Below are 71,906 nucleotides of genomic sequence, written 5' to 3'. Positions count from 1 at the left end.
ATATACAGAGAGTACCAGATCAATGTGCAGGGTAATAGCTATATACAGAGAGTACCAGATCAATGTGCAGGGGTAATAGCTATATACAGGGAGTACCAGTTCAATGTGCAGGGGTAATAGCTATATACAGGGAGTACCAGATCAATGTGCAGGGGTAATAGCTATATACAGAGAGTACCAGTACCAGATCAATGTGCAGGGGTAATAGCTATATACAGAGAGTACCAGATCAATGTGCAGGGGTAATGGTTATATACAGGGAGTACCAGTACCAGATCAATGTGCAGGGGTAATAGCTATATACAGAGAGTACCAGATCAATGTGCAGGGGTAATAACTATATACAGAGAGTACCAGATCAATGTGCAGGGGTAATAGCTATATACAGAGAGTACCAGATCAATGTGCAGGGGTAATAGCTATATACAGGGAGTACCAGTACCAGATCAATGTGCAGGGGTAATAGCTATATACAGGGAGTACCAGATCAATGTGCAGGGGTAATAGCTATATACAGGGAGTACCAGATCAATGTGCAGGGGTAATAGCTATATACAGGGAGTACCAGATCAATGTGCAGGGTGTAATAGCTATATACAGGGAGTACCAGATCAATGTGCAGGGGTAATAGCTATATACAGGGAGTACCAGATCAATGTGCAGGGGTAATGGCTATATACAGAGAGTACCAGATCAATGTGCAGGGGTAATAGCTATATACAGGGAGTACCAGATCAATGTGCAGGGTAATAGCTATATACAGAGAGTACCAGATCAATGTGCAGGGGTAATAGCTATATACAGGGAGTACCAGATCAATGTGCAGGGGTAATAGCTATATACAGAGAGTACCAGTACCAGATCAATGTGCAGGGGTAATAGCTATATACAGGGAGTACCAGATCAATGTGCAGGGGTAATAGCTATATACAGGGAGTACCAGATCAATGTGCAGGGTAATAGCTATATACAGAGAGTACCAGATCAATGTGCAGGGGTAATAGCTATATACAGGGAGTACCAGATCAATGTGCAGGGGTAATAGCTATATACAGAGAGTACCAGTACCAGATCAATGTGCAGGGGTAATAGCTATATACAGGGAGTACCAGATCAATGTGCAGGGGTAATAGCTATATACAGGGAGTACCAGATCAATGTGCAGGGTGTAATAGCTATATACAGGGAGTACCAGATCAATGTGCAGGGTAATAGCTATATACAGGAGTACCAGATCAATGTGCAGGGGTAATAGCTATATACAGAGAGTACCAGATCAATGTGCAGGGGTAATAGCTATATACAGAGAGTACCAGTACCAGATCAATGTGCAGGGTGTAATAGCTATATACAGGGAGTACCAGATCAATGTGCAGGGGTAATAGCTATATACAGAGAGTACCAGATCAATGTGCAGGGGTAATAGCTATATACAGAGAGTACCAGATCAATGTGCAGGGGTAATAGCTATATACAGAGAGTACCAGATCAATGTGCAGGGTAATAGCTATATACAGAGAGTACCAGATCAATGTGCAGGGTAATAGCTATATACAGAGAGTACCAGATCAATGTGCAGGGTATTAGCTATATACAGAGAGTACCAGATCAATGTGCAGGGGTAATAGCTATATACAGAGAGTACCAGATCAATGTGCAGGGTAATAGCTATATACAGAGAGTACCAGATCAATGTGCAGGGTAATAGCTATATACAGAGAGTACCAGATCAATGTGCAGGGTAATAGCTATATACAGGGAGTATCAGATCAATGTGCAGGGTAATAGCTATATACAGAGAGTACCAGATCAATGTGCAGGGTAATAGCTATATACAGGAGTACCAGTACCAGATCAATGTGCAGGGTGTAATAGCTATATACAGGGAGTACCAGATCAATGTGCAGGGGTAATAGCTATATACAGAGAGTACCAGATCAATGTGCAGGGGTAATAGCTATATACAGAGAGTACCAGATCAATGTGCAGGGGTAATAGCTATATACAGAGAGTACCAGATCAATGTGCAGGGGTAATAGCTATATACAGAGAGTACCAGATCAATGTGCAGGGTAATAGCTATATACAGAGAGTACCAGATCAATGTGCAGGGGTAATAGCTATATACAGGGAGTACCAGATCAATGTGCAGGGGTAATGGTTATATACAGGGAGTACCAGATCAATGTGCAGGGGTAATAGCTATATACAGAGAGTACCAGATCAATGTGCAGGGGTAAAAGATATATACAGAGAGTACCAGATCAATGTGCAGGGGTAATAGCTATATACAGAGAGTACCAGATCAATGTGCAGGGGTAATAGCTATATACAGAGAGTACCAGATCAATGTGCAGGGTAATAGCTATATACAGGGAGTATCAGATCAATGTGCAGGGGTAATAGCTATATACAGAGAGTACCAGATCAATGTGCAGGGGTAATAGCTATATACAGGGAGTACCAGATCAATGTGCAGGGTAATAGCTATATACAGAGAGTACCAGATCAATGTGCAGGGGTAATAGCTATATACAGGGAGTACCAGATCAATGTGCAGGGGTAATAGCTATATACAGAGAGTACCAGTACCAGATCAATGTGCAGGGGTAATAGCTATATACAGGGAGTACCAGATCAATGTGCAGGGTAATAGCTATATACAGAGAGTACCAGATCAATGTGCAGGGGTAATAGCTATATACAGGGAGTACCAGATCAATGTGCAGGGGTAATAGCTATATACAGAGAGTACCAGTACCAGATCAATGTGCAGGGGTAATAGCTATATACAGGGAGTACCAGATCAATGTGCAGGGGTAATAGCTATATACAGAGAGTACCAGTACCAGATCAATGTGCAGGGGTAATAGCTATATACAGGAGTACCAGATCAATGTGCAGGGTAATAGCTATATACAGGGAGTACCAGATCAATGTGCAGGGGTAATAGCTATATACAGGGAGTACCAGATCAATGTGCAGGGGTAATAGCTATATACAGGGAGTACCAGATCAATGTGCAGGGGTAATAGCTATATACAGAGAGTACCAGATCAATGTGCAGGGGTAATAGCTATATACAGAGAGTACCAGTACCAGATCAATGTGCAGGGTGTAATAGCTATATACAGGGAGTACCAGATCAATGTGCAGGGGTAATAGCTATATACAGAGAGTACCAGATCAATGTGCAGGGGTAATAGCTATATACAGAGAGTACCAGATCAATGTGCAGGGGTAATAGCTATATACAGAGAGTACCAGATCAATGTGCAGGGTAATAGCTATATACAGAGAGTACCAGATCAATGTGCAGGGGTAATAGCTATATACAGAGAGTACCAGATCAATGTGCAGGGGTATTAGCTATATACAGAGAGTACCAGTACCAGATCAATGTGCAGGGTGTAATAGCTATATACAGGGAGTACCAGATCAATGTGCAGGGGTAATAGCTATATACAGAGAGTACCAGATCAATGTGCTGGGGTAATAGCTATATACAGAGAGTACCAGTACCAGATCAATGTGCAGGGGTAATAGCTATATACAGGGAGTACCAGATCAATGTGCAGGGGTAATAGCTATATACAGAGAGTACCAGTACCAGATCAATGTGCAGGGGTAATAGCTATATACAGGGAGTACCAGATCAATGTGCAGGGGTAATAGCTATATACAGGAGTACCAGATCAATGTGCAGGGTAATAGCTATATACAGGGAGTACCAGATCAATGTGCAGGGGTAATAGCTATATACAGGAGTACCAGATCAATGTGCAGGGGTAATAGCTATATACAGAGAGTACCAGATCAATGTGCAGGGGTAATAGCTATATACAGAGAGTACCAGTACCAGATCAATGTGCAGGTGTAATAGCTATATACAGGAGTACCAGATCAATGTGCAGGGGTAATAGCTATATACAGAGAGTACCAGATCAATGTGCAGGGTAATAGCTATATACAGAGAGTACCAGATCAATGTGCAGGGGTAATAGCTATATACAGAGAGTACCAGATCAATGTGCAGGGTAATAGCTATATACAGAGAGTACCAGATCAATGTGCAGGGGTAATAGCTATATACAGAGAGTACCAGATCAATGTGCAGGGGTATTAGCTATATACAGAGAGTACCAGTACCAGATCAATGTGCAGGGTGTAATAGCTATATACAGGGAGTACCAGATCAATGTGCAGGGGTAATAGCTATATACAGAGAGTACCAGATCAATGTGCTGGGGTAATAGCTATATACAGAGAGTACCAGATCAATCTGCAGGGGTAATAGCTATATACAGAGAGTACCAGATCAATGTGCAGGGTAATAGCTATATACAGGGAGTACCAGATCAATGTGCAGGGTAATAGCTATATACAGGGAGTACCAGATCAATGTGCAGGGTAATAGCTATATACAGGGAGTACCAGATCAATGTGCAGGGTAATAGATATATACAGAGAGTACCAGATCAATGTGCAGGGTAATAGCTATATACAGAGAGTACCAGATCAATGTGCAGGGGTAATAGCTATATACAGGGAGTACCAGATCAATGTGCAGGGTAATAGCTATATACAGAGAGTACCAGATCAATGTGCAGGGTAATAGCTATATACAGAGAGTACCAGATCAATGTGCAGGGGTAATAGCTATATACAGGGAGTACCAGATCAATGTGCAGGGGTAATAGCTATATACAGGGAGTACCAGATCAATGTGCAGGGGTAATGGCTATATACAGAGAGTACCAGATCAATGTGCAGGGGTAATGGTTATATACAGGGAGTACCAGTACCAGATCAATGTGCAGGGGTAATAGCTATATACAGAGAGTACCAGATCAATGTGCAGGGGTAATAGCTATATACAGAGAGTACCAGATCAATGTGCAGGGGTAATAGCTATATACAGAGAGTACCAGATCAATGTGCAGGGGTAATAGCTATATACAGGGAGTACCAGTACCAGATCAATGTGCAGGGGTAATAGCTATATACAGGGAGTACCAGATCAATGTGCAGGGGTAATAGCTATATACAGGGAGTACCAGATCAATGTGCAGGGGTAATAGCTATATACAGGGAGTACCAGATCAATGTGCAGGGTGTAATAGCTATATACAGGGAGTACCAGATCAATGTGCAGGGGTAATAGCTATATACAGGGAGTACCAGATCAATGTGCAGGGGTAATGGCTATATACAGAGAGTACCAGATCAATGTGCAGGGGTAATAGCTATATACAGGGAGTACCAGATCAATGTGCAGGGTAATAGCTATATACAGAGAGTACCAGATCAATGTGCAGGGGTAATAGCTATATACAGGGAGTACCAGATCAATGTGCAGGGGTAATAGCTATATACAGAGAGTACCAGTACCAGATCAATGTGCAGGGGTAATAGCTATATACAGGGAGTACCAGATCAATGTGCAGGGGTAATAGCTATATACAGGGAGTACCAGATCAATGTGCAGGGTGTAATAGCTATATACAGGGAGTACCAGATCAATGTGCAGGGGTAATAGCTATATACAGGGAGTACCAGATCAATGTGCAGGGGTAATGGCTATATACAGAGAGTACCAGATCAATGTGCAGGGGTAATAGCTATATACAGGGAGTACCAGATCAATGTGCAGGGTGTAATAGCTATATACAGGGAGTACCAGATCAATGTGCAGGGGTAATAGCTATATACAGGGAGTACCAGATCAATGTGCAGGGGTAATGGCTATATACAGAGAGTACCAGATCAATGTGCAGGGGTAATAGCTATATACAGGGAGTACCAGATCAATGTGCAGGGTAATAGCTATATACAGAGAGTACCAGATCAATGTGCAGGGGTAATAGCTATATACAGAGAGTACCAGATCAATGTGCAGGGGTAATAGCTATATACAGGGAGTACCAGATCAATGTGCAGGGGTAATAGCTATATACAGAGAGTACCAGTACCAGATCAATGTGCAGGGGTAATAGCTATATACAGGGAGTACCAGATCAATGTGCAGGGGTAATAGCTATATACAGGGAGTACCAGATCAATGTGCAGGGTGTAATAGCTATATACAGGGAGTACCAGATCAATGTGCAGGGGTAATAGCTATATACAGGGAGTACCAGATCAATGTGCAGGGGTAATGGCTATATACAGAGAGTACCAGTACCAGATCAATGTGCAGGGTGTAATAGCTATATACAGGGAGTACCAGATCAATGTGCAGGGGTAATAGCTATATACAGAGAGTACCAGATCAATGTGCAGGGGTAATAGCTATATACAGAGAGTACCAGATCAATGTGCAGGGGTAATAGCTATATACAGAGAGTACCAGATCAATGTGCAGGGTAATAGCTATATACAGAGAGTACCAGATCAATGTGCAGGGGTAATAGCTATATACAGAGAGTACCAGATCAATGTGCAGGGGTATTAGCTATATACAGAGAGTACCAGATCAATGTGCAGGGGTAATAGCTATATACAGGGAGTACCAGATCAATGTGCAGGGTGTAATAGCTATATACAGGGAGTACCAGATCAATGTGCAGGGGTAATAGCTATATACAGGGAGTACCAGATCAATGTGCAGGGGTAATGGCTATATACAGAGAGTACCAGATCAATGTGCAGGGGTAATAGCTATATACAGGGAGTACCAGATCAATGTGCAGGGTAATAGCTATATACAGAGAGTACCAGATCAATGTGCAGGGGTAATAGCTATATACAGGGAGTACCAGATCAATGTGCAGGGGTAATAGCTATATACAGAGAGTACCAGTACCAGATCAATGTGCAGGGGTAATAGCTATATACAGGGAGTACCAGATCAATGTGCAGGGGTAATAGCTATATACAGGGAGTACCAGATCAATGTGCAGGGTGTAATAGCTATATACAGGGAGTACCAGATCAATGTGCAGGGGTAATAGCTATATACAGGGAGTACCAGATCAATGTGCAGGGGTAATGGCTATATACAGAGAGTACCAGTACCAGATCAATGTGCAGGGTGTAATAGCTATATACAGGGAGTACCAGATCAATGTGCAGGGGTAATAGCTATATACAGAGAGTACCAGATCAATGTGCAGGGGTAATAGCTATATACAGAGAGTACCAGATCAATGTGCAGGGGTAATAGCTATATACAGAGAGTACCAGATCAATGTGCAGGGTAATAGCTATATACAGAGAGTACCAGATCAATGTGCAGGGGTAATAGCTATATACAGAGAGTACCAGATCAATGTGCAGGGGTATTAGCTATATACAGAGAGTACCAGATCAATGTGCAGGGGTAATAGCTATATACAGAGAGTACCAGATCAATGTGCAGGGGTAATAGCTATATACAGAGAGTACCAGATCAATGTGCAGGGGTAATAGCTATATACAGAGAGTACCAGATCAATGTGCAGGGTAATAGCTATATACAGGGAGTATCAGATCAATGTGCAGGGGTAATAGCTATATACAGAGAGTACCAGATCAATGTGCAGGGGTAATAGCTATATACAGGGAGTACCAGATCAATGTGCAGGGTAATAGCTATATACAGAGAGTACCAGATCAATGTGCAGGGGTAATAGCTATATACAGGGAGTACCAGATCAATGTGCAGGGGTAATAGCTATATACAGAGAGTACCAGTACCAGATCAATGTGCAGGGGTAATAGCTATATACAGGGAGTACCAGATCAATGTGCAGGGGTAATAGCTATATACAGGGAGTACCAGATCAATGTGCAGGGTGTAATAGCTATATACAGGGAGTACCAGATCAATGTGCAGGGGTAATAGCTATATACAGGGAGTACCAGATCAATGTGCAGGGGTAATAGCTATATACAGAGAGTACCAGATCAATGTGCAGGGGTAATAGCTATATACAGAGAGTACCAGTACCAGATCAATGTGCAGGGTGTAATAGCTATATACAGGGAGTACCAGATCAATGTGCAGGGGTAATAGCTATATACAGAGAGTACCAGATCAATGTGCAGGGGTAATAGCTATATACAGAGAGTACCAGATCAATGTGCAGGGGTAATAGCTATATACAGGGAGTACCAGATCAATGTGCAGGGTAATAGCTATATACAGAGAGTACCAGATCAATGTGCAGGGGTAATAGCTATATACAGGGAGTACCAGATCAATGTGCAGGGGTAATGGTTATATACAGGGAGTACCAGATCAATGTGCAGGGGTAATAGCTATATACAGAGAGTACCAGATCAATGTGCAGGGGTAAAATATATATACAGAGAGTACCAGATCAATGTGCAGGGGTAATAGCTATATACAGGGAGTACCAGATCAATGTGCAGGGGTAATAGCTATATACAGAGAGTACCAGATCAATGTGCAGGGGTAATAGCTATATACAGGGAGTACCAGATCAATGTGCAGGGTAATAGCTATATACAGAGAGTACCAGATCAATGTGCAGGGGTAATAGATATATACAGGGAGTACCAGTACCAGATCAATGTGCAGGGTGTAATGGCTATATACAGGGAGTACCAGATCAATGTGCAGGGGTAATAGCTATATACAGGGAGTACCAGATCAATGTGCAGGGGTAATAGCTATATACAGAGAGTACCATTACCAGATCAATGTGCAGGGGTAATAGCTATATACAGAGAGTACCAGATCAATGTGCAGGGGTAATGGTTATATACAGGGAGTACCAGATCAATGTGCAGGGGTAATGGTTATATACAGGGAGTACCAGATCAATGTGCAGGGTAATAGCTATACACAGGGAGTACCAGTACCAGATCAATGTGCAGGGTGTAATAGCTATATACAGAGAGTACCAGATCAATGTGCAGGGGTAATAGCTATATACAGAGAGTACCAGATCAATGTGCAGGGGTAATAGCTATATACAGAGAGTACCAGATCAATGTGCAGGGTAATAGATATATACAGAGAGTACCAGATCAATGTGCAGGGGTAATAGCTATATACAGGGAGTACCAGATCAATGTGTAGGGGTAATAGCTATATAGAGAGAGTACCAGATCAATGTGCAGGGGTAATAGCTATATACAGAGAGTACCAGATCAATGTGCAGGGGTAATAGCTATATACAGGGAGTACCAGTACCAGATCAATGTGCAGGGTGTAATGGCTATATACAGGGAGTACCAGATCAATGTGCAGGGGTAATAGCTATATACAGGGAGTACCAGATCAATGTGCAGGGGTAATAGCTATATACAGAGAGTACCAGTACCAGATCAATGTGCAGGGTGTAATAGCTATATACAGGGAGTACCAGATCAATGTGCAGGGGTAATAGCTATATACAGAGAGTACCAGATCAATGTGCAGGGGTAATAGCTATATACAGAGAGTACCAGATCAATCTGCAGGGGTAATAGCTATATACAGAGAGTACCAGATCAATGTGCAGGGGTAATAGCTATATACAGAGAGTACCAGATCAATGTGCAGGGGTAATAGCTATATACAGAGAGTACCAGATCAATGTGCAGGGGTAATAGCTATATACAGAGAGTATCAGATCAATGTGCAGGGTAATAGCTATATACAGGGAGTACCAGATCAATGTGCAGGGTAATAGCTATATACAGGGAGTACCAGATCAATGTGCAGGGTAATAGATATATACAGAGAGTACCAGATCAATGTGCAGGGTAATAGCTATATACAGAGAGTACCAGATCAATGTGCAGGGGTAATAGCTATATACAGGGAGTACCAGATCAATGTGCAGGGTAATAGCTATATACAGAGAGTACCAGATCAATGTGCAGGGTAATAGCTATATACAGAGAGTACCAGATCAATGTGTAGGGGTAATAGCTATATACAGGGAGTACCAGATCAATGTGCAGGGGTAATAGCTATATACAGGGAGTACCAGATCAATGTGCAGGGGTAATAGCTATATACAGAGAGTACCAGTACCAGATCAATGTGCAGGGGTAATAGCTATATACAGAGAGTACCAGATCAATGTGCAGGGGTAATGGTTATATACAGGGAGTACCAGTACCAGATCAATGTGCAGGGGTAATAGCTATATACAGAGAGTACCAGATCAATGTGCAGGGGTAATAGCTATATACAGAGAGTACCAGATCAATGTGCAGGGGTAATAGCTATATACAGAGAGTACCAGATCAATGTGCAGGGGTAATAGCTATATACAGAGAGTACCAGATCAATTTGCAGGGTAATAGCTATATACAGGGAGTACCAGTACCAGATCAATGTGCAGGGGTAATAGCTATATACAGGGAGTACCAGATCAATGTGCAGGGGTAATAGCTATATACAGGGAGTACCAGTACCAGATCAATGTGCAGGGTGTAATAGCTATATACAGGGAGTACCAGATCAATGTGCAGGGGTAATAGCTATATACAGAGAGTACCAGATCAATGTGCAGGGGTAATAGCTATATACAGAGAGTACCAGATCAATGTGCAGGGGTAATAGCTATATACAGAGAGTACCAGATCAATGTGCAGGGTAATAGCTATATACAGGGAGTACCAGTACCAGATCAATGTGCAGGGGTAATAGCTATATACAGGGAGTACCAGATCAATGTGCAGGGGTAATAGCTATATACAGGGAGTACCAGTACCAGATCAATGTGCAGGGTGTAATAGCTATATACAGGGAGTACCAGATCAATGTGCAGGGGTAATAGCTATATACAGGGAGTACCAGATCAATGTGCAGGGGTAATAGCTATATACAGAGAGTACCAGATCAATGTGCAGGGGTAATAGCTATATACAGAGAGTACCAGTACCAGATCAATGTGCAGGGTGTAATAGCTATATACAGGGAGTACCAGATCAATGTGCAGGGGTAATAGCTATATACAGAGAGTACCAGATCAATGTGCAGGGGTAATAGCTATATACAGAGAGTACCAGATCAATGTGCAGGGGTAATAGCTATATACAGGGAGTATCAGATCAATGTGCAGGGGTAATAGCTATATACAGAGAGTACCAGATCAATGTGCAGGGTAATAGCTATATACAGGGAGTACCAGATCAATGTGCAGGGGTAATAGCTATATACAGGGAGTACAAGATCAATGTGCAGGGGTAATAGTTACATACAGAGAGTACCAGATCAATGTGCGGGGGTAATAGCTATATACAGGGAGTACCAGATCAATGTGCAGGGGTAAAAGCTATATACAGAGAGTACCAGATCAATGTGCAGGGTAATAGCTATATACAGAGAGTACCAGATCAATGTGCAGGGGTAATAGCTATATACAGAGAGTACCAGATCAATGTGCAGGGGTAATAGCTATATACAGGGAGTACCAGATCAATGTGCAGGGGTAATAGCTATATACAGAGAGTACCAGATCAATGTGCAGGGTAATAGCTATATACAGGGAGTACCAGATCAATGTGCAGTGTAATAGCTATATACAGGGAGTACCAGATCAATGTGCAGGGGTAATAGCTATATACAGAGAGTACCAGATCAATGTGCAGGGGTAATAGCTATATACAGGGAGTACCAGATCAATGTGCAGGGGTAATGGCTATATACAGGGAGTATCAGATCAATGTGCAGGGGTAATAGCTATATACAGAGAGTACCAGATCAATGTGCAGGGTAATAGCTATATACAGGGAGTACCAGATCAATGTGCAGGGTAATAGCTATATACAGGGAGTACCAGATCAATGTGCAGGGGTAATAGCTATATACAGGGAGTACCAGATCAATGTGCAGGGGTAATAGCTATATACAGAGAGTACCAGATCAATGTGCAGGGGTAATAGCTATATACAGAGAGTACCAGTACCAGATCAATGTGCAGGGTGTAATAGCTATATACAGGGAGTACCAGATCAATGTGCAGGGGTAATAGCTATATACAGAGAGTACCAGATCAATGTGCAGGGGTAATAGCTATATACAGAGAGTACCAGATCAATGTGCAGGGGTAATAGCTATATACAGAGAGTACCAGATCAATGTGCAGGGTAATAGCTATATACAGAGAGTACCAGATCAATGTGCAGGGGTAATAGCTATATACAGAGAGTACCAGATCAATGTGCAGGGGTATTAGCTATATACAGAGAGTACCAGATCAATGTGCAGGGGTAATAGCTATATACAGAGAGTACCAGATCAATGTGCAGGGGTAATAGCTATATACAGAGAGTACCAGATCAATGTGCAGGGTAATAGCTATATACAGGGAGTACCAGTACCAGATCAATGTGCAGGGGTAATAGCTATATACAGAGAGTACCAGATCAATGTGCAGGGGTATTAGCTATATACAGAGAGTACCAGATCAATGTGCAGGGGTAATAGCTATATACAGAGAGTACCAGATCAATGTGCAGGGGTAATAGCTATATACAGAGAGTACCAGATCAATGTGCAGGGTAATAGCTATATACAGGGAGTACCAGTACCAGATCAATGTGCAGGGGTAATAGCTATATACAGAGAGTACCAGATCAATGTGCAGGGTAATAGCTATATACAGGGAGTACCAGATCAATGTGCAGGGGTAATAGCTATATACAGAGAGTACCAGATCAATGTGCAGGGGTAATAGCTATATACAGGGAGTATCAGATCAATGTGCAGGGGTAATAGCTATATACAGAGAGTACCAGATCAATGTGCAGGGGTAATAGCTATATACAGGGAGTACCAGATCAATGTGCAGGGGTAATAGCTATATACAGGGAGTACAAGATCAATGTCCAGGGGTAATAGTTACATACAGAGAGTACCAGATCAATGTGCGGGGGTAATAGCTATATACAGGGAGTACCAGATCAATGTGCAGGGGTAAAAGCTATATACAGAGAGTACCAGATCAATGTGCAGGGTAATAGCTATATACAGGGAGTACCAGATCAATGTGCAGGGGTAATAGCTATATACAGAGAGTACCAGATCAATGTGCAGGGGTAATAGCTATATACAGGGAGTATCAGATCAATGTGCAGGGGTAATAGCTATATACAGAGAGTACCAGATCAATGTGCAGGGTAATAGCTATATACAGGGAGTACCAGATCAATGTGCAGGGTAATAGCTATATACAGGGAGTACCAGATCAATGTGCAGGGGTAATAGCTATATACAGAGAGTACCAGATCAATGTGCAGGGGTAATAGCTATATACAGGGAGTACCAGATCAATGTGCAGGGGTAATGGCTATATACAGGGAGTATCAGATCAATGTGCAGGGGTAATAGCTATATACAGAGAGTACCAGATCAATGTGCAGGGGTAATAGCTATATACAGAGAGTACCAGTACCAGATCAATGTGCAGGGTGTAATAGCTATATACAGGGAGTACCAGATCAATGTGCAGGGGTAATAGCTATATACAGAGAGTACCAGATCAATGTGCAGGGTAATAGCTATATACAGAGAGTACCAGATCAATGTGCAGGGGTAATAGCTATATACAGAGAGTACCAGATCAATGTGCAGGGTAATAGCTATATACAGAGAGTACCAGATCAATGTGCAGGGGTAATAGCTATATACAGAGAGTACCAGATCAATGTGCAGGGGTATTAGCTATATACAGAGAGTACCAGATCAATGTGCAGGGGTAATAGCTATATACAGAGAGTACCAGATCAATGTGCAGGGGTAATAGCTATATACAGAGAGTACCAGATCAATGTGCAGGGTAATAGCTATATACAGGGAGTACCAGTACCAGATCAATGTGCAGGGGTAATAGCTATATACAGAGAGTACCAGATCAATGTGCAGGGTAATAGCTATATACAGGAGTACCAGATCAATGTGCAGGGGTAATAGCTATATACAGAGAGTACCAGATCAATGTGCAGGGGTAATAGCTATATACAGGAGTATCAGATCAATGTGCAGGGGTAATAGCTATATACAGAGAGTACCAGATCAATGTGCAGGGTAATAGCTATATACAGGGAGTACCAGTACCAGATCAATGTGCAGGGGTAATAGCTATATACAGGAGTACAAGATCAATGTGCAGGGGTAATAGTTACATACAGAGAGTACCAGATCAATGTGCAGGGGTAATAGCTATATACAGGAGTACCAGATCAATGTGCAGGGGTAAAAGCTATATACAGAGAGTACCAGATCAATGTGCAGGGTAATAGCTATATACAGGAGTACCAGATCAATGTGCAGGGGTAATAGCTATATACAGAGAGTACCAGATCAATGTGCAGGGTAATAGCTATATACAGGAGTATCAGATCAATGTGCAGGGGTAATAGCTATATACAGAGAGTACCAGATCAATGTGCAGGGTAATAGCTATATACAGGGAGTACCAGATCAATGTGCAGGGGTAATAGCTATATACAGGAGTACAAGATCAATGTGCAGGGGTAATAGTTATATACAGAGAGTACCAGATCAATGTGCAGGGTAATAGCTATATACAGGAGTACCAGATCAATGTGCAGGGGTAAAAGCTATATACAGAGAGTACCAGATCAATGTGCAGGGTAATAGCTATATACAGGGAGTACCAGATCAATGTGCAGGGGTAATAGCTATATACAGAGAGTACCAGATCAATGTGCAGGGGTAATAGCTATATACAGGGAGTATCAGATCAATGTGCAGGGTAATAGCTATATACAGAGAGTACCAGATCAATGTGCAGGGTAATAGCTATATACAGGAGTACCAGATCAATGTGCAGGGTAATAGCTATATACAGGAGTACCAGATCAATGTGCAGGGGTAATAGCTATATACAGAGAGTACCAGATCAATGTGCAGGGGTAATAGCTATATACAGGGAGTACCAGATCAATGTGCAGGGGTAATGGCTATATACAGGAGTACCAGATCAATGTGCAGGGGTAATAGCTATATACAGAGAGTACCAGATCAATGTGCAGGGTAATAGCTATATACAGGAGTACCAGATCAATGTGCAGGGTAATAGCTATATACAGGAGTACCAGATCAATGTGCAGGGTAATAGCTATATACAGAGAGTACCAGATCAATGTGCAGGGGTAATAGCTATATACAGAGAGTACCAGATCAATGTGCAGGGTAATAGCTATATACAGAGAGTACCAGTACCAGATCAATGTGCAGGGTGTAATAGCTATATACAGGAGTACCAGATCAATGTGCAGGGGTAATAGCTATATACAGAGAGTACCAGATCAATGTGCAGGGGTAATAGCTATATACAGAGAGTACCAGATCAATGTGCAGGGGTAATAGCTATATACAGAGAGTACCAGATCAATGTGCAGGGTAATAGCTATATACAGAGAGTACCAGATCAATGTGCAGGGGTAATAGCTATATACAGAGAGTACCAGATCAATGTGCAGGGTAATAGCTATATACAGAGAGTACCAGATCAATGTGCAGGGGTAATAGCTATATACAGAGAGTACCAGATCAATGTGCAGGGGTAATAGCTATATACAGAGAGTACCAGATCAATGTGCAGGGTAATAGCTATATACAGGGAGTACCAGTACCAGATCAATGTGCAGGGGTAATAGCTATATACAGAGAGTACCAGATCAATGTGCAGGGTAATAGCTATATACAGGGAGTACCAGATCAATGTGCAGGGGTAATAGCTATATACAGAGAGTACCAGATCAATGTGCAGGGGTAATAGCTATATACAGAGAGTACCAGATCAATGTGCAGGGTAATAGCTATATACAGGGAGTACCAGATCAATGTGCAGGGTAATAGCTATATACAGGGAGTACCAGATCAATGTGCAGGGGTAATAGCTATATACAGGGAGTACCAGATCAATGTGCAGGGGTAATAGCTATATACAGAGAGTACCAGATCAATGTGCAGGGGTAATAGCTATATACAGAGAGTACCAGTACCAGATCAATGTGCAGGGTGTAATAGCTATATACAGGGAGTACCAGATCAATGTGCAGGGGTAATAGCTATATACAGAGAGTACCAGATCAATGTGCAGGGGTAATAGCTATATACAGAGAGTACCAGATCAATGTGCAGGGGTAATAGCTATATACAGAGAGTACCAGATCAATGTGCAGGGTAATAGCTATATACAGAGAGTACCAGATCAATGTGCAGGGGTAATAGCTATATACAGAGAGTACCAGATCAATGTGCAGGGGTATTAGCTATATACAGAGAGTACCAGATCAATGTGCAGGGGTAATAGCTATATACAGAGAGTACCAGATCAATGTGCAGGGGTAATAGCTATATACAGAGAGTACCAGATCAATGTGCAGGGTAATAGCTATATACAGGGAGTACCAGTACCAGATCAATGTGCAGGGGTAATAGCTATATACAGAGAGTACCAGATCAATGTGCAGGGTAATAGCTATATACAGGGAGTACCAGATCAATGTGCAGGGGTAATAGCTATATACAGAGAGTACCAGATCAATGTGCAGGGGTAATAGCTATATACAGGGAGTATCAGATCAATGTGCAGGGGTAATAGCTATATACAGAGAGTACCAGATCAATGTGCAGGGTAATAGCTATATACAGGGAGTACCAGTACCAGATCAATGTGCAGGGGTAATAGCTATATACAGGGAGTACAAGATCAATGTGCAGGGGTAATAGTTACATACAGAGAGTACCAGATCAATGTGCGGGGGTAATAGCTATATACAGGGAGTACCAGATCAATGTGCAGGGGTAAAAGCTATATACAGAGAGTACCAGATCAATGTGCAGGGTAATAGCTATATACAGGGAGTACCAGATCAATGTGCAGGGGTAATAGCTATATACAGAGAGTACCAGATCAATGTGCAGGGGTAATAGCTATATACAGGGAGTATCAGATCAATGTGCAGGGGTAATAGCTATATACAGAGAGTACCAGATCAATGTGCAGGGTAATAGCTATATACAGGGAGTACCAGTACCAGATCAATGTGCAGGGGTAATAGCTATATACAGGGAGTACAAGATCAATGTGCAGGGGTAATAGTTACATACAGAGAGTACCAGATCAATGTGCGGGGTAATAGCTATATACAGGGAGTACCAGATCAATGTGCAGGGGTAAAAGCTATATACAGAGAGTACCAGATCAATGTGCAGGGTAATAGCTATATACAGGGAGTACCAGATCAATGTGCAGGGGTAATAGCTATATACAGAGAGTACCAGATCAATGTGCAGGGGTAATAGCTATATACAGGGAGTATCAGATCAATGTGCAGGGGTAATAGCTATATACAGAGAGTACCAGATCAATGTGCAGGGTAATAGCTATATACAGGGAGTACCAGATCAATGTGCGGGGGTAAAAGCTATATACAGAGAGTACCAGTACCAAATCAATGTGCAGGGGTAATAGCTATATACAGGGAGTACCAGTACCAGATCAATGTGCAGGGGTAATAGCTATATACAGGGAGTACCAGATCCATGTGCAGGGGTAATAGCTATATACAGGGAGTACCAGTACCAGATCAATGTGCAGGGTAATAGCTATATACAGGGAGTACCAGATCAATGTGCAGGGGTAATAGCTATATACAGGGAGTACCAGATCAATGTGCAGGGGTAAAAGCTATATACAGAGAGTACCAGTACCAAATCAATGTGCAGGGGTAATAGCTATATACAGGGAGTACCAGATCAATGTGCAGGGGTAATAGCTATATACAGGGAGTACCAGATCAATGTGCAGGGGTAAAAGCTATATACAGAGAGTACCAGTACCAAATCAATGTGCAGGGGTAATAGCTATATACAGAGAGTACCAGATCAATGTGCAGGGGTAATAGCTATATACAGAGAGTACCAGATCAATGTGCAGGGTAATAGCTATATACAGGGAGTACCAGATCAATGTGCAGGTGTAATAGCTATATACAGAGAGTACCAGATCAATGTGCAGGGGTAATAGCTATATACAGAGAGTACCAGATCAATGTGCAGGGGTAATAGCTATATACAGGGATTTCCAGTACCAGATCAATGTGCAGGGTAATAGCTATATACAGGGAGTACCAGATCAATGTGCAGGGGTAATAGCTATATACAGAGAGTACCAGATCAATGTGCAGGGGTAATAGCTATATACAGAGAGTACCAGATCAATGTGCAGGGGTAATAGCTATATACAGGGAGTACCAGATCAATGTGCAGGGGTAATAGCTATATACAGAGAGTACCAGTACCAGATCAATGTGCAGGGGTAATAGCTATATACAGAGAGTACCAGATCAATGTGCAGGGGTAATAGCTATATACAGGGAGTACCAGATCAATGTGCAGGGGTAATAGCTATATACAGAGAGTACCAGTACCAGACCAATGTGCAGGGGTAATAGCTATATACAGAGAGTACCAGATCAATGTGCAGGGGTAATAGCTATATACAGAGAGTACCAGATCAATGTGCAGGGGTAATAGCTATATACAGAGAGTACCAGATCAATGTGCAGGGGTAATAGCTATATACAGGGAGTACCAGATCAATGTGCAGGGGTAATAGCTATATACAGTTGGGTTAGAGAACCCTAGACACAGATAGATAACGCGCACACACACACACACACACACACACACATAAAACTCTCTCGCTCAAACAAATCTCTTTTTTTTGTTCCCCTCTTCACAAAGTTAATCTGGAGCGTGTAAGAGGGGCCTCAGATAACTGTCTGCTCCTCTAATAGCTCTTTTAATAGTTTCTCTGTTCTGATGTCACAGAGGATAAGATAAATGTTTGGAGTAAATAAAATAAAATATAAAAAATTGAACTATTAAACTATTGGATTTTTTGACACAGAGATTGAATGTGTATTTGAGCATTCTGCCTACACAGCAATCTGTCTAGCCATTTTCACCTGTATACTATCACTGGAAAAGACTGCTTGGAGCCCTGTGTTTTGGATTGAGGGCATTGATGAGTGTGAGATGTCCTATTTCAACCAGAACATCAGAGAGAGCGCTAGTCCTTTAGTCTGTAGCCAGATGGCCTTCATAGAAAGCAGGAAGATAATAAGAAGTCTCAAATAAGGAAAATGTCTCTCTTTTCATTTCTGCTGATTCAAAAGCATTACTCTGCTATTAAAATTGTTGAAGGAGCATTCTGGCTCCCGAGTGGAGCAGCGGTCTAAAGAACTGCGCCTCCGTGCTATAGGCATCACTACAGACACCCTGGTTCGAATCCAGGCTGTATCACAACCACCATGATTGGGAGTCCCATAGGGCGGCGCTCAATTGGCCCTGTGTCATCCAGATTTGAAATAAAAATAAAATAAATAGGGCTTCAAGAGACAATTCTGTTTACATTCCATGTTTGGAGGGGGCAAGTCTAGGGCCAGTCTCACCCTATTACCATCCCTTAACTACACAGTCACCACTGCACAGCTGCGCCCCTCAGTGGTACACTGGAGAACTACAGCCACTTTTTCTGACTAACAAGAAATCGTGATTAATTTAATACAGTACATTTACAATTGTCATTTAGTAGGCACTCTTATCCAGAGCAATTAGGGTTAAGTGCCTTGCTCATGGGCACATAGATTTTTCACCTCGTATCACTGATGACAATATCACCAAAAGCTTAAATGCTCTCCCTGGTTGTTCAAATAAGCGGTTCTTCCCTGTTTAACTCCATTTTGGTGCCTAATGAACAACCAGGGAGAGCATTTGAGTTAAACAGGGAAGAACCGCTTATTTTTGTTTTCTGTTGAAAAACAATTTGCCACATTGTGTCCAAATGAATACAACCTCTGTGTCCCTGGCCACTGGTCATGACTCGTGACACAGCGGTCTGAGTCAGAGTTAAACCAAGGGTCCTTGAGATGTTAACATCCAAGGAGGAATAGGCATGGTCCATATAAGATCCATGCAAAGTCACTGTGTCTCCATGGCCACCAAGTCATACGTCTACTTTAGGCCACAGGAAATCTCCTTCGTCGATACGACAATACTGACACTTCTTGGTGTGACCATGAAGGTTAAATATACATTGATGAGCCACAATGTGAAACTGATGAGTGAATCATCAATTACATTATGGTACTAAAGGAGCATCTATGTAGTTTATTTACATTTTGTAAATACAGGAAGTCAGGCACCTTGGCTTATACGAGCCAGAAGCACTCTTGGGTCCGAAGGGAATCTGTTTCGGAAGCGTGGCAGCTTGATGTACAAGTACACCCCCTGGACAGGACACTAGTCTATTGCAGGGCCTGTAAATATAGTACCACAAACAAACTCCTATCACACCACATACAATGAATGATATGATCCACAATCTAGATCTGTCGTCTCTGATGGAATGTCTGTTCTGCCCTGTGTGAGCACAGGCGTTGGCATTTATAAGAAAAATAAACGTGTCCTCATACATTGTATCATAGCGAATTTGAGGGGTAGCCCCGACTGGGAACCAAACCAGGTCCAGCGACTGTCAACTCAACAACTGAGACACCAAGAGGTCTGAACCTCGAGGTCTCTTGGTGTTGGCTTAAGGTCACTACAGTATAGCTGCATCAATACTGTAAGTACTGTATTCTCCAGAGACCAGAGCTGTTGTCATCTGATCTATAGATGCTGACCAAGCTACCTGGATATACAATACAGTAAAATATAGACAGGTGCATGAATTCAATATTTTCCAATTGATTACGGAATAGTTTCACATTTCAGTCACTTAGCAGACACTCTTATCCAGAGCAACTTACAGGAGCAATTAGTGTTAAGTGCCTTGCTCAAGTGCACCTCGACAGATATTTCACCCAGTCTGCTCAGGGATTCAAACCAGCGACCTCTCAAATACTGCCCCAATGCTCATAACCGCCAGGCTACCTGCCTGTTAATGGTTTGGACAGTGGTTTGACACAGAATTGACGGGATTGAGCAAATGGGCAGTAACGATCAGGATCTCAAAATATTCCAAGCAAACATTTTATTTTATTCAACAGTCATCGGTGAACATTCACAACAAACCATTCTGACCACAAGCAATCTACATGATCTATAAGAACACAGATGTGTTGTATTATATGAACCATAACGACATGTTTAAAGAATACCCCATCATCACAAATTACCTTAAGTAATAATGTCACTTGTGATGGCCAGTGGATCAGATTTAACTGCTGTTTGAGCACCCTCTAGAATTCAGAAATAAGGCAAACAAAATGAAGGTACTGTACGTCTCTCTATCCAGGCTACTCAATACAAACCCTGTTGTATCTAACCTGATTCCACTTATCAACCATGTAATTATTAGAATCGGGTGTGCTAGATTAGATTCAGAGTGAAAACCTACAGGATGGTAGCTCTCCAGGAAGAGTGTTAGAGAGCCCTGCAATAGGCCCTGACAAAATGAAAACACAGAACATCAGACAGGTCCCATTTCATTTATTGGGTCAAAAAGAGTGTTAAGGTCATTGAAGTTGTCATTAAAAACAGTACAAATCTCATGTTAACATTGACACTAAACAGAGCTTCAATAACTGTTCTAAGACTGTTAAATAGTCAGCATTTCTAGGAATAATATCAGTTCATGGTTTCAACTCCATGATCAGAATATAAAAAAAAGGTAGTTTAGGCACTTTTCAACTCATCTAGATTCTAGCCAATCTTTCATCAGATCACCAACAGTAATATAGCAACAGAAAGCATACAGTGCCATTTTAGGATTTGTCTCCTTAGTTAACTGCCACAATTACGTCTCATTCAGATACGAGTAGTTGAAAGACAGATTAGGCTCCCCTCTCATTCCATGACAGGTTAAGCATGAAGTGGGACATGTTGTCCCAGCTGATAAAGCATATCAATTTATTTATTAGTGTTGTGTACAATAAAAACACTATTAGGTATCGAAAGAAATTCAACAACCACAGGCCTACGCAAGAGCACTCAACCTTACAACAAGCCTCTGTGACCCTCATCACTCACCAACTCAGAAGTCTCTTCTCGACAGTGGCCTTCTGAACCGTCATCACATGAACCTCGTCCCCAGGCTCAATTGCTACCACATAGAGAGCCGGCTGTGTGGACGAGATTATGATCGCACACGCAATCCTTCACAGTCAACATTCCATATCTTGCTTACAACCTCACCTAGAAGAGCCCTGGTCTACATACACGAACCCACCATTATACCGGCTGCACTCAAGTCTCTGACACGGAACCAGCAATTAAAGATTAAACGGTTATGAGACATGTAATTACGATACACATGGTGCAACAGACAAAAACACACGACACATAACGTGACAAGACCGGGGATCAATGACTCACACATGACAAAGACAATAGACAAGGATCAGATAGATGATCAACTTGAATTTGGAATAGTGATTAGTGACTAATCAATGGTTTGAATAGTGACTAATCAATGGATGATGCAAGCAGGGAGAGGGTAGTGGAGGAATTTAGCAGTGAAAAATAGTGGAAGCAAATTAAAGCAAATTATAGTGCAATATAGGAATCCATACAATAGTCATATTTAGAAAGTGCCAAGAAATCAAGACTATACTTACTAAAGCATCATCATGCAAAGAAAATAAAGAAGCATTTCACCAGGTGTTCCTCATATCCCTGCACCAGCTAGCACAAAACTAAGGCAGTAACCTGAAACAGCCATACTTACGCATTCAACACCATTCAAACATTAAATGACTGTGTAATTGGTAACCCCTCCCATGGGTAAAATGGATTCTCCAGTATCAATCTAAATCAAACATTCACCAGCTGCTCTCTATGCGTGTGCCTGTTTACGGTCATAAATGATCAATTATTTATGTAACGAGCAAAACCACCATTGAAATATACTTCCATAGCGGAAAAGACACGTGAATCCTGAAAAGCTTTTTACTGAGAATTCATATGCCAATATTAAAATGTCTAAAAACATCTAAAGTCCTCGTCATCAGAGCACAGGCTACTGAAGCAGGGAAGACAAGTACACTCAAGCAGTGGGAGCATTGTGACAACGTGGCCATCCAGTAAACCAGCTAGCTATGCCATGAAACGACACAGTCATGTGATCCACAGGTCCAATTCTGGAGGTTAAAGGTCATTCTTAAACTCAGGAGGTCCATAACTGGGCCGTCCTCCCCACTGCCCGTCTGTAAAGGTTTCCATGTCCTTTTGACATAGTCAATGTCCTAAGAGCAAGTACCACAACCCTCCACTCCTCTCAGAACATAGGATTCTTCACAGAGGAATTGCAGCGTCCACTGGGTTTCAACTAAACTATGCCTCAGCACAACATTAGTATAGAAGTTACTATCCATAGAATCAACAGGTGAAATAGGGCCACGGACTCCAGGAGCGGACCCACAGGAAGAGATGCCTCTAGTTTGAATACTTCAGCGCCAGCTAGAGGAGAAAGAAAGTCTCATCATTTTCACATTCTAGCTCATTTCCCCTGAAATAAAAAGGTATTTTCTCTTTGATGGGCCACTTTAAAGCATTCTAGGGCCTAATAGTTTTAGATGACCAATGTCATCCAATTACATAAACATGCAATGAGTTAATTACCTGTGTATGTTCTCATCAATGAGAGTGTTACGCTGGTATACTTATAATGCCTCCTCTCCAAATGAAGAGTTTATTATGAGGATTGATTGGCTCACAATTACTGTAAAACCTAATGGTATGGGGGTGTTGGTAGCCCTCTGGCTCTCTCATTGGGTAGGTATTCTAGACAAGGTCAACTACACAGCATAGTGTGGAATGATACACACTTCATAATACATGTTAAGTTGCTCATACGTCACGAGCATGGCTGGACCAAACACAGAGGCTGAAATCAAACTTTCGCCCAACTGTGTGTGGTGTGTTAGCGTGTGTCTGTGGTGTTGATATTTAACAGCGCAACGTCTCACCTTGTGGGCAGTGTCTGCAAACTGCTGGGCTTTGTGCATCAGGTCTACTGTCTTGTCCTCGGCATGGCCCAGTCTCTCCCCACGCTCCTGCAGGGCCTGGCTTGCCCTCTTGACTACACTAGCCATACTGCCCCCTGGGGGGCGCTGCCCACTGGGACTTGCTCTGTGACCTGCTGCACAACACACAGAGAGACCGAGACAAAAACTGGTCATGACCACACACACACACCAAAGATAGGATACCTAGATGGGATACCAAACAGGTATAACATTACAACATCCAAGAGACAGAATCAAAATGTCGATCTAGCCATCTTTGCTTTCTTTTATTCTAAACTAATGTTTGTCGAGAGAGAGGTAACAATCTGTAGGGGGGGCTAGATCATATGCCACCTGGACGGGTCAACTTAGGAGAGAGACTGCCCTACATTTTCTGTTGGTCTGCATCTCTATGCCCTGCTACTGCCTGGCACCTCTCCCTGTGCCACACACACACACCACACACGTCAGTTGGTTCCATGAGGAGCCGCGTTTCTTCTCAGTCTCCCTACCCCGCAGACTCAAGGCTAGCCTTTGTTATTTTAGCAGGAGGTTTGGACACAAAGTCGCCAGTCAGCTAGCCGCAACCTCATAGAAGAGCCATTCTCTACTGTAGCGGAGAGAGGTGTTACAGAGGACAATTGACAAAACCATCCATCGCCTGAGAGAGGATTATAAAGGAGAATATAAAGGATAGAGCCATAGGCCTACCACTAAGGTTTGTCCTTATATTATTGACGGTTGTTTTGTCCCCTTACCTCCAGCCTGAGGACTGCTTTGTTTTGAAACCATCCCCTTCTTCATGCGGTTGAAGAAGACCTTGCAACGGTAGATGACCAGATTCACAGTGCAGGCATCTGTTAGAATGACACCCAATGAGACTGATAAAAGCTGTTTTATAACCATGATCAATAGGGCAAATAGACAGTACAGAATCAAACAGGAAATTGGAGTCCATGCCATATCATGAGGATAAACGACCCCTACAGTCTCAGAATAATGCAAACTGATAGCTGGTCAATATTGCACCCTAACACTTCCCCCTAGGTCAATGCACGTCGATCTGCAAACATGGAAGGGTTAGGACCAAGGGGAAGGGAGTGAATTGGGACTGACTTTTGACAGACTACGCTTCTCCTTTCACACCCCTTTACCTCCTGTGAGTTTGGACTGACAGTTGACAAATTCAGTCTGGCGGGGCCTGGGACCCACTGTGCTCTTCCGTCTAGCCTGGGCCCCTGGACCTCCTCTTTGGCCCCCTTGGGATCCTGGGCTAACCTGGGCCCCTGGACTAGCTCTCTGGTCCTTCTGCTGGTCTCCAGCTGGGCTACCCAGGCCACCAGGGACCCGCTCCTTGCCCTCCCAGTAAGTCTGACAGGCGTGGTACATGATCTGGATGAAGATGCACTTCTCTGCCGCTGAGCTGGCCACCCATTGGTCAAAGGCGTTGTCGAACACCAGGTCAAACTCTGGGCAGTCCTGTGGGAGATTACAGAAGGGTATACAGATGAGGGATACGATAGAGAAGTCACAAGACAGTAGAGGAGAATAGTGGACCAAACCAATCGCCCAGAAACACATGGGTCAGAATCCTGTTGCTCCAATCCCAATTCAACCCTTTATCCATCAAGACCTGATTGGCTCTACTAGTCTAATTAGCCCCCAAACCGCACTGATTCTCATCCATTCTGCTTTGGGAAACTGAACATGGCAGAGGGGGCTAAGGAGAGAGGAATGAAATGGATGTATTTGGGATACAGGGCTTCCAGAGAATCTAGGCAGTACAGGCTAAGATACACAGAAGAAAGAAAAAAAAAACACCACACAGAATATCACATCTATACCATCTCTATGATGACGTCACCTTGTTGGGGTCGATGCCATCGACCTGGCGGAGCTGCTCCACGCTCCACTGTGACCTCCTGGTGAAGGGGGTAGAGCCTCCAAACTGCTTGACCTTGGTGATGAGGAGCTGGGCTGGTCTCTTATTGGTCACTGGGGGATTAGGAGGAGTCATCGGTTAGAAATATGAAACCAAAGCACAGTCATATAAAGTAAAAATATCAAAGTAAATCTACACAGTACTACAATGAAGACAGGATATAAAGAAGAGATTTAGGATTCACTTTCCACTACTAAACGTGTGTTTGATTTTTTACAAACATTGGACACACACGGGACCAGTCACCATCACAGATCAACAAACAGACCGCCAATGCCCATTCTTCTTCAGTGGATTCTCTTGTTCAAACGATATGAGGGGTTGTAATGGGGGAGACTGGCAGTGCCAGCTGAGGACACTAGTCACTCTTCCGTCAGTGGTGTAATTGGGACGGTGTGAAGAGTCCCTGGAGGGACACTGGGGCAGTGAATGCCCATGACTCTGGGTGACTTCATCACAGTAACAATAGCTACTATGTATGGAGAGTGAGTGACACTGAACATCTAAATAATATGCAAGTGATCCTTCCTGCTCAATTATAGGATCCATGTCCTCTGACAACGTCAGACTCAGTGGTATTAGATAGCCAGCATCACAATGTCCTGACTGCAACACAATGAATACCTCTGCATCCTTCCAGTCAGATAATTCCACCATGAGATGGTTAAACAACGTAGCCTTTTAATCATGAACAAGAGAGTTGTATATATACACAGCAGATCAACAAGTCCTGGATTTAAAATTCAAGTCACAATGGTCCCAGCTGAGAGAAATATGTTACAGGAGCCTACCTGACAGATGTATGTCATAGAGAAATATGTTACAGGAGCCTACCTGACAGACAGATTGATGTATGTCATAGAGAAATGTTACAGGAGCCTACCTGACAGACAGATTGATGTATGTCATAGAGAAATGTTACAGGAGCCTACCTGACAGACAGATAGATGTATGTCATAAAGAAATATGTTACAGGAGCCTACCTGACAGATATATGTCATAGAGAAATGTTACAGGAGCCTACCTGACAGACAGATAGATGTATGTCATAAAGAAATATGTTACAGGAGCCTACCTGACAGACAGATGTATGTCATATATTCTCCCTTGCCTCCAGTGGGAAGAAAGGGAACCTTTTTCCTTTTTCTCCTCTTAACCTCCACAGCCACTAGTATCCTCTCATCCCGGGGGGCAAACACTTCCCTGTTGATAACTGACTGGATATTCATAGTGATCTGGGAGTAGGATAGCCAATAGACAAAACAGATTGATGAAGGAAAATATTGAGTATTTTACTCGTGAGTCACATGCTTAGTGTATTGTCTTCCAAATGAATAACATCGTATGTGAAAGGTTAGCTACAGATTGGTTAAATCACATTAGCTGGTGTAACAAAGATTTGTTTGTATTCAATTACTGGGAGTTACAGGATACGTAGTGTTTAGTGTAGCGCAGAGATTTCTTCATGGAGCAAAACAAGAATGTATTAAAATAACATTTTCTACATTCAAAACCGACACCTGCAATGGGCCACTTACGAGACCCGTGTTTCCATAAATGAAGGACAAAGACAGTGTCGCCAAAGTGTTACACCAAGCAGTACCGATCCTGTATCTCCCAGTAATGGATACCAAAACTCTTCGGTTAAACCACATTATCTGGTGAAACAATCTGTATTGTAGCTAGTGAAAGGTAAACTGCACACCTGTTAGAGTGGGAGACGCATTAAACTGATTAAAATTAATGTGTCATGGGTCCTCTTTACTCGTTTAAATTTGATTACATTTATCATCATCAAAATCCCCAAATGCTTTATCGATTATTCTTTAGTAACCGTCGACATACAACTAAGAGAGAATAAAGTTGTATGGTATACAATACCTTTTTTGTTGTTTTACTCTACCAAGATGCAGAAACAGCTGATTACCAAACGACTCGATTGGCTTGTATAACTGTCAGGCTGCCACCTCTAATCAACCGCCACAAGGTTTACAATCAGAGTTCAATTTCTACTCTAGAGCATTGCGGAGAAGGTGACTCTGTCTGGAGACCATCCCATTTGAACAAGTTAGAAGTCACGTGGGGAAAATGATTTATTGGGTTGAATCTCATACAATAATTATTTGAATCTTGGTTTACCATCATTCTTCATAGGCTTACTCTTTGCAGGTTGCTTTCTCAGGAATATATTCAACTGGAAATCAGCAGCAAAAACAATAGCAACGGCACCCTCACTCCTGGTTTGGTAAAAATATGATTGTGCTGGATAAATGTATTCACTCTCCAATCCATAGACAGCTATGCATGTAAGGATCCATCAAAAGTGTTGTTTTAACCATGTTTTGAGGCTATATAGTGTTTGTTTCCATTTTTTGTTTCCAAACATTGGAGTAACACAAGCTTATATTTTAGTGTGACAGTTGAACTAAACTCATGAGACATGTATAAGTTATATTCTTCAAGAATCCGTGGGTGCATATCATTCATTTAAAAGTCTAAAAAATGATGTAGTTACCGCTGATTGCCTCTTTAAAAAGTTGAATTTGCCACGACACTATTTCCAACGCTCACTGATATGGCTCGTCTTTATTTATTCAAAAGTAGGCCTAATGTTGAATGCACGGAGACCACAGACAGACAGCTGTAGAGATATAGTTTAATGTAAAACAAATGGTTTACCAAGGTTAAGCACCACGTCATTCATTCATGAAGAGGGAACGGGGAAAAAATGGTTTCCACTAGTTACCACAGCCCAAAAGTCGAAATTGGCTATGGTAAAAATGTATGAAAACAAAAATGTGCTTAATTTAAGGTTAGGTTTGGGCATAAGTTTAGCATGGTGGTTAAGGTTCGGTTTTGAATCACATTTTAAGAAGATACATTTTTAGAAAAATGCGTTTTTTAACTTTGTGGCTGTGGTAACAAGTGGCGACCGTTAAAAAGAGTGAGCATGAGTGGATCAGACAGTGAGTGGAGAGGAGACATGACAGAAAATAGTGTCCTCTGGTGGAAGGCAAAAGGGAATATGGCTGAAGGGTGGACGACCCACAACACAATCACAATTACATTTCCTTAGCACAGGAGGTTGGTGGCACCTTAATTGGGGAGGACGTGCTCGTGGTAATGGATGAAGGGGGACGGGCCCGTGGTAATGGATGAAGGGGGACGGGCTCGTGGTAATGGATGAAGGGGGACGGGCTCGTGGTAATGGATGAAGGGGACGGGCCCGTGGTAATTGGTGAAGGGGGACAGGCTCGTGGTAATGGGTGAAGGGGACGGGCCCGTGGTAATGGGTGAAGGGGGACGGGCTCGTGGTAATGGGTGAAGGGGGACGGGCTCGTGGTAATGGGTGAAGGAGGACGGGCCCGTGGTAATGGGTGAAGGGGGACGGGCTCGTGGTAATGGGTGAAGGGGGACAGGCTCGTGGTAATGGGTGAAGGAGGACGGGCTCGTGGTAATGGGTGAAGGGGGACGGGCTCGTGGTAATGGGTGAAGGAGGACGGCCCGTGGTAATTGGTGAAGGGGGACGGGCTCGTGGTAATGGGTGAAGGGGGACGGGCTCGTGGTAATGGGTGAAGGAGGACGGGCCCGTGGTAATGGTGAAGGGGGACGGGCTCGTGGTAATGGGTGAAGGGGGACGGGCTCGTGGTAATGGGTGAAGGGGGACGGGCTCGTGGTAATGGGTGAAGGGGGACGGGCTCGTGGTAATGGGTGAAGGGGACAGGCTCGTGGTAATGGGTGAAGGGGGACAGGCTCGTGGTAATGGATGAAGGGGGACGGGCTCGTGGTAATTGGTGAAGGGGGACGGGCTGTGGTGAAGGGGGACGGGCTCGTGGTAATGGGTGAAGGGGGACGGGCTCGTGGTAATGGGTGAAGGGGGACGGGCTCCTGGTAATGGGTGAAGGGGGACGGGCTCGTGGTAATGGGTGAAGGGGGACGGGCTCGTGGTAATTGGTGAAGGGGGACGGGCTCGTGGTAATGGGTGAAGGGGGACGGGCTCGTGGTAATTGGTGAAGGGGACGGGCTCGTGGTAATGGGTGAAGGGGGACGGGCCCGTGGTAATGGATGAAGGGGGACGGGCTCGTGGTAATGGGTGAAGGGGGACGGGCTCGTGGTAATGGGTGAAGGGGGACGGGCTCGTGGTAATGGATGAAGGGGGACGGGCTCGTGGTAATGGGTGAAGGGGGACGGGCTCGTGGTAATGGGTGAAGGGGGACGGGCTCGTGGTAATGGGTGAAGGGGGACAGGCTCGTGGTAATGGGTGAAGGGTGACGGGCTCGTGGTAATGGGTGAAGGGGGACAGGCTCGTGGGAATGGGTGAAGGGGGACAGGCTCGTGGTAATGGATGAAGGGGGACGGGCTCGTGGTAATGGGTGAAGGGGAGCTCGTGGTAATGGGTGAAGGGGGACGGGCTCGTGGTAATGGGTGAAGGGGACGGGCTCGTGGTAATGGTGAAGGAGGACGGGCCCGTGGTAATTGGTGAAGGGGGACGGGCTCGTGGTAATGGGTGAAGGGGGACGGGCTCGTGGTAATGGGTGAAGGGGGACGGGCTCGTGGTAATGGGTGAAGGAGGACGGGCCCGTGGTAATTGGTGAAGGGGGACGGGCTCGTGGTAATGGGTGAAGGGGGACGGGCTCGTGGTAATGGGTGAAGGGGGACGGGCTCGTGGTAATGGGTGAAGGGGACGGGCTCGTGGTAATGGGTGAAGGGGACGGGCTCGTGGTAATGGGTGAAGGGGGACAGGCTCGTGGTAATGGGTGAAGGGGGACAGGCTCGTGGTAATGGATGAAGGGGGACGGGCTCGTGGTAATTGGTGAAGGGGGACGGGCTCGTGGTGAAGGGGGACGGGCTCGTGGTAATGGGTGAAGGGGGACGGGCTCGTGGTAATGGGTGAAGGGGGACGGGCTCGTGGTAATGGGTGAAGGGGGACGGGCTCGTGGTAATGGGTGAAGGGGGACAGGCTCGTGGTAATGGATGAAGGGGGACGGGCTCGTGGTAATGGATGAAGGGGGACGGGCTCGTGGTAATGGGTGAAGGGGGACAGGCTCGTGGTAATGGGTGAAGGAGGACGGGCTCGTGGTAATGGATGAAGGGGGACGGGCTCGTGGTAATGGGTGAAGGGGGACAGGCTCGTGGTAATGGGTGAAGGGGGACGGGCTCGTGGTAATGGGTGAAGGGGGACGGGCTCGTGGTAATGGGTGAAGGGGGACAGGCTCGTGGTAATGGGTGAAGGGGGACAGGCTCGTGGTAATGGGTGAAGGGGGACGGGCTCGTGGTAATGGGTGAAGGGGGACGGGCTCGTGGTAATGGGTGAAGGGGGACAGGCTCGTGGTAATGGGTGAAGGGGGATGGGCTCATGGTAATGGATGTAGCGGAATTGGTGGAATGGTATCAAATGGTTTCCATGTGATTAAGCCATTCCATTTGCTCTGTTCCATCCGTTATAAGCCGTCCCCTCAGCAGCCGCCACTGTTCCCTAGGTTACAGTACTTCATTTTGTCTTCAATTACAACTCTATGCGAAATTAAGAGAAGACATCGATGTCACTTACACGTTATGGCACATGAATGGGTCAATTGTATCCTAAGGACGATGAACCTATCATCTCTATGAGTGTAACAGTGACAACATCCCACTGGGCACACACTGGTTGAATCAATGTTATTTCAATGAAATTACGTTGAACCAACGTGGAATAGACGTTGAATTGACGTCTGTGCCCAGTGGGACGACATGTAAACAAGGATATGCCAAATCAAGGAGAGAACCATGGGTAAGACTCACTAAGAGGTTTCTCAATACCCTTTCATACTACAGAACCAAACTATGCTGTGTTGTACTGGCCTGGTCTGGTTATGCATCCGCCATAGCTGTTAGAACCATGCTAGAAAGGACAATGTGAAAATAAAATATCTGTGCCAGCACAGTTTGATTTGGATCGGCCCTATAGTGGGAACCAGGTGTTAGAGCAAAGGCATGGGGATGACAGAGTAGAATACCAAGGAATCTGACAGTCTGATCTAACAAGGGAGGTCTTCAAACACATCTGAGGAGAAATGAAATAGCTAACATTCACAAGACAGTAAAAAGTCATCCTAACAGATACTGTGTTTAAAAAAAAACTCTGCTGAGTTTACACAAATCATATAAAAAAAACTCTGCTGAGTTTACACAAATCATATTAAAAAACTCTGCTGAGTTTACACAAATCATATTAAAAAAACTCTGCTGAGTTTACACAAATCATATTAAAAAAACTCTGCTGAGTTTACACAAATCATATTAAAAAAACTCCTGATGGCAAGCTTTATTCTGGCAGAGATCTGATGTAAGTGATGTCATTCGATGTTAGTGTAACTACTTTGCTAAAAGCTTTTAACAAATGAGCCTGCATGCTGTAATCCCTCACTAACAGCAAGATTTTTTTTAACCTTTATTTAACTAGGCAGGTCAGTTAATTAAGAACAAATTCTTATTTACAATGACGGCCAAACTTGGACAACGCTGGGCCAATTGTGCGGCACCCTATGGGACTCCCAATCACGGCCGGATGTGATTCAGCCTGGATTCAAACCAGGGACTGTAGTAGCCCAAGCAAAGCATATTCCTCCCTGTCTATGTGCATACTGCATGCTATGTTTTCATTTTCACCCACATCATTATTGATTCTAATAAAGTATATTGTATTAGTACAGTTTATTATCCTGTCCCCTTCAATGCAACTCTCTTTAGTTACTTGGATGTAAATAAAACATGTTGCATGGGTCCTTCATGCCTGTGTTCCTCTTGTTTTACTGATATGCTGTCTGTTTGTTGCCTGACTAGAAAGTTACTGCGTTATGTGCAACATGTCAGCGTTAGTAATACAAACAGATATAGTAGTGCTCTGTTGGATCAAGACAATTCGCAGCAGAACTAAAACAATTCTGTGGTCTTCTGATGGATGGATCAGCCAAGAGACCGAACCTGCCATTAGGTTATGAGACATAAGCAAATAACTGTATTTGGCAACTTTGCTCAAGTTGTCTACTCAACATTAGCATCTTTCCATCATCCCTTATAGAAATGTTCAGTTAGTTAGTTAGTGTAAACATGGTACCTCAACATGTCATCATCGTAGCAGTACAGGTAGTCTATAGAGCTACATTCTATTTACTCTACCACATGCTCAGGTCCAATGACCTCATCCAAGCAGCATTAACCCTAGCCTGGTCAAACCAGACTGAACGGAAAAAACTATGTTTAACCAGGCTACTTCAAACCTTCTGCAACAATCCACTTTGATCCACCTAACGGGTTGAAATCAAATGATGAAACCAAATGGGTTTCAATGTTCTGAGGGATGGATTTGGATGTAACACTCTCAACAGGCTAAACATCTACATGAGTGTTGATGCTGGGAGTTGTGAGAGGAGAGGTTGGGCTAGAGGCATGGCTACAGTTTCAGGAGTCACACACATCCACTCAAAGCTGTGTCTGACACCAACACAGTCAATGCCAAGTCCAAGATAATGAACACTGACAGATGCTTGGTCCTAGAGGCATCATTTAGTCACAGGAAAGAGGAACAGTCTTCGTTGAGGTTGGTGTGTGCCTGGGGGGTAAAGTCTTTAATAAACCCACAGGGTGGGTATATGAGGAACAGTCACTATTAGGACCATAGGGTAAAGGGTACAGTCTTTGACGGGATGACCACAGGCTGACCACAGGATGACCACAGGCTGACCACAGGATGACCACAGGCTGTGAAGTGGTCTCTGATACACAGTTATGTCTAATCGGTCTGGTCGCAAATCTTTGTGTGTACACTGGGATACTATTATATGTGTTGAGGGAAAGGGAAAAATAGTGTGTGTCTCCCTCTGTGTGTGTGCGTGTCTCTGTGTGTGTCTCTGTGTGTGTGTGTGTGTGTGTGTGTGTGTGTATGTCTGTGTGTGTGTGTGTGTGTGTGTGTGTGTGTTTTGGCTGTGGGTTAGGATAACTCTGGGTTATCCTCAGAGAGCTGAGTGGGATACCCCTGTCTATACATGAAGGTGAGAAGAAACAGTGCCACGTCGTGTGAACACCAATAGGCTGTGTGCGAGGTCACAGCCGACCAATAGCGGCTCTCCACCATGCCTTCTCGCAGCTCAAAGTCAATGCGCCTCTCCAACTCCACTGTAACACAAAGAAAGACAGAGTTAAAACAAACACTTGTAATACTAGCCATAGATACTGTAACCAAACAGAATTAGAAAAGAGAATAGGAAAAGGACATAGTTCATAGTAAAGTTCACTGCTGGTTTCCCATAACAACATGATGGAGCATACCTGGGTTTTTCAAACACTTTATATACTAACACTTGATTTAGCTTGAGTTTGTTTGTACTTTTGGTTATGTTACAGGGCAGAGTTTCTACATTTCCTCATTATGATACAGGTTTGGTTATGTTACAGGGCAGAGTTTCTACATTTCCTCATTATGATACAGGTTTGGTTATGTTACAGGGCAGAGTTTCTACATTTCCTCATTATGATACAGGTTTGGTTATGTTACAGGGCAGAGTTTCTACATTTCCTCATTATGATACAGGTTTGGTTATGTTACAGGGCAGAGTTTCTACATTTCCTCATTATGATACAGGTTTGGTTATGTTACAGGGCAGAGTTTCTACATTTCCTCATTATGATACAGGTTTGGTTATGTTACAGGGCAGAGTTTCTACATTTCCTCATTATGATTCCTCATTATGATACAGGTTTGGTTATGTTACAGGGCAGAGTTTCTACATTTCCTCATTATGATACAGGTTTGGTTATGTTACAGGGCAGAGTTTCTAGATGTCTTCATTCCAAGGAGGTTTTCCGGGCCACTGTGCTCTGGCTTCTTGGTTGTATTGCCAGGTTACTGTTAAAGCACTTTGTGGCTAATTGAGGTAAGACAGTAATTCTGCTCATAGATGATGCATGTACAGTATGAACTACACATTGACACATCCAGCCCAAAGCAGGACGTTTAAAAAATACTTAGTAGTTGCCAAAGTATGTCTTTAAGGACTTTGGGTACTGACCAGCCAGGCTAATAGACTGCCATTTTTACCAGCCCAGGTCCAAAATCTGTGCCATGCGATAATCGAAAAGACAACATTTCACTAACCGTTGGGGTTGTTGGACACATTTTCTACTAGCCTGGTCTGAAAAGTACTAGCCACGGGCTAGCTTGATTTCCATCCCTGATACGTACATGTGGTGTTGTCCAGGATAGCTGAGGTGGACCGAGATATGGAGGACTCTATTTCCCTTGTCTCCTCTACTACAGGTAACTTCTCTAACTCCGTAGCCACACCCTCCTCTCCTGATATGGCATTATCCACGTCCAAGACCCTGCCCTCTGAATCGGAAGGCTCCTCCTCCACGTTGTCCACCTGACCACTTGAGCGTGAGAAGCGGGAGAAGAAGATCCCGCCAATGCCTTTCCCGAGACTGGCCGCACCTGCCGACATGGAGAACACAGCGAAACTCAAAGACAGACACACACACATACAAACACACGAACACACAATCACATTGAGCAGCACAGCACAGGACAACACATATCAATCAACTAATGTGTCCTCACAGATATAGGCAGGAAAACACAATAACATTTAAATTGTACATAGCACACCCACGCATTTACAAATAATTACCTTAGATTTGGTCCTACAGTGCAAAGTGTTCTTTAAAAAAATATGATCTAATCCTGAATAAAGGAAATATAAGGAATCAGAGGTCCTCTAGTGTCAATCCCTGTGATAAGACTTAATTGCTCTCCCTTGATTTGTTGAGGCTGTGTTTTCTGGACATGATTCAAGCTACTTCTGTTTCAGCGAGATCAAATTACATCTTGCCACAAAATGACATATATACAAAAGTATGTGGACACCTGCTCATCGAACATCTCATTCTGAACTCCTGGGCATTAATATGGAGTCGGTCCCCCCCTTGACTGCTATAAAAGCCTTGACTCTTCTGGGGAGGATTTTCACTAGATGTTGGAACATTTTTGTGGGGACTTGCTTCCATTCAGCCACAAGAGCATTAGTGAGGTCGGGCACTGATGTTGGGCGAATAGGCCTGGTTTGCAGTCGGCATTCCAATTCATCCCAAAGGTGTTCAATGGGGTTGAGGTGAGGGCTCTGTGCAGGCCAGTCAAGTTGTTCCACACCGATCGACAAACCATTTCTGTAAGGACCTCGCTTTGTGCACAGGGGCTTTGTCATGCTGAAAAGGAAAAGGCCTTACCCAAAATGTTGCCACAAAGTTGGAAGCACAGAAATGGTCTGGCATCTGCCAAACCTAGATTAGTCCGTCGGACTTCCAGATGGTAAAGCGTGATTCATCACTCCAGAGAACGGGTTTCCACTGCTCCAGAGTTCAATGGTGGCAGGCTTTGCACCCGAGGACAGACAATTTTTACGCACTACGCTCTTCAACACTCAGTGGGCCCGAGGAGGAGCCTTTGATGCTCCTAGACATTTCCACTTCACAATGACAGCATTTACAGTTGACTGGGGCAGCTCTAGCAGGGCAGAAATTTGACGAACTGACTTGTTGGAAAGGTGGCATCCTATGACTGTGCCACGTTGAAAGTCACTGAGCTCTTCAGTAAGGCCATTCTACTGCCGATGTTTGTCTATGGAGATTTCATGGATGTGTGCTCAATATAATACACCTGTCAGCAACGGGTGTGGCTGAAATAGCCGAATCCATTAATTTGAAGGTGTGTTCACATACTTTTGTGTATGTGGGTGGGTCTGTCCTTGACTGAACCCAAATAGCCCACTCTCTCCACTATGACCTAACAGCCCACTCTCTCCACTACGACCTAAAAGCCACTCTCTCCACTACGACCTAAAAGCCCACTCTCTCCACTACGACCTAACAGCCCACTCTCTCCACTATCACCTAACAGCCCACTCTCTCCACTATGACCTAACAGCCCACTCTCTCCACTACGACCTAAAAGCCCACTCTCTCCACTATCACCTAACAGCCCACTCTCTCCACTATGACCTAACAGCCCACTCTCTCTCCACTATGACCTAACAGCCCACTCTCTCCACTATGACCTAACAGCCCACTCTCTCCACTATGACCTAACAGCCCACTCTCTCCACTATGACCTAACAGCCCACTCTCTCCACTATGACCTAACAGCCCACTCTCTCCACTATCACCTAACAGCCCACTCTCTCCACTATCACCTAACAGCCCACTCTCTCCACTATCACCTAACAGCCCACTCTCTCCACTATCACCTAACAGCCCACTCTCTCCACTGTCACCTAACAGCCCACTCTCTCCACTGTCACCTAAAAGCCCACTCTCTCCACTATCACCTAACAGCCCACTCTCTCCACTATGACCTAACAGCCCACTCTCTCCACTATGACCTAACAGCCCACTCTCTCCACTATGACCTAACAGCCCACTCTCTCCACTCTGACCTAACAGCCCACTCCACTATGACCTAACAGCCCACTCTCTCCACTATCACCTAACAGCCCACTCTCTCCACTATCACCTAACAGCCCACTCTCTCCACTATCACCTAACAGCTCACTCTCTCCACTATCACCTAACAGCCCACTCTCTCCACTGTCACCTAACAGCCCACTCTCTCCACTGTCACTTAACAGCCCACTCTCTCCACTGTCACCTAACAGCCCACTCTCTCCACTATCACCTAACAGCCCACTCTCTCCACTATCACCTAACAGCCCACTCTCTCCACTGTCACCTAACAGCCCACTCTCTCCACTGTCACCTAACAGCCCACTCTCTCCACTGTCACCTAACAGCCCACTCTCTCCACTATCACCTAACAGCCCACTCTCTCCACTATCACCTAACAGCCCACTCTCTCCACTATCAACTAACAGCCCACTCTCTCCACTACGACCTAACAGCCCACTCTCTCCACTATCACCTAACAGCCCACTCTCTCCACTACGACCTAACAGCCCACTCTCTCCACTATCACCTAACAGCCCACTCTCTCCACTACGACCTAACAGCCCACTCTCTCCACTATCACCTAACAGCCCACTCTCTCCACTATGACCTAACAGCCCACTCTCTCCACTCTGACCTAACAGCCCACTCCACTATGACCTAACAGCCCACTCTCTCCACTATCACCTAACAGCCCACTCTCTCCACTATCACCTAACAGCCCACTCTCTCCACTATCACCTAACAGCTCACTCTCTCCACTATCACCTAACAGCCCACTCTCTCCACTGTCACCTAACAGCCCACTCTCTCCACTGTCACCTAACAGCCCACTCTCTCCACTGTCACCTAACAGCCCACTCTCTCCACTATCACCTAACAGCCCACTCTCTCCACTGTCACCTAACAGCCCACTCTCTCCACTGTCACCTAACAGCCCACTCTCTCCACTGTCACCTAACAGCCCACTCTCTCCACTATCAACTAACAGCCCACTCTCTCCACTACGACCTAACAGCCCACTCTCTCCACTATCACCTAACAGCCCACTCTCTCCACTACGACCTAACAGCCCACTCTCTCCACTATCACCTAACAGCCCACTCTCTCCACTACGACCTAACAGCCCACTCTCTCCACTATCACCTAACAGCCCACTCTCTCCACTATCACCTAACAGCCCACTCTCTCCACTGTCACCTAACAGCCCACTCTCTCCACTATCACCTAACAAAAGAAGGCGATTTCAGGAGTCCAAAATAAAAAACAACAACGAGATAAACAAACAGTAAAGTCTAAATAGCAAGGAGATAAAAATAAAGAACCTGTCACAGAAAGTCCCTATGTCTCTCCCTTCCTCCCCCTCTCTCTCCCGCCCCCTCTCTCACCCATAATGCTGGCTTTCCCCAGATTTGTAATGGACTCTCCATAGTGTCTTCGGGTCTGAGGGGGGGAGGTACAGGGGCTGGGGAGGCTCTCCGTGTCCGAGATGGATGCTCTCTCCTTCAGTGCAGGGTTGAGCAGCGTGGGACGGATCTGGTCATACGGTGTCGGACTACATGTGTTATACCTGTACAACCCGGTCACAATATATACATGTCATTCACAAACATGGAAATTCCTGATTCATACAACACTGCTCCAGGGGTGCTGCTCTGCCGCCGATTATTTGCTGTTCCCAATCTGTGTTTGTGTGTGTGTGTGTGTGTGTGTGTGTGTGTGTGTGTGTGTGTGTGTGTGTGTGTGTGTGCTGACTGTGAACTAGTATATTCAAAATAACATATTAAATCCACTACTCACCAGTGTATTTGGACAGGTGAAATGTTACTGTAGTTCCTTAAGATCAGCGGCTCCAATCGGTAAGCCTGAAAATACAGCCATAGGCATCATTAAGCACATCCATCATGCCATCAGCAATCTCAATACTGGAACCCAGAACCAAATCTTGCTGCGCTAGCTAGCTAGCCGCTTGATGTGAATCTGGAAGCGGAAATGGCAGCTGAGCCTCTACCAAAGCTCTTCCCCTTCCCCTTTCCAATTCTTTATAGGTACAGTATACTACAGTACACCATCAGTGACTGACTGCATGACTGAATGACTGTACTGTCTGGTTCAGTTGGTTGGCTCACCACAGGGTCGGTAGGATGAAAGACGTTGAAGAGACGTTGGCAGATGGATTTGGGTAAGATGTGATCCTGAGTCACGTTGTTCCCCGGTCGGATCCCTCGTAACGCCAAGAACACAGCAAGGGGAGAACCCATGCAGAAAAAGTTCTCCACCTAGAAGCAAATAAACGGCGCAGAGAACATCAGAGGATGACAAAGGGTTCATTCCCAGCTCAGGAGGTCTGTCACGACAATGAGAAGGAATGGAATAAAGAATCTGTCACCTTAAATTTCAAGGCTGAAGAAGAGCCTTCAGATGACGGGGATTGCAACCCAGCAAACTGATTTTCCAAATCTCGTAACCTTTTAGACATGAATGCAACACAACATTATCACACAACTATAAATTAACGTAAACATTTAACTCTGGGGACAAATTACAGTGGTCGACTGGGTGACCACGGTGTCGTGTTCATCCGTTTGGTGCCTCATGAATATGACCCTGGCTAGTGAGTGTCTACCGACCTGAGTCGTGTGAGTCTCATCTCCTCTTGTAGTTGACGCCCCTGACAGCTTGGCCAGCGCTCTTGCATCTCCTCGGGGTCGGCCCATAGTTCTTCATGACGGAAGCGTACCGGATCCCAGCCTGTCATGATGTCGAAGGTTATGACACAACCCAGGGAGTGGGACACGATGGACACCTTACCACTCTCCCCAAACTCAGGGTTCCGCATGCAGAAGAGGCTGTAGAGACGATTCAGCTCCTGAGTTAAACCCTTAGTGATCTACAGAGACAAACAGTGGGACCAATTAGATTTTGTGTGTGGCTAAGAGTGCTTTCTGTGAGGGACTGTTCAATGCAACACATGATAAGTGTGTGTTTGTGTGTATATGTGTGTGTGAGGATCTCACCTCGTCTCTGTACAGAGGGCTGGTGTAGTACATGATGTCCATGGCACTGCTGTTGAGCATATCCCTGAGTCCACGAACCTTGTCTGGAGTGATGGAGTCCACCGTGTCTACAACCATCTCACACACACACACACACACACACACACACACACACACACACACACACACACACACACACACACACACACACACACACACCACCCGAAGTCATCAACAAAGAACACATTTCAACCCGTCTGGTGAAAAGCCCAGTTCAATACAGAATGTACAGTAAACAACTGTTTTATTGTTGTCATACGGCTAAAGCACAAACAGACCAGTGGGTTCACAGGTTAAGTTGTTTGTATTCATTACACAACAACAGCTGTTAATGCATTTACCTCTTAAAACAAATTGAAAGTGAGGTCTAAAGTAGATGTGGAAAAATATTTTCACAAGCACATACAATGTTACTCACATGATAAAAACAGACACCACACCCTGCAATCTATGCTACCACAGACAATGTTTCCACCACATAGGAGTTCAATCTATGCTACCACAGACAACGTTTCCACCACTTAGGTGTTCAATCTATGCTACCACAGACAACGTTTCCACCACTTAGGTGTTCAATCTATGCTACCACAGACAACATTTCCACCACTTAGATGTTCATGTTTTTTTTTTTTCACCTTTATTTAACCAGGTAGGCTAGTTGAGAACATGTTCTCATTTGCAACTGCGACCTGGCCAAGATATAGCATAGCAGTGTGAACAGACAACACAGAGTTACACATGGAGTAAACAATTAACAAGTCAATAACACAGTAGAAAGAAAAAAAAAATCTATGCTACCACAGACAACGTTTTGACCACATAGGAGTTCAATAGGTCACAAAGTGGGTGTGGCCACACATACCTCCATCCAGGCACAGTTTGGACCTCCACTCTACAGGAAGGAACTCCACGTGTCCTGTGGAACGATCTGAGAAATGCTTCTCCTCCATCTTTCTAGCAGCCTCCCTCATCCTATAGACGAGTAATGGCACAGACACAGATCCACATTAAGAAAAAATACATCACCAAGAATATTTGGTAATATTTCCTATGAATACCCACTGTGTGAAGCACTATACATGCATTATTAATGCATCAAAATGCTAAACATACAGTTTGTGACTACCACATGAAGCAGGTTGACAGAATGCCAATAGTGTGCAAAGCTGTCATCAAGGAAAAGGATGGCTACTTTGAAGAATCTAAAATATATTTTGATTTGTTGAACACTTTTTCGGTTACTACATGATTCCATATGTGTTATTTCATAGTTTTGATGTCTTCACTATTATTCTACAATGTAGAAAATAGTCCAAATAAAGAAAAGCCTTGAATGAGTAGGTGTGTCCAAACGTTTGACTGGTGCTGTAGGTGATAATAATTGCTCATTAACAATGGTTCCGTGAGAACCTTAGATTTAATCCTCCAATGTTTGGTATACTTTCTCATACTCTGCTCACTTTCCCCATAATATGACTATATTATAAACATATTAGATTGTATAAAACCCGTTGACAGGGTCTGAGAGAGTTTTATACCATATCGTCACTGAGTTCCTTGTTCCTGTAACTCACATGCTTGTGTTCCTGATGATGCGGCCCTGGTCCATCTTCTGGCCAATCCCGTGCACCACAAAGACGATGTGTGTTGTTTCGGGCGGGGTGTCCTCGGGCGCTGCCTCCTCCACATAGCCCCGATGTAGACGCGTCCCACTACTGCCAGCTGAGGAGGAATTAAACCAGCTCTTTTACAATATACAAGAGTACAGGGTATACAGGGAAGAGCAGGAAGACCCGCTGGAGAAAACCAACTGACAACATTATACCAGAGTTGACAACTGAATGGTACAAAAGATCACCCATTCTCTGCTCAATAATAAGTCACTCAATAAATTGCTGGATGTTTTTACATATTTTGTTGTTGTCATCCTATCTATTTCATATGTTGTTGTTGTTGTCATCCTATCTATTTCATATGTTGTTGTTGTTACGCATGGATGTCACTTTGTATTGAACGCCATAATTAGTATAAATAAAAACTTGAACTTGATTATCCTACTGTAACTGTACAGTTATGTAGAGTACCAAAACAAAGTATTTGAGCAAATCCCACAAAAGACTGCTAGTTCTTAGTCAGGATTGTTATGAGATGATGAGACATTACAAGGGGTTCATACATGCTTATGAAAAGTCTTACAATACATTATAACCATAATAGGATGCATCGTACCTGCAGCTTTTAAGTAAGGTGTTACACACCATATTGTAGGCAGTGAAACACAGAGGATTCCTAATTCATGTCAGTGGGGATACAAACCTTTGGAGAAGCCCAGTCTCTGGGTGACAGTGCGTGCGATCTTGGAGGTGGTGGCATCACTGTAGAGATACACCTCGTCCACACTGTGCCAGTCCACATGGCTTCGGCTCAGTTTCAAACTGTGGATTGCTGGAGGAAGACGAGGAGCAGTAATTAACACAGACCTATTGACTTCATTCCGTTCATGTGAATCTCCAGTGATGTTTGGAGAAGTCCCACTTGCACGCACTTAAACAGTAGTCGTGTTCAGTAGTTACTAAATGGAAGAAAATGGTCCCAAACAGATATGAACTTGTCCAATAAGAATTGCTTGATTTTCTTTTCTGCTTTAAAAAATGTTCCTAAGGCGTATCCTAATGAACATGACACAGCTGTCATGTATGTCGTCAATCTGCCATTTTTCCTTCCATTTTTACTATGACAGTTTGTATTCACGTTCAGGTGAACCTCTGAATGTCCACCTGGTTTCGACAGAGCTCGGCTAAAACGAGGTCAGCTGACCAGAGCTTTCTTTGTGACGCTGGCCTAAATGGTTTGACAGTACAGAAAGACAGCCTACACACAGTACAGTGACTCACTTACTGTAGTGCTGAACAGTAGCCAGTGTTGTCTGTCGTTAGGTACAGGGACAATGAAAGCACTTGGGAGCAGAATGTATTTTGCGTAGCCATGTGCAATGTTCTAGCTATGTTTTCTTCTTTCTTTATTCAAAGTGTTTGTTTTTGGGTACAGAACCAGTGGGGTGTGTGTTCATTCATAAAGTGTTTGTTTTTGGGTACAGAACCAGTGGGGTGTGTGTTCATTCATAAAGTGTTTGTTTTTGGGTACAGAACCAGTGGGGTGTGTGTTCATTCATAAAGTGTTTTTTTTGGGGTACAGAACCAGTGGGGTGTGTGTTCATTCATAAAGTGTTTTTTTGGGGGTACAGAACCAGTGGGGTGTGTGTTCATTCATATCCTTCACATACACCCTTCATCGACACGGTCACAACCGACGCCCCTCACGGCGGCATGCCCATGTCCCACTTGCCATTGAGTCCATCCACTTTACCATCCTTGTTGTCCACTGTGGTGGTCACCACTTCAATGGTGGCCTCGTAGGCCTCCCTCGTCTGGTGCCCCCTGAAACGGGCAAGGTGCTCCAGCTCGATGAGGTCACTCTCGTCTTCCTCAATGGGAAGCCACGTGCCGTCGACGAACCACTGACCCCTCATCACGGCAATACTGTCCTGCTCTGTGGACATACAGAGGGATTACACTGTGGTTATGGTGATGCTCTGTGGACATACAGAGGGATTACACTGTGGTTATGGTGATGCTCTGTGGACATACAGAGGGATTACACTCTGGTTATGGTGATGCTCTGTGGACATACAGAGGGATTACACTGTGGTTATGGTGATGTCGCTGCAACTCTATTGAATGGGCAGTATCAGTTGCTCAATCTGTGCTCTGACAGGTTTGGGACTGTTATGGCAGCCTTGTGATATAATCAGGGTTAAAATGACAAACAGTGAGGGAGAGAAGAATCGTCTATAGTGATAAAAATAGGCTACTCACGGTTCCAGTAGACGGGGTAACATTCTTTGTCTTTGACGTCCACTTCGTAGAGACCACCTCTGACGCAAACAGCCTCAACGTTTACACTTATGGAATCCAGGTCGAGTTCATCTTTCTCCCATTCTCTGTCCCCTCCAACCTCTGCGTCCCCTGTCGCCGTCTCTGCTTGAACAGCTCCCCCGTGTGCCACATCTTCCAGTTGGGGTTCAGAACCCGTGGCCGAATCACTGGCTTCCTCTTGTTCGGTGGTGGGACTCCGACATTTGACCCTGCAGGGATTTAGTTCACATAATTTGCGGAAAATTACTTCAATTTTCAAAGAGTCGTGTCCAACAAATGGCTTCCATGTTCTCTTGTCCTCTTTGTAGAACCATCGCACTTCCTCTGGTCCCAGCTCGGTGACGACCTCCCCGCGGTGCCTGGAACTGGTGGAGCGGTTACGTTTCTTTGTAGTCACATTCCCATCACTTTCGGTGTAGTTCAGGTCGTTTGTGATATCCAAATAGTCTGTCCCCGAGTCGGGGAGAGGATGATAGCCCGAGTAAGCTTCCTCCACTAGGCCCAATAGCATGCTGTCCTGAGATAAACGGTGATCGCCTAGCAGCAGCGGAGGCAGGTGTATTTCCAAGCCGGACTGGACCGAGTCCATCTCCCCGTGTATATTCTCTCCCATCGGGTCCTCGTAGCAGGTCACAAACACATCATTGGCCATATCCCAGTCATTGCTGCTCACGGAATTATTATCCGAGCTCAGTTGACAGGTCGACTTTATGTCATTAAAATTGCTCATGACTTGAAAAAAAAACAGCCTAATGTCCAAATAAACAATATAGTCTAGCCTACGTCCTCAACCTTATTTCTGTGCCTTTTGTTTACCTAATGGTTTGTCATAGATAGGTCCAGGACTAACGGTTTCAAAACCTTCTCCTTGCTTATTACCACAAATGCCACCATCTGTGCGCCGGTTCATCCACTCTCCCAGAACTGGGCTACCGAAATTGAGACTTTTTGAAATGATTGAAAGATAGATCTACTGGCAGGAACAAAGTGGGACTCTGGGGAGGCTATCTGTTCACCTATTGTATTCGCCCTCCTATCTGCGGTTTGCTTACTACAGATGTTCGGCTAAGTGCTCCTCCCAAATGCGCGAAAAAATGCGCATGAGGGTATGTGCACAGGACACCGTAGTGACGGAAGTGCCTGCTATGGAGGATACGAATATATTTTTTATCCACGGGTTTGATCATAAATCGGTTTATTTATCGTTAGCCAGATTAAAAATGGCAGCCGTGTTTCTAGTTATGTTGTATGAATATTCTCCTTTATTTTACATTAGTGTCATATCCTTATGTTTCGTTGTTACCGCCGCCATGGTCCTCGGCTGGTAGGTTTATCAAATTGCCTTGACAACAACATTAGGATATGGTTATTAAATGAAGGGCTTATTTTAGCCTACATATAACGTTGCTAGCTATCTGTCGTATCTGTGCCGACATGTAGAAGTCAGTCATGTTTATATTCTGTTCAGTAAAGTCAAATTCCTCCTCTCTTTCGCTGTAATAAAGATGGCAAAAGGCGTTGATCGTTTGACAGCACACCATTATTGCTACATTGACATCTCACGTGACAAAAATACAGTGACGCAATGTTCGGCACGCGAGAAAATGAAACATTGTGGCGTTGGATAAACATGGGACTCCGGAAACTGGAACATGGTGACATTGCCTCTGAAGTGCACTGTAATGTTCACTTTTCTGCACTGTTGTCTACTTTATTTATTATAACATTAAAGTGGTTGGCAGAATTTTAAAATGAATGCATAATGTTCTACACAAATTGTCATACTTTTCACGAGGCTGGCTATTAGAGAGCGTTTTCTTCTTATTATATATCATCCCCAGAAATGAGATGATATAAACTTTTATTTTAAAAAATGGTGTGCGTGCAATATCAATTTGTCAAGTTGAAAATCTCGTCTGTTCTCTTATACACACAACATAATGGAATATCTCCATTCAAATCTTCTGTGCTGTTCCACCTCGTCCCCCCATAGGTTTGGTTTCGATGTCCCAGTGATTCTTCGTAGCTCTGATGAGACTGAGTCAGTCTTGCCTGTCCCAGAGAAGAGGATGGTTCAGGTGACCAACCCCTTTGCCCTGGAGATGGGGACCTCTGGGGTGGCCTCTGTGACTGGTAAGAGAGCATACAAGGACAGTTATAATGCAACACACAACACATCGGGCCAGATTCCTGGACCCAGATTAACCCTCCAGGTCCAAAAAGCTATTTCAATGTACATTCGGGGGAATCGGGCCCATATAGTATAGTGTTATATTAGGTCCATGCCCCATACTATGTTATAGGTGTGCCGCCATCAATTATATGTAGATTTTATTGCATATTTTAAACTGGGTAGTTTGGGTCCTGGATGCTGATTGGATGAAACAAAAATACTTGTGTACTATACTATTTCTGGTTGTAACAAGTTTATAATAGCAATAAGGCACCTCAGGGTTTTGTGATATATGGTCAATATACCACGGCTAAGGGCTGTTCTTAGGCACAACGCAACGGGGAGTGCTAGGACACAGCCCTTAGCCATGGTACATTGGTCATATATCACAAACCCCTGAGGGGCCTTACTGCTATTATAAACTGGTTACCAACGTAATTAGAGCAGTAAAAATAAATGTTTTGTTATACCCATGGTATACGGTGTGATATACCACGGCTTTCAGCCATCAGCATTCAGGGATCGAACCACCCAGTTTATAATAAAGCAAAAAGGTGTGGGTGTGTGTGGTATATGGCCCAAGAACAGCGTTGCGTCGTGCCTAAGAACAGCCCTTAGCCTTGGTATATTGGTCATATACCACAAACCCCAGAGGTGCCTTATTGCTATTATAAACTGGTTACCAACGTAATTAGAGAAGAAAAAATAAATGTTTTGTAATACTTTGGTATACGGTCTGATATACCACGGCTGTCAGCCAATCAGCATTCAGGGCTCGAACCACCTAATTTATAATGGCATTGCATCGCACTTAAGAACATCCCTTACCACACCTCCTCGGGCCTTATTGCTCAATTATAAACTGGGTGGTTTGAACCCTGAATGCTGATTGGCTGACAGCTGTGGTATAACAGACCGTATATCACAGGTATGACAAAACATATACTTTTACTGATCTAATTTTGTTGGTAACCAGTTTATAATAGCAATAAGGCACCTCGGGGGTTTGTGGTATATGACCAATATACCATGGCTAAGGGCTGTATCCAGACACTCCGTGTTGCGTCAGTCTTAAGAACATCCCTTAGCCGTGATATATTGGCCATATACCACACCCCATCGGGCCTTAATCATTCAATCAACAATGAATCATTCATTATTTTCCTCCTTTCAGAGGGTGTGTCCCTGCGTCCATGCTGCCTGGAGCCCTGTGTGCTGAGCTGTTACTGGGGTTGTGGTGTCCATGCCCTCCAGGGGGCGCTACAGACCCACCAACATGGCCCCAGTAGGCTCAGCACACCACAACAGTTCCAGGAAGCCCTGCACTTCCAGTACCACCACTGCCAAAGTTTCCAGTATCCTTCACAGGGGATATAATCTGATCATCTGTGTCATTGTTGCTTCCCTAGTTTAGTATTATTAGTACGTTTTGTACATGTGATGGTCCGATTTGATATTCAGGTTCTAGAAGATATTAATTTCTCATGTTATGTTTATCCTTTATGATATATTGCAAGTTTCATTGATGTATTATGATATATCATGATATTTAATCATTGTGATATTTAGATGTTACACTAAGATTGGGGATGGATGGAATACATGCAAGGCAAATTCATGTCTTTCAAGTCAGTTTCATCATGTATTTCACCCCTTAACCAAAGCCTCAGTATCAGTGGAGAGAACAGAGAGGAACACTACAGCGAGATGCCAGCTGAACTGAGGATCACCGATTTTGGTCATTTGCCACGGGAACGTTATCCCCTGGTGGCTCTCCTCACACTGGCTGAGCCTGAAGCCAGGGACACATACAACATTGTGAGTATGACTGTCATGGTAACACTTGAACATGGGTAAGCTGGAAGTAGAAGCCTAAATGTTGTTGTCCATTAGTTGACTCCAGTTAGGAGAGGGGTGGTAGGGTTAGGGGAACATAATGAAGGAAAATAAATGAAAACAATAAACACCCCGGTAGAAGGTACCTTCTCTGCGTGGGTGTTCTCCTAGATGTGACACTCATTATCCCTCTCTCTGGTTCAGGCCGCCAGTGTCACCGTAGTCCATGTTCCAGATGACAAATACAGCCTGTCGGCACGGATCCTGTTTCAATACCTCCTCACGGCACAAGGGAACATGTATGAGTTAAAGGTATAGCTTTGTTTCTTTATTCATCCAGTCCCATTGAAACAGGAATATATGTTTCTATGAAGTGGGCAAGGACTCAGTGAGATTACAGTAGCCTGTCATTACCTTCTGATATTTCATTGTGTTCCATTATCCATACTAGCTTTCCACTTAGAATGCAGGCCAATACATTGCTTTCTTCTTAGTGGTATACTATTGTAGATATTGAAATACATTTTTGGCTGTTAAGAGCAAGTCTGATGCTGGCAGTCGACATTCTCATAAATGCAATGGTAACTGTTGTCTGTTTCCTCCTCCAGTCACTCTTTATGTCAGCTGAGAGCATGGGGTTGTCAGGGGCGACTGACCCCGCCCCTAGCACAGAGATACCACCAGAACGACAGGAAAGAGAGCATGGAAAGGAGGAAGAGAAGACACCAGGAATGGAAGATGAAGAGGAGTGGTCACAGGAGGGAAAAGCCAAAGACTGTGTTGTGTGTCAGAATGCACCTGTTAACCGTGTTCTGCTACCCTGCAGGCACGCCTGTGTGTGTGACGGCTGTGTCCATCACTTTCAACACTGCCCCATATGCAGAGCTTTCGTATTGGAGTCGTTTGCCCTGTTCCACAATTCCCCTATGGGGGAGGAAGAATGAACTGTGATGTAGCAGGTCAATGTCATTAGAGTAGCTGTATGGTGGCCAGGATGTGCATGAGCATTATCACTATAGGTACTGGTCTAATACAGATATAATAGTACCGTTTCATGGGAATCAGTGTCTATCATAGAATGGATGTGATATGGTTTTACGCCAAAGTCATCTATTGGACATTTCAAACTGTTGTAGGGCTGTGAGCATATACATTTTATCACGTTGATAGTTGTGTTGTAAACTATTCCTTGATCAGTTTGTAAACAATGTATGTAGATATGGAAAACCTATTATTTGTTTTTATGTGTAATGTATTTTATTTATTATCAATATACCATACATTAAGTTGTTTCTCTTCTTCCCCTGAGCATTGATCGGACATTTTTTGGAAATTGGCAAAGAAGCCAAACCCGACATCACAGCTTTATCGAGGTAAAAAACAGCATAACAGTGATCAGTATGATAAAGTTTTTAATATGGCATACTCCTTTTGTATGCTTTTACAGATACAGCCGCTTCAATGGCAACAGTATTTATTGTCTCGTTAATATAATCCTAAATACTGGGCAGAAATGTAACACTACGAGAGGGTAGAGACAATGTATGCTGGTCCCATATCTGTAGCTGTTCTGAGGTCACTTCTTGGCAACTCTATAGAAATGGTTAACAACAGATCCCTAATCCACTTTTCCCCCCAAGAAACTTTTCTGCATCATACAACTTGGCAAAAAAAAAATGGCAAGAGAAAAAAAAAAAAGGTTTTACTGGTGAGAACACCCCAACAGCAAACCTCCCCACGTTCACATATAGAAATAAAGATATAGGAATTTATATGGGCTTGTAGTCCAGCTTGGATTCAAGCTTCTTCGAATCGGCCACCTTGCGAACCGCCTTCATGAAATCCTCTTGAGTGACGTACTCGTGATCGGTACGGATCGCAAACATACCTGGTAGACCGAAAGAGACCCGACTTAGGCAGATCAAAATGCGGTTGGATTCAAGAAAAATCACTGTTTTTGTCAAGCTAAACTGATAATGTACGAGTTAGTCATGACAGGTACCTGCTTCAGTGCAGACATTTCTCAAATCGGCTCCGTTGAAGCCATCCGAAAGCTTCACGATCGCTTCGTAATCTGAGAAGAAAAAAAGCCAACATTTGTTCAAAGGAAACCGTACCAGAAGTCTAAAACATGACTTAAACCTAATATGTCCCAGCTGTGTTCAAATCAACACACCTATCTCTCCGTGTTTGGTGATGGGGCCGGAGTGGATCTTCAGGATGTCCAAACGGGCCTGTTCATTGGGCAGCTCAACATCTGTTGGAACAGTAGAAATAACCACGTCACTCTTTTCATACCATAGAGATTTACATGTGTTCCTACCTGGGTGTAAAAAGAAGGAAGTGGAGGGAGATCATTGTGACCCTATGTCCCAAAGGGGATAAGGTACTGTATGGCTCAGTTGGTTCAGCATGGCCCATGCAACGTCAGGATTGTGGGTTCGCGTCCCGGCGGCACCCATGTGAAAAATGTATGAAGCATGACTAAGTCTACTTAACGGCATATATTATGATATGATGAGTAAGTATGAAGCACACTGGGTAATGAACAGACAGTGAGATGAGGAAGAACCTACGGATCTTTCGGTCCAGTCTGCCGGGACGCAGCAGCGCGGGGTCCAGGGTGTCAGGCCGGTTGGTGGCCATGATCATCTTGACTCTGTGCAGGGTGTCAAAGCCGTCCATTTGGTTCAGCAGCTGGGTGCACACAGAGATAAGACGGTGAAAATCCAATTCAGCGAGGATTATCTGCCATGGATCCTAATAATGTTAAACACCTTACAGTAATACCCTTCACTTATTGAAATGCCAGTCAAGCTTACTGCAAGCTACACGTCATTTAGTTGTCTTATCTTCAACATCCCCACAATATATACTGTACGGACCAAGCCACAGAACCAGGTCTTTCCCCAAATAAATGTTTTATTGAACCATCATTGTCATAGAAAGCAACGTTTGTTGAACAATATCAATTCTATGTAACATATCTAAGTGTTATGGTCGCTCATTTTACCTCCATCAGAGTCCTCTGGATCTCTCTGTCAGCTGACGTGCCCTCTGAGAACCTTCGGCCACCTTGGAGAGAAAAACAAGTATTTCACTTACAACACATTCACAGTTCCCAGACACTGCACACAATGCTGAGCAAAGGGAGAAGGAATAGATATGGCATCAGGGTTCAGAATGCTTAGCCTGGTCCCAGAACTGTTTGTGCTGTATAGCCAACTGGTTGACAATGACCATAGCAGTTGGCTATACAGTGCAAACTGATCTGGGGCCAGGCTACAGCTCAGGATGCTCACCGATGGCGTCTATCTCATCCATAAAGATGATGCAGGGCTGGTGGTCCCTGGCATAGTTGAACATCTCCCTGATGAGCCTGGCACTCTCTCCAATGTACTTATCCACAATGGAGCTGGACACAACCTGCCACAGGGGGACACAGTGTCAGCCAAGTTTTTCAAAGAATGGTGAAGAGAGTCAGAAAGGCCAGTGGAGTTAAACAAAGTGTAGCCTACAAGTCACCTTGAGGAAGTTACAGTCCATCTGACTGGCCACCGCTCTGGCCAGAAGAGTCTTTCCGGTGCCTAATCAAAAGTGCATAAAGAAAATCTATGAATAAACCCTCAGGACCTCAGTGACGTAACTTATTTGCATTATTCAGGGTGAATCTCAAAAGTCTTTCCGTGATTCACCGCACCCTTTATTCCTTGACCTCCTTCTCAAAACACATTGGAGGAGAAGGTGCGAGGGGCGGGACCTTAGATCTTCTCATCCAATGTGTTTTGAGAGGTAGGTGAAGGAATCAAAGACATGAGAAATCAAGGAAACACTTGAGATTCAGCCTCGGTCTAGAGTGAAATCCTGCTAGATAGTGACTTACCTGGAGGTCCGTAGAGCAGGCAGCCCTTTGGAGGGATAATCCCCACCCTCAGGAATAGTTCAGGGTTGGTCAGGGGCAGCTCAATCACCTGGAACACAGGGGGAAGGTCATATAGAAAACCTGACTGGCTCAGGAAAAACACGTACCCCCATTTTCTAAGAATATCATAAGTATACTGTAGGATGTAGTAGAAGTACCTCTCTCAGTTCACGGATCTGCTCGGCCAAGCCCCCGATCTCTGAGTAAGAGATGCTGCCTGGGTCTTCATGGGACATGTTGTACACCAAGGGGTCCACCTCTCTGGGCAGATATCTGAGGTGGGGAAGGGACATGTTAACTGCCATCACCAGCAACATTTAAGGCTGACATACCTTTTACTTGGAACATTTTGTTTCAATAGACTGAATTGACAGTTGCTCACATGCTGTGTGTGTGTGTGTGTGTTGTGGTTTTGAGTATGCGTGCGTGTACAGTGCCTACCTCATAATGGTGAGGGTGGTCATGTCCAGGGCCACTCTTGTGCCTGGTTTGAGCTGCGATTTATCCAGCTGTGTGAAAATGACAGATAGATGAGCTCCATTACAATCATGGAGAGGTGATACTGACACTCACTGAAAGTAAATAAATGCTGATGATACAAGGGTACGTCATGGCTCAAGACTTACTTGTCTGCGGCAGCCAACAACATAGCGAGGGCCATTGGTTGCCTTGACAATGACTGAAGACAGGAAGAGGATGAACATGACATAATATGTAATGCCGAAGGGTCAGACGTATATGACCTAGGTATATAATGAGTCGTAGGACGATTGCAATGTTACAACTTACATTTCTCCTCTGTCAGCTGTTTGAGCACTTCACCGACAATCTGCACAAGTATTACAAGAAGTTGCAGTTAAAATCCGTTCTTTATGATACGGAGACAATTTTAGTACACTATTGCCGATCAATAAATCATGGTGTGTGAATTCACAATTTTACCTGACCAACACTTTGTAAGGCCTTCAGGTCATTTTCAGATTTTTCATATTGTTTTGTCTGTTCCTTGAGCTGTTCCCTCACTGAAAACACAGGATACAAGTATGAAATCAAGCTATGTAACGTTAGCAAGCTCTGTTAGCTAACGTTAGCTGATCCTTTGTTATTGTTTTAATGTTCAAGATAAATTCTAACTACTATTGTTTTCTAGCGGTCTTGGCAAATAGCTGGTTAAATAGCTTGCTAAGCACAGCGAATACACTTCAATAAACGGTTAACTGCAGCTGTTTTGGTAGCTAGCATTTTGCTAACGCGTTAGCCGGTTGTCAAGACCATTCATTTCTATGACCGATTCTACTGCATGACAATGCGAGTTAGCCAACAACCGATTAGCTAACTGGTCATGTTGGTTATTTTAGTTCGATAACCCCTTTTATGTGTATTACTCTGAAATATTGACAAAGACAAGCAAATATATCACTTACACTCTTTTAAACGTCCATCAATCTCTTTATGTTCAAGTAATCTTTTTCTGTAATCTTGAAGTCCCTTTTCTCTGGTGTCAGCCATTTTGCCTCTATGAATTATGGGAATTGTAAACTACTTCTGCCTCTTCTTCTTCTTCTTCTTCTTCTTCTTCTACTACTTCTGTGGATTTTATATGGCGGTTGGCAACCAACTTTAGGGTGCATTACCGCCTCCAACTGGACTGGAGTGTGAACCAGAGACTGACCTTCTGTGTCCCAGTCTCAGCCTTGTGATGACACTTTCCTGGCCTTCTCTCTCAGCCTGAGGACCTCCCTGCCCCCACCTTTTCCTGGATCTTATACAGTTGTCTTCCCTTACTCTCCCTGTTCCACAACTCTTATACAGTTGTCTTCCCTTACTCTCCCTGTTCCACAACTCTTATACAGTTGTCTTCCCTTACTCTCCCTGTTCCACAACTCTTATACAGTTGTCTTCCCTTACTCTCCCTGTTCCACAACTCTTGTTACTTATTTTTAACCACTGTTCTTATTAATTCCTTGGCTTCTGTTTTACTGATGGACAATTCCATCTCAACATTAGGACGTTTAAGAGTCTGCTTGGCAATAATATCCACTTCCTGATTCCCCTCTACTCCCACATGAGCTGGAACCCAGAGGAACATCACATATATCCCCATCTGTTTCACCCTATACAAGCACTGCAAAACCTCATACAATAGATCCTGTCTGCTCTGTGACACAAATTAATGTAAGCTGTACAAATGAATCAGTGCAGCACATAAGTCAGAGCAGATGACTACCCTGTCTGGCCTCACCTCCTCCACACACACTGCAGCCAATAGTATGGCCAACAACTCCATTGTGTAAACAGATAAATGATCTGTGGCTCTTTTTGTCACTGCCACCTTAAACTCAGGAACACTAAAAGCTGCTCATGTCCTCTCTATTTAGGGGTCCTTTTCATTTCATTTTTATTTATTTATTTCACATTTATTTAACCAGCTAGGTTAGTTGAGAACAAGTTCTCATTTGCAACTGCGACCTGGATAAAGATAATGTGAGTGGACCAAGTAATTGGGCGTCACTCTAAAGCGGGAAGGTGGAATAAACGAGTCAGGAATAGGTTTTCTTGATTGAACACAGTTCTCTATTGAGGGTATTTGGTCAACACAAACAGTCCAACATAATCAATGAAAATCTTCCAGGGAAAAACATACATCTTCTTCTCCGGATGAAACCGGAACACAATAGGCTTATCATTAAACTACAACAAAAAGTCACGGGCTTGTCACCGTCTTAGTGGTTCTTCCAGGATAGCTCCTCTCTCTCGGTGGCCATCTTCCAGAGATAGTTTTCCCCCCTTCTCTGCTGGTTCCATTCTCTCTCTTATAGGGGAAGGAGAGTATTTCATTAGTACCGTCAGCTGTGCTTAATTGGCTCTGGTTACCTTGTCTCCCATGCCTTGTTGGGCTACTATCCATGAGCCCAGCCTGCCCTCTGGTGGTCCTTCCACAATAAAGATAAAGTAAAGCAGATTGACACATACAACAACACAGAGTTACACATGGAATAAACAAACATACAATCAATAATACAGTAGAAAAGTCTATTCACAGCATGTGCAAATGAGGTAGGATAAGGGAGGTAAAGGCAATAAATAGGCAATGGTGGCGAAGTAATTACAATATAGCAATTAGACACTGGAATGGTAGAATGTGCAGAAGATGAATGTGCAAGTAGAGATACTGGGGTGCAAAGGAGCAAGATAAATAAATAAATACAGTATGGGGATGAGGTAGATTGGATGGGCTATTTACAGATGGGCTATGTACAGGTGCAGTGATCTGTGAGCTACTCTGACAGCTGGTGCAAGTGAGGGAGGTAAGAGTCTCCAGCTTTAGTGATTTTTGCAGAACGTTCCAGTCATCGGCAGCAGAGAACTGGAAGGAAAGGTGGCCAAAGGAAGAATTGGCTTTGGGGGTGACCAGTGAGATATACCTGCTGGAGCACGTGCTATGGGTGGGTGCTGCTATGGTGACCAGTGAGCTGAGATAAGGCGGGGCTTTACCTAGCAGAGACTTGTAGATGACCTGGAGCCAGTGGGTTTGGCGTCGAATATGAAGCGAGGGCCAGCCAACAACAGCATACAGGTCGCAGTGGTGTGTAGTATATGGGCATTTGGTGACAAAATTTGTTGAGTAGAGTGTTGGAGACTATTTTGTAAATGACATCGCCGAAATCGAGGATCAGTAGGATTGTCAGTTTTACGAGGGTATGTTTGGCAGCATGAGTGAAGGATGCTTTGTTGTGAAATAGGAAGCAGATTCTAGATTTAATTTTGGATTGGAGATGTTTAATGTGAGTCTGGACGGAGAGTTTACTGTCTAACCAGACACCTAGGTATTTGTAGTTGTCCACATATTCTAAGTCAGAACCATTCAGAGTTGTGATGCTGGATGGAAGGGCAGGTGCGGGCAGCGATCGGTTGAAGAGCATGCATTTAGTTTTACTAGCATTTCAAGAGCAGTTGGAGGCCATGGATTGAGAGTTGTATGACATTGAAGCTCCTCTAGAGGTTAGATAACACAGTGTCCAAAGAAGGGCCAGAGGTATACAGAATGGTGTTGTCTGCGTAGAGGTGGATCAAAGAATCACCAGCAACAAGAGCGACATCATTGATGTATACAGAGAAGAGAGTCGGCCCGAGAATTGAACCCTGTGGTACTCCCATAGAGGCTGCCAGAGGTCCGGACAACAGGCCCTCCGATTTGACACACTGAACTCTATCAGAGAAGTAGTTGGTGAACCAGGCGAGGCAATAATTTGAGAAACCTAGGCTTTTGAGTCTGCCAATAAGAATGTTGTGATTGACAGAGTCGAAAGTCTTAGCCAGGTCGATGAATACAGCTGCACAGTAATGTCTATTATCAATGGCGGTTATGATATTGTTTAGTATCTTGAGTGTGGCTGAGGTGACCAGCTCTGAAACCAGATTGCATAGCAGAGAAGGTACGGTGGGATTTGAAATGGTCGGTAATTTGTTAACTTGGCTTTCGAAGAACTTAGAAAGGCAGGGTAGAATAGATATAGGTCTGCAGCAGTTTGGGTCTAGAGTGTCTCCCCCTTTGAAGAGGGGGATGACTGCGGCAGCTTTCCAATCTTTGGGAATCTCATGCGATACGAAAGAGAGGTTGAACAGGCTAGTAATAGAAGTTGCAACAATTTCGGCAGATAATTTTAGAAAGAGAGGGTCCAGATTGTCTAGCCCGGCTGATTTGTAGGGGTCCAGATTTTGCAGCTCTTTCAGAACATCAGCTATCTGGATTTGGGGAGGCTTGGGCGAGTTGCTGTGGGGGGTGGAGGGCTGTTGATCGGGGTAGGGGTAGCCAGGTGGAAAGCATGGCCAGACGTCGATTTATCGGTGGTGACAGTGTTTCCTAGCCTCAGTGGAGTGGGAAGCTGGGAGGAGGTGCTCTTATTCTCCATGGACTTTACAGTGTCCCAGAACGTTTTTGAATTTGTGCTACAGGATGCAAATTTCTGCTTGAAAAAGCTAGCCTTAGCTTTCCTAACTGCCTGTGTATATTGGTTTCTAACTTCCCTGAAAAGTTGCAAATCACAGGGGCTGTTCGATGCTAATGCAGAACGCCACATGATGTTTTTGTGCTCGGCGTACACATCACAGACAAACTGAATTGTTCCACCCACACAGACAGCATCGTGAAGAAGGCGCAGCAGCGCCTCTTCAACCTCAGGAGGCTGAAGAAATTCGGCTTGTCACCAAAAGCACTCACAAACTTCTACAGATGCACAATCGAGAGCATCCTGTCGGGCTGTATCACCGCCTGGTACGGTAACTGCTCCGCCCACAACCGTAAGGCTCTCCAGAGGGTAGTGAGGTCTGCACAACGCATCACCAGGGGCAAACTACCTGCCCTCCAGGACACCTACACCACCCGATGTCACAGGAAGGCCATAAAGATCATCAAGGACAACAACCACCCGAGCCACTGCCTGTTCACCCCACTATCATCCAGAAGGCGAGGTCAGTACAGGTGCATCAAAGCTGGGGGCGAGAGACTGAAAAACAGCTTCTATCTCAAGGCCATCAGACTGTTAAACAGCCACCACTAACATTGAGTGGCTGCTGCCAACACAATGACTCAACTCCAGCCACTTTAATAATGGGACTTGATGGGAAATGATGTAAAATATATCACTAGCCACTTTAAACAATGCTACCTAATATAATGTTTACATACCCTACATTATTCATCTCATATGTATACGTTTATACTGTACTCTATATCATCTACTGCATCTTTATGTAATACATGTATCACTAGCCACTTTAACTATGCCACTTTGTTTACATACTCATCTCATATGTATATACTGCACTCAATACCATCTACTGTATCTTGCCTATGCCGCTCTGTACCATCACTCATTCATATATCTTTATGTACATATTCTTTATCCCCTTACACTTGTGTCTATAAGGTAGTAGTTTTGGAATTGTTAGCTAGATTACTTGTTGGTTATTACTGCATTGTCGGAACTAGAAGCACAAGCATTTCGCTACACTCGCATTAACATCTGCTAACCATGTGTATGTGACAAATAACATTTGATTTGATTTGATTTGCGGTTCAAGGACAGTCGGGTCTGGAGAGAACCAAGGGCAATATCTGATCCTGGTTCTACATTTTTTGAACGAGGCATGCTTATTTAAGATGGTGAGGAAGGCACTTTTAAAGAATAACCAGGCATCCTCTACTGACGGGATGAGGTCACTATCCTTCCAGGATACCCGGGCCAGGTTGATTAGAAAGGCCTGCTTGCTGAAGTGCTTTAGGGAGCATTTGACAGTGATGAGGGGTGGTCGTTTGACTGCAGACCCATTATGGATGCAGGCAATGAGGCAGTGACCGCTGAGATCTTGGTTGAAAACAGAGGAGGTGTATTTGGAGGGCAAGTTGGTTAGGATGATATCTATGAGGGTGTCCGTGTTTTCGGATTTGGGGTTGTACCTGGTGGGTTCATTGATAATTTGTGTGAGATTGAGGGTATCAAGCTTAGATTGTAGGATGGCCGTGGTGTTTAGCATGTCACGGTTTAGGTTACCTAGCAGCACGAGCTCTGAAGATAGATGGGGGGCAATCAATTCACATATGGTGTCCAGGGCACAGCTGGGGGCAGTCTATAGCAAGCGGCAACAGTGAGAGACTTGTTTCTGGAAAGGTGGATTTTTAAAAGTAGAAGCTCTAATTGTTTGGGTACAGACCTGGATAGTAAGACAGAACTCTGCAGGCTATCTCTGCAGTAGATTGCAACACTGCCCCCTTTGGCAGTTCTATCTTGTCGGAAAATGTTTTAGTTATGGATGGAAATTTCAGGGTTTTTGGTGGTCTTCCTAAGCCAGGATTCAGACATGGCTAGGACATCAGGGTTGGCAGAGTGTGCTAAAGCAGTGAATAAAACATACTTAGGGAGGAGGCTTCTAATGTTAACATGCATGAAACCAAGGCTTTTACGGTTACAGAAGTCAACAAATGAGAGCACCTGGGGACTAGGAGTGGAGCTAGGCACTGCAGGGCCTGGATTAACCTCTACATCACCAGAGGAACAGAGGAGGAGTAGGATAAGGGAACTGCTAACGGCTATCAGGACTGGTCGTCTAGTGCGTTCAGAGCAGAGAGTAAAAGGAGCAGGTTTCTGGGCGAGATAGAATAGATTCGAGGCATAATGTACAGACAGAGAGGTATGTTAGGATGTGAGTTCATTGGAAGTAAACCTAGGTATTGAGTAATGACGAGAGAGATATAGATCCTTAGACCCAGCTGTGAGTATATTAAAAAAATATATATATATATTATTGTGTTCTTAAATGTTCACTTACAACTGAATCTACTCCTTCCTCAACATCCATTACCCTGTCAAGCAACCATAGATCTATCGGTGGTTGAGGGAGAAACCAAGGTTACAGCAGGAAGAAGCAGAGGGACTAAACTCCCTCCCAAACAACCCCATCTCTCTCGCCATGCAATTGCCTATCCACCCAAAGCTTGTATTCAGATTTTGTCCATGTTCCCAACACTCTAGGAGCACCTTTTTTTCGGATGTGTGACCTTATGTCCTTGTAGATTTACCCAATATGTCATGGCTAGCTGTTGTCTTCTTAACTTAACCGGCATCTCTCCCAACACTACCTGCATCGCTGCCACCGGGAGGTCCTGAGTGCTCCACAACATATTCTTAGGGCTTGGGACTGGATAACATCTAGCTTTATGATCCATATGCTATACTTCCATAATCCATTGATGACATTAACAGCGCTATATATAACATTTTTAACACCTCTCCATTCCTGACAAGCAAAGCATCACATCCAATATTTTCCTTGCTTTGACAACTACTCTGTTAAAATGCTCCGCCCATGTCATTCGAGTGTCAAACCAGACCCCCAGGAACCTAAACCCCTCCCACCCTCTCCAGATTCCTTCCATACCGCTTCAGGTATATTTCCTCCCCAACCTTCCTTCTAGAAAAAAATACAGTCTGTGTTTTCTCAACCGCAAACTGGAAGCCCCACCTGAGGGACCACTGCTCTACTTCCCTAATCGCTTCTTGAACTCTTCTGGCTGTATAGGCAATATTTCTCCCTCTCTTCCACAGCACATCATCCGCAAACAATGACTTCCCAATATCAGGTCTCACCTGAGAGAATACATCGTCAATCATAATGGAGAACAGCAAAGGACTAATGACACTTCCCTGGGGGATGCCATTATCCACCTCATAGCTTTCTAACATAGAGCTCCCCAATCTCACTTGTATTGATGGCCCAAAAATAAAATCCTTTATCCAGTTAAAAACCCTTCCTCCAACCCGCATGTTATCCAGCTTGATAAGTAGGCCTTCGTTCCACATCATATCATAAGCCATCTTTACATCAAAGAAAACGGCTACCACCATCTCCTTATTTGCCTGTGCCTTCCGTTTGACTGACTCAAGGCACAGTACAGGAACCATCTTTCCTAAACCCACTTTAATCTGGTGACATTAGTCCTCTACTCTCCAGAAAGTAAGTCAGCCTTTCCATTATCATTATTCCCATACGTTTACATACATGAGATGTCAACGCTATCACCCTATAGCTTGAAGGACTAGTAGGGTCTTTCCCTGGTTTCTGTATTGGCACAACTACCGCCTGCTTCAACTTCCAGGCAGTTTCCCTTTCTGCCTCACCTTATTATAAAGGTCCAATTGCTGTGTCACTGAGATGAGCAATCATAATGTAACACATCTCATCCTTCCCAAGAGATGTTACCCCAGCTTTAGCAAATGCACTCTTCATCTCAGCCAACGTAAAAGGGCCATTGAATGTATCCCCCACCATCTCTTTCTGATCCAGCAACCCCATATGTTCTCCTCTGACCCTCTCTCTCCCCCACCATCTCTTTCTGATCCAGGAACCCCAGATGTTCTCCTCTGACCCTCTCTCTCCCCCACCATCTCTTTCTGATCCAGGAACCCCAGATGTTCTCCTCTGACCCTCTCTCTCCCCCATGCTGCCCCTCTTCTGTCAGATTATTAGAGCTGTGCACCTTCCTGGGCTAGAGCTCATCCCTACCTGGGCTGACATCTCTGCCTTCTCCACATCTCTCACTGCAACAATCCCCCCACTTTTCAGCACAGGGAGATCCCAATCTCTTCTGACCCCACTCATCCTTTTAATCATCCCCCATACCTCTCCCACAGGAGTGGTCCTGCCTATGTTTCCACAGAACCAGTGCCAATACTCCCTCTTAGCTGTCCTAATGATCCTCCTTACTACTGCTTGTGCTTGTTTATACTGAATCAGGTGCTGGTAATTATGGGACCTTTTCAACATTCTGAAAGCGCTGTTTCTAGTCTTCACTGCTTCTCTACACCCTTCACTCCACCAAGGGACTGCATTACTCTTTCTCCCCCTGTCACCACTTCCACTGAAGGTAGCTCCTCTCCCTGTTCGGGTGGTGCTCGGCTGTCGTCGTCACCGGTCTACTAGCTGCCACCGATTCCTTTTTCTTTTCTGTTGGTTTTGTCTTGATTGTTTTCACCTGTATCTTATTTGTTGTTAAGTAATTAGGGGCTATTTAAACTCCCAGGTCCCGCGGGCTCATCCTTTATGTCAGTGGTGTATTATTGTTTTGCTCTTACGTGTTTGCTGTCCGTTATTTTCACTGGTTGGGGGACTTATCGGTTTATTGGTCATTTTGCCTGGTTGTTGGCTGGACCCAGCTGAATAAAAGGTATTCATTGGAAGCCCTGCTCTCTGCGCCTGACTCCACACCCACCACGCCCAGCGATCCGTGACACCCCCATCTACCCATAGTAATCACCTGTTTTGAGGCCCCTACTATTGCTCCTCTTATTCCGTCATTGACGGGTGCAATATCTGAATTAAGATCTACCTGAGACAGCTCCTGTTCACCCAACTCTTGAAGCTGACACCACTCCACTTTTCCAAATATCCATTTCTTACTGATTCTTCCTCCCTCATGATAGGATGATAGTGATCACTACCTACTGTACAGTACAGTCGTGGCCAAAAGTTTTGAGAATGACACAAATATTAATTTCCACAAAGTTTGCTGCTTCAGTGTCTAGATATTTTTGTCAGATGTTACTATGGAATACTGAAGTATAATTACAAGCATTTCATAAGTGTCAAAGGCTTTCATTGACAATTACATGAAGTTGATGCAAAGAGTCAATATTTGCAGTCTTGACTCTTCTTTTTCAAGACCTTTGCAATCCGCCCTGGCATGCTGTCAATTAACTTCTGGGCCACATCCTGACTGATGGCAGCCCATTCTTGCATAATCAATGCTTGGAGTTTGTAAGAATTTGTGGGTTTCTGTGCTTCCTGTAGATTCCTCCAAAACCTCCCAACTACATCTGCCTTCCATTGAATTTGAGATCCAGAGCAGATTCATTTCCAGTTACTGGGTCAATCCTGATTCCCCTGCCGTCATTAAGACTCACAAGCCCTTTCTCTGGAATTGTAAACTTCAGAGAGGATGTGTTTAGTTTCTGTGCCATTGTGCAATTTGTCAACTTTGCCACATGGTGCTGTGTCTCCTCATTCTTCTCATTATTATGAGGACCAAAGGATGCTCAAAAGCAGTGTTTAACAATATTTTGCCCTTCTTTCAAATCACAAAAACACATTATACTAACTCAGTATGAATCTGGTAATGTTTGGCTTGTGTGACTTTCCCATGAAGAGTCACAGATGAATAATACAAATACAACACTCTTCTAGTCTGGATATAATCTTACCACATTTGACAGAGCACATCATTTTGTTATGAGCAAGCAGAGGTTTTTCATAGCATGATGAATCCTTGAACTTCCTGAAAAGAGAATGGGTGTGGGTGCAGGCTGATTGTGAGTTGGTGGTTTAGACTATCAGTTTGATTGAAGCACTTCTCATGTGTTCTTTGTGAGCATAGTAGGCAACGGCTAAAGTGAGTAAGCAAAGCTATAGAACAGCTGTGTGTATCTTATATAACCCTACCACCAACGCTTGCGCCCACAAACACAGGAAAAGTTCAAACAATGACAAAAGACGGTCATAAAATACATATTTTGTCTATTCATTCAGCCTTTTAATATTTTTTTCACCATCACTTTGTTTCACTTCCATAGCATCTCTTTCTTTTTTGTCCATGTGTGTAATAGGGTAGGGAGCCAAAAGCAGGCCTGTTTGAATCATTCTAACATGTAAACACTTAACCTAATGGATTATTTCAGAAGGACGCCTTACGCAAGACCACTCAGGCCTTGCTATCATCATGCACTATGTCTTATTCCTGTCACTAACTAGCCTGAGAATAGAAGACACCCAGTGTCGTCATCCTGACAAGACAGGACACAGCTGGAAGTTCATCTGCATTTCCTGTATTCACAGAAATGACTGGATGTTTGTTGAAGGGTATAAGAAAAGTCACAGTGTGACGTCAGTGGGACAGCAGAGTTGTGTAGGATGTTCTTGGGGTGGCAGGTAGCCTAGTGGTTAGAGCGTTGGGCCAGTAACTGGAAGGTTGCTGGATTGAATCCCCGAGCTGACATGGTAAAAATCTGTTGTTCTCCCCCTGAACAAGGCACTGTTCCCTGGTAGGCCATCATTGTAAATAAGAATTTGTTCTTACCTATCATTTTTTTAAATTCAACTTAGTGGAGGGTACCTACTTACAAAACACAATTTTTGATTGGTGGAACATTTTAGTAGTATGGTATGAGATCGAGTTGTAGAAGCTGTGTAGGGGAGATTCCGGGGACAAAACACAATTTTTGATTGGTGGAACATTTTCTATGATATCAAATGTAAATGTCAAAAAATGGTCATTGTAATAGGAGTTTACAGTTGAATAAAAAGGAAAGCAGTCATAAGTCAATCAAAAATCTATCTGGTGTATTACAAGTTGCAAAAGGGAGACCATCCAGCACAGAAGCAGAGAACACGTCAAACCGGCCTTTTCTGAGCAGTTGTGAACTGATTAGATTATCAAACAGTGTCCACACAATGTCATCAATACAGAGCAACAGTGAATAATCAGTGTGTCCTCAGTCCTTGTACCTGGACCTTCAGTAATCTCTCTCATCCATAACGTTCAGCATCAAGTCTAGTGAAACTCTACACATTGTGTTGATCACTCTAAACTAAATATGAGCTTACATTTCCTTATTCCGGGTCAGGAGAAAAAAGAAGAAACCCGCACACTGCTATTGATAGTATCACTGCTCTTTAATAAGCTTTACGTATCGACCTCAAGGCCTTCGTCAGAGCTTTATCTTATTATTTCGTATCTTATTCAACTATTAAGGGCTTGTAGTAAGTAAGCATTTCACATTTGTTGTATTCGGCGCATGTGACAAATAAAGTTTGATTTGATTTGTTACCATGCACCTGCAATCTCAAAACAACAGATATGATTTAGGGATAGTGATTCTACAGTATGTGGTGTTGTTGTCCAGTGTTCCAGGGGAGTACTGTCTAGCGCAACCATGAGGGCTACTTCTGGTCTCAGCTGGGACCACTGCATTTACCTCAAGGTTACACAAGGGGCTGATTTGCCCCCCAAGACATTTCACAAGATAAACACATTGGAAGTATAGACAAAGAGTTATTAAAAACAGTGTTTTTTTCTTTGCTTGTTTTTCCCTTTTCTATGTAGGAATACAGTAGAGATTTACAGGGTACAAAGTGCTCAGTGTCATCTGATATAGGTGATACTTTCTGCTGTCGAATAGATCAGAACTCTAGGATGTGGTATAGGCCTACTGATAAACGGGACCTTTTACTATGATGAGATCCTGTTGTTTTGGCCGAGCAAACAACCTCTGGGCTGTCACACTGCATTAGTCCTCTACAGGGGAGGTTTCAATGGAAAACGCAGCAAGCAGCAGTTTATGGGAATTTCTTTGTTTTAAAAGCTTACAGATTATACTGAGTAATCAGAGGCGTCATGCCCATAGGGGGCACAGGGACACATGCCCCCTCAGATTTGTACTGTTGAAATCTTTTTGAAAAAAAATAAACAAAATTCTCTGTAATACTACTAGCCACTTAGCAATTTTATGAAGTTGTCTTTAGCTGGCCCAGATAGGTTCCCAATCTCCTAACCTCATATCTAGCTACCAATAAGCCCTTTCAGGCTATCAATCAAGTTAGATCAGCTTGCTAGTCTAACTATTTTAACCCACATGTCTGCTGGAAAGTTTGGTATACTTTTAGGAAAGCAAGCAATAACTAAATGTACTGAATAAGACACATTCCTTTCAATCTTTTACACAGATTTTAGCAGAGATGCAGAGAAGCATATTTAGTTTCTTTAAAAAAACACCTGTCAAGAGGATACAGATAAATAAAGAGGAATGCTGAGATATGCAGAAGAATGTGCATATTTTTTTATACGTAGGATTAAGCACAATGATTATGGTTTCAGATTTCAGAGGGTCAGATTTCAGGTGTTTGAAAAAGGCAAAATTCTCAAACTTAACCCCCTTCGCCCCCACCCCCATCCTCCGGCATCCTCACTTACTTTGTGCCCCCTCAGATTTTGGGGATGCATGACGCCCCTGTAAGTAATGGTACCCCATAGTCATCTGGTCTCCAAATGTAGAGAATGAGCGGCATCCATCTGGCAGCAGCCTTTCATTACATTTTAGCCAGCAGCATTACCACCCTGTATTCCACTGCTGGCTTCCCTCTGAAGCTAAACAGGGTTGGTCCTGGTCGGTCCCTGAATGGAAGACCAGATGCTGCTGGATGTGGTGTTGGAGGCACTTTTTCCTCTGGTCAAAATAACTATCCCAGTGCCCCAGGGCAGTGATTGGGGATATTGCCCAGTGTAAGGTGTTGTCTTTCAGATGGGATGTTAAATGGGTGCCCTGACTCTCTGTGGTCATTGAAGATCCCATGGCACTTATTGTAAGAGTAGGGGTGTTAACCCCGGTGTCCTGGCTAAATTCCCAATCACACCATCACGGCCACCTCATCATCCCCATCAGCTTCCAATTGGTTCATTCATCCCCCCTCCTCTCTCTGTAAATATTCCCCAGGTTGTTGCTGTAAATGAGAATATGTTCTCAGTCTACTTACCTGGTAAAATAAGGGTTACATTTAAAAAAGAATGCAATTTGAATGAGGACAGACAGTGAAGCAAGCACCACAGCAGCTTCAGCTTCAGCAACCCCCCTGCAAATCAAACATGTGTTGTTAATTCTCTACAGAGATTTGGTCTCTGGATGCTGTTAACATTCTCAACTAGGAAGCATAAGGAACTTTCCTGTGGGAAATATCTCCTGGGGCCACGGACATGGCACTTGATCAACTTAAAAATACACATGTCAACTTAAAAACACACTCCTACAGTATATTAGCCCTAGGTCAAATCTTTAGGCTAAATCTCAGGGACCGTATTTATAGTCTCCCAGTCAAAGAGCTGTATTATCCATATTATCTTCATTTTACCACTGTTACTCTTTGTGAATAAGGGCCCTTAACTGTGATCTGACGTACAATATCATGTAGTGTGTTGTATTTTGCATGTACAGTAATGTTTTGTTGTGTGTTCATACTACTGGTTGTCTGTTCCTTGTTATCTTCATAAGATGTGTGACATTCTGTGAGCTGTCCAATCTAACTGATTTGAACATAAAATGAAACCTCAGATCCCTTCGAAAATAAACATCTGAGTTCCTGTTTGTGTTTCGAAATCCTATGTCCTTGTTGTCACTTTGAAATTAAGTTTTTGTGTACATGCGGTCTGTGTTTGGTAGTGTAAGTGCGATCTGTGTCCAATTCTATGTTTATCTATGTTGTATCAGTCCAACCAGAAACCATCTGGTTGTGAGATGACCGTGCATCCTTCCCTGTAAGTGTACTGTTAGTATATAGTACAATATGCTGTTGCACTTGGAGACATTATTTACTTTTTTCTTCATTCTGTAGTTCAATAAAGGACCATTTGGAGAGATTCAGTACAATACTTATGGAGCATTGGAGCTAGGCCACAGTATATTAGCTCAATTTCTCCCTCACTTCAAATGTTGACTGAAATTCACACTAACAAATTGAAACGGTAAACTCACACACAGTGGCACATAAATAAAAACAGTTTCAAAATGTTCACTTTTACAAAGAGCAGCTTTACCATTTACTGACCGAGCAAAGATGTGCCAAAGTGTCAGCTCAATGCAATAGTCAAACTATCCAAGGTAAGTGTTTCCTTCCTAGATTCGTAAGAGACTGAAAGTCCTGCAGTAAACACACTTTTCTGCGAGTGGAGATCTTATCTGAAGGACATGGGGACATACCATCAATGATAGGAACAGAGCATAATGTAAATACAGAAGCAGTGCTTTATGGGAAACAGAGTGCATCTGATCAAACTAATCTGAATACAGTGAGCGTGTTCCAAATGGCACCCAATTTACTACACATTTCCCTATGGGCCCTGGTCAAAAGTAGTGCACTATAAAGGGATTAGGATGCATTTTAGGATGCACACACCGTCTCCCTCTGACTTCCTGCCTTAAGGGCAATGACACTTTCGTTTAATAAACAACACAGCTATTTCAGTCTTAAACAGTCACTCAACCAGATCTCTGCCAATGGAAGCCCTGCTGGCCTTTTACTTAATTAACGATCAACATAGATGCAGGGCTTCAGACTGACTGAAAATGAATAGAACCACGGAAGGGTAGGCACCACTTTTGAAGAAAATAATATGAATCGTTTTCTAAAAAAAGCCATGTCAGGAAATGAAAAGAGAAATACAGGAACACTTGAGTGGCCGTATAGTCGCAGCAGTACTTAGGATGACATACTGTACACAGCACAAAGATGAGGACACACAAGTGAAAACCAGTCTGTTCTGTGTGCATTATGAATAAGACAAGCCAACGCCTTTGTTTGGAATGGAAAGTTACTGGTATGAGTAAGAACTTCAAGCTGAAACCCATCTTATCGTCACACATCACAACTAAATCAAGGATTGAGTATCTGTTGAGGAGTGGCTTAATGCAAAGGGACAGATTAAAAATTCCAATCAATGTTAAGAACGGCACAGTGGTCACCAAATGTCTAAACATGTTGTACCGTGCTGAATAGGCAGCTATGTTTACCTTCTCAGGATTGGGACTGTAGTTTTCAGCCTTAACAGTTGGTCTGTCGGCTGACCTGGCCGTCTTGTCTATGTAATCTTATTCATTAGGATCTAATTCCTCCTTTGCTGTGAGACATCATATGAATACGGGCTCCGACGACAGCTGGGTTTGGGTTCTGATACTGAAACATTTCATGTAAACATTCAATATAATACAAGGACATTATATTTGGTTTTCCAATCATAAAATGGTTTAAGATTAGATTATGTTTATTGACTTTTATTAATATAGTAAATACTGGACCCTTTCGTCCAGGAGGAGTTCGGTCAAATTAACATTTCAGTCCTATACATTTCTGATCATAAAGTTTGTATATAAATATAATGAAGCAATGAAATAAGTAGACACATCAAAATGCTAAGTCCGGTTCCAAATCCCAAATCCATATTGTGTGGGTATAACATGTCAGCACCACAGCCTTCCACATCTCTGATATCTTCCTCAATCTATTCCAGCCTCCTGTCATGAGGTCAATGAGTGAAAATGCTGCACCTCACTAAATGTTTATTTGCAAGTACACACTGTGTAAGGGGGTCCCTTCAACCAGTGCATGTCTAGTCTGTCAAGTCACTTCCTGTGTCCACTTAGGCTCCTGCTGATATCAAATGGTCCCGTTACTGTAATCCTTCCAGAGTGGGTCATTGGCCCCTGATTCCATATGCATGAAATTATGTCTTGTCCACTCTCTGCACTTCCTCGTTCTGGAGCTCCATGGGTGGGTTTGGCAGTGAGAGTTTTGGCCCAACGGGGAAAGCCTTTTCCCGTGGGAATGTGGGGGCCTCAGGGGGCCTCTGGGGTTTACACAGTGTCAGCTTCCTCCAGAGGAAGCGCAGCACCGAGGGGCTGAGGATGATGAAGAGCCAGGGGTCGATGATGGAGTTGAAGGACAGCAGGCGGAGAGCAGCGAGATCAGTGCCATAGCTCTCATTTGACCTGCCCATGAAGTTGATGAACACACGGAGCTATGGGACACACACACACAGACAGACACACACACAAAGAGAAAATGCATCATAGTCAGTTATTCAGAATTTCAATATCAACAAAATATGGTTATCAAGTAAGACAGTAATCTACAGTGATCTATTAAAGGCCAGGAAGTATTGGTTGCAGCTAGTAGGCTTGAGCAACAACAGGTGCAAGAACACTGCAATAAGTACATGGAAATATAATACATAAATAATCACAATATGTCAATGGTCTTGCTCCTTGTAAGCCTTTCATTATTGACATGTTAAATGTTTAAATTGGGTTGTTGTTGTTTATGATGATGTAACAGGACATGGCTTGGGACATGGTTATGTTAAAGAGCACCATTTTGAACTGTAACATATGTGAAGAAGAGATGCTTGGGTTGAGAGAAGGGAGGACACACACACACACACACACTGCACATTAGACAGTGTCTCAATATTTTTAACACTTTGACCTGCAACATCGAAACGAATGCTCTTACCACTAAAGGAAACGAACAGATGACAAAGGTCACCGTTATGAACACCAAAAGCAGAAGATGCTCCACTTCCTCCGTCATAGAGAGGGATCTTTGGTAGAACCGTATCCGTCGCGTTAAAACACGCGCTTTGCACCTCCTATACATCATAATTAAATGGTATACGACAGATAAGTTACAGACCACTGTGGTAGAAATCATGAGGAGAGTCAATGACGCATACACACCGACGTATACTTTTGGTTTGGTTTCTAATGGGACCATGTCAAAGAAGCACCAAGTCCCCGGGCAATATTGAACGTATTTTCCAAAGCCCACGAAAGGTGCTAGGCAGAAAAGGATGCAGATCAGGTAGATGAGTGTAATGGTGATGTATCCGCAGCGTTTTCTCAAGTGCCGTTCGTAAAAATACGGGTGTCCAAAGGAGAGGTAGCGCTCCAAAGCCATGGCACACAGAATGGCCAAAGTGGCGAGGCTGAAAAAAGTCATGCTGAACCCAAAATAGTTGCATACTGCTCCGTTTTCACCCATACCCATCAATGTCCTGTTTTGTGTATAGGAGGCTAGTACGAGAGGACTGACGGAGAAGGTACCCAGTAGGTCCGTAATCACCAGCGCGGTCACCAGCACCTGGAAAAGGGATGGACTTTGCCTCCGGCGCCGCATCTCCAAAAGGACCAAGGCGATTACATTTCCGAGAACTCCCGCCGAGAACATTGCGGCAGACATGTAGAGATTTCCGGACGAGACATTGTCTCTGTCACCGCAGGTTAATTTAGCTTTGTAATCCATAAAAAAAGTAGTAACCTACTCCACTAAGCGGTAAGCGCATGGCCTGATCAATGTGACTTTTATGTTATACTGTTACACAGATCAGTTCACACAAAAGAACAACGTCCGCATCCAACTGACAGAAGAAAAGCGGCTCATCTCGTGTCAACAAAAACGCGGATTTCTTTTCAGTCCCACCCACCACCCACCAGCCACACACGCAACCATGTGGTTCACTGTGCTGAGAGTGTAGTGTGAGCACACACTGTGCGCGTTCCTCTGCCCAGGCGTTGCTGACGCATTTCAGATCTTACAACGCATGGATAGGTAGGCCTATTTTAAGTATAAACTAATGCCGCGTTCAAAACAACTGGGAGCTCGGAACTCAGAATTCGCAATTCTTCGACTTCCGACTTCGGAGTTCCCAGTTGTTTTGACCGCGGCATATGACTACTGTCAGCCTGCTCAGGTGGAGAAGTGCGAACCACCCACTATTCATTTATTTTTGAAGATTGTATTACTTACCCTCGGATTTAATTTGTTTTCAGTTTTTGTTTAGGCCTACTGTTATATGTCTGCCTGATAAATGCCACTTTAATGTGTAGCCTTCTTTTGTATAGGTCGAGAGTGGTGGCTGATGGCAGGGGCTCATAGTAAAACATGGAAATAATGTATGGAACTGTATCCAACATCAAACAAATCATTTCCATGTGTTTCATACCATTGCACATATCCCATTCTAGCCATTACTATGAGCCGACATCCCCTCACCAGTCTCCTCTTCTTTCAGGGATGTGCTTGTCGTGACTTCTGATGAATAAAGATATTGTACAGAGATATTGTGGAAAATAAGAAAGAAAATCATGTATTTTATTTATTTTTATTTACACAAAGCCACACTGGGACACTTTGGACTAACTCCTTGAGATCCACTAGTGACTTCTCAGGCCTTCAAAGGCTTACCTTTAATGAATTGGACCTGGAGTTGCTATCAGCTCAAAATGATTTGTTTTCATATGTATAAAGCTGTTCTTTCTTTTTAAACAGAGCTGTCTTTATTAAGAGCTGTCATTTTATTGTGAGGAACTGTAGTTTTATCAGATATTTATTCTGTTTTGTTAGTGATATTTCTTGTTGAAGATAAAGTAAAAGAAAAGGTAGAAAATATTGTAGGAGATAAGGTAGAGGACATTGTAGGAGATAAGGTAGAATATAAGGTAGAATATATTGTAGGAGATAAGGTATAATATATTGTAAA

The 71,906-nt window shown here is 43.8% G+C and overlaps 5 protein-coding genes across 6 annotated transcripts; 1 reads left to right on the top strand and 4 right to left on the bottom strand.

The window, feature by feature from the left end:
- Positions 1-21,403: 21,403 nt before the first annotated feature.
- LOC115123970 (syntaxin-binding protein 6-like) lies at positions 21,404-27,919 on the bottom strand. The gene is made up of 7 exons (XM_029653333.2): positions 27,758-27,919; positions 26,952-27,111; positions 25,799-25,929; positions 25,089-25,413; positions 24,693-24,791; positions 23,896-24,068; positions 21,404-23,386 (listed from the first exon to the last, which is right to left on the bottom strand). The coding sequence occupies exons 2-7, from the start codon at positions 27,103-27,105 to the stop codon at positions 23,363-23,365; spliced, it is 906 nt and encodes a 301-aa protein (XP_029509193.2). The 5' UTR covers positions 27,106-27,111; positions 27,758-27,919; the 3' UTR covers positions 21,404-23,362.
- Positions 27,920-32,158: 4,239 nt separating this feature from the next.
- Positions 32,159-45,402, bottom strand: LOC115123971 (phospholipase DDHD1-like). Its single transcript, XM_065026213.1, has 13 exons — positions 44,283-45,402; positions 43,753-43,956; positions 42,724-42,852; positions 41,982-42,129; positions 41,270-41,379; positions 40,369-40,475; positions 39,982-40,241; positions 39,741-39,819; positions 39,481-39,630; positions 39,152-39,216; positions 38,740-38,921; positions 35,100-35,348; positions 32,159-34,033 (listed from the first exon to the last, which is right to left on the bottom strand). The coding sequence occupies exons 1-13, from the start codon at positions 45,070-45,072 to the stop codon at positions 33,849-33,851; spliced, it is 2,658 nt and encodes an 885-aa protein (XP_064882285.1). The 5' UTR covers positions 45,073-45,402; the 3' UTR covers positions 32,159-33,848.
- Positions 45,403-45,442: 40 nt separating this feature from the next.
- Positions 45,443-49,643, top strand: LOC115123974 (cell growth regulator with RING finger domain protein 1-like). Of its 2 annotated transcripts, none has more exons than XM_029653338.2 (6): positions 45,443-45,666; positions 46,336-46,475; positions 47,690-47,870; positions 48,186-48,333; positions 48,556-48,663; positions 48,960-49,643. In XM_029653338.2, exons 1-6 carry the CDS (start codon positions 45,443-45,445, stop codon positions 49,293-49,295), a joined length of 1,137 nt encoding a protein of 378 aa, XP_029509198.2. In that variant the 3' UTR covers positions 49,296-49,643. The 2 variants fall into 2 exon arrangements, with proteins under 2 accessions (XP_029509198.2, XP_029509199.1); XM_029653339.2 differs by having other exon boundaries at positions 45,594-45,666; positions 45,848-46,475.
- A 103-nt stretch (positions 49,644-49,746) lies between these two features.
- LOC115123973 (26S proteasome regulatory subunit 10B-like) lies at positions 49,747-53,818 on the bottom strand. The gene is made up of 14 exons (XM_029653337.2): positions 53,698-53,818; positions 53,216-53,295; positions 53,063-53,102; positions 52,900-52,952; positions 52,715-52,782; positions 52,432-52,546; positions 52,235-52,322; positions 51,877-51,938; positions 51,654-51,777; positions 51,365-51,426; positions 50,928-51,048; positions 50,528-50,608; positions 50,354-50,425; positions 49,747-50,239 (listed from the first exon to the last, which is right to left on the bottom strand). Exons 1-14 carry the CDS (start codon positions 53,780-53,782, stop codon positions 50,121-50,123), a joined length of 1,170 nt encoding a protein of 389 aa, XP_029509197.1. The 5' UTR covers positions 53,783-53,818; the 3' UTR covers positions 49,747-50,120.
- A 14,809-nt stretch (positions 53,819-68,627) lies between these two features.
- On the bottom strand, positions 68,628-70,860 carry LOC115123969 (prostaglandin E2 receptor EP2 subtype-like). Its single transcript, XM_029653332.2, has 2 exons — positions 69,881-70,860; positions 68,628-69,386 (listed from the first exon to the last, which is right to left on the bottom strand). The coding sequence occupies exons 1-2, from the start codon at positions 70,667-70,669 to the stop codon at positions 69,093-69,095; spliced, it is 1,083 nt and encodes a 360-aa protein (XP_029509192.1). The 5' UTR covers positions 70,670-70,860; the 3' UTR covers positions 68,628-69,092.
- Positions 70,861-71,906: the final 1,046 nt, after the last annotated feature.

This window comes from Oncorhynchus nerka, linkage group LG13, assembly GCF_034236695.1.
Source record: "Oncorhynchus nerka isolate Pitt River linkage group LG13, Oner_Uvic_2.0, whole genome shotgun sequence".
NCBI classification, from domain to species: domain Eukaryota; kingdom Metazoa; phylum Chordata; class Actinopteri; order Salmoniformes; family Salmonidae; genus Oncorhynchus; species Oncorhynchus nerka.
This window is presented reverse-complemented; position numbering and strand designations above follow the sequence as displayed.

Bases quoted from the DNA above. Each gene is read 5' to 3' on its own strand.
- LOC115123970 (XM_029653333.2), bottom strand. From the start codon at position 27,105: ATGAATATCCAGTCAGTTATCAACAGGGAAGTGTTTGCCCCCCGGGAT. The intron at 24,069-24,692 runs GTAAGGGGACAA...TGTGTTGTGCAG, and splicing joins AAGCAGTCCTCAGGCTGGAG to CAGGTCACAGAGCAAGTCCC. The intron at 23,387-23,895 runs GTGAGACGTTGC...TTTCTCCTCTAG, and splicing joins TTGCAGACACTGCCCACAAG to CTGGCGCTGAAGTATTCAAA.
- LOC115123971 (XM_065026213.1), bottom strand. From the start codon at position 45,072: ATGAGCAATTTTAATGACATAAAGTCGACCTGTCAACTGAGCTCGGAT. The intron at 42,853-43,752 runs GCAAGTGGGACA...GTCTTCCTCCAG, and splicing joins TAAAGTGGATGGACTCAATG to CAATCCACAGTTTGAAACTG. The intron at 34,034-35,099 runs GTACGTATCAGG...TTTGTGTTACAG, and splicing joins TATCCTGGACAACACCACAT to TGGAGTTGGAGAGGCGCATT.
- LOC115123974 (XM_029653338.2), top strand. From the start codon at position 45,443: ATGAGGGTATGTGCACAGGACACCGTAGTGACGGAAGTGCCTGCTATG. The intron at 46,476-47,689 runs GTAAGAGAGCAT...TCCTCCTTTCAG, and splicing joins TGGGGTGGCCTCTGTGACTG to AGGGTGTGTCCCTGCGTCCA. The intron at 47,871-48,185 runs GTATCCTTCACA...CCAAAGCCTCAG, and splicing joins CACCACTGCCAAAGTTTCCA to TATCAGTGGAGAGAACAGAG.
- LOC115123973 (XM_029653337.2), bottom strand. From the start codon at position 53,782: ATGGCTGACACCAGAGAAAAGGGACTTCAAGATTACAGAAAAAGATTA. The intron at 52,783-52,899 runs GTAAGTCTTGAG...ATTTTCACACAG, and splicing joins TTGTTGGCTGCCGCAGACAA to CTGGATAAATCGCAGCTCAA. The intron at 51,049-51,364 runs GTAAAATGAGCG...GTGTGCACCCAG, and splicing joins TCCAGAGGACTCTGATGGAG to CTGCTGAACCAAATGGACGG.
- LOC115123969 (XM_029653332.2), bottom strand. From the start codon at position 70,669: ATGGATTACAAAGCTAAATTAACCTGCGGTGACAGAGACAATGTCTCG. The intron at 69,387-69,880 runs GTAAGAGCATTC...TGTGTCCCATAG, and splicing joins TCTGTTCGTTTCCTTTAGTG to CTCCGTGTGTTCATCAACTT.